General features: G+C 48.8%; 1 protein-coding gene across 1 annotated transcript; it reads left to right on the top strand.

Moving 5' to 3' along the window:
• The first annotated feature begins 38,094 nt into the window (after positions 1-38,094).
• Positions 38,095-64,791, top strand: CALB2 (calbindin 2). The gene is made up of 11 exons (XM_028097202.1): positions 38,095-38,188; positions 49,335-49,411; positions 51,938-52,027; positions 54,549-54,629; positions 58,210-58,266; positions 58,865-58,942; positions 59,438-59,493; positions 59,827-59,866; positions 60,101-60,154; positions 60,741-60,812; positions 64,675-64,791. Exons 1-11 carry the CDS (start codon positions 38,095-38,097, stop codon positions 64,789-64,791), a joined length of 816 nt encoding a protein of 271 aa, XP_027953003.1.
• Positions 64,792-71,570: the final 6,779 nt, after the last annotated feature.

Raw genomic sequence — 71,570 nt, 5'->3', positions numbered from 1 at the left:
TAACTTGTACAAAACCACACAGCTGGTCCATGGTGCACTGAGGGCAAGACACAGGTCATGTGACCTCAGAGCCTCTTCACGCACCAGGTGCCTGGATTCATTATCTGTTGTTACACAACAAAGTACCTCAAAAATCTAGTAGCTTAGGGGCAGGACTTCTGGAATGGTAGAGCAAACCTCAGTGGCTGTAAACAACGTGTGTTATCTCAGAGTTTCTGTGGGTCAGGAATCCCGACACACATCGGCTGGCTGCCTCTGGCTCTGGGTGTCACCAAGGCTACATTCAAGATGTCAGCCAGGGCCACGGGTCATCTCAGGGCTCAAGTGCGGGAGGATCCACTTGCAAACTCACTCCCATGATTGTTGGCGGGACTTAGTTTCTTTCTGGCGCTTGGCCAGGCACCGCCCTCCCTTCCTTACCCCATGGACCTCTCCATAGGGCACAGTATGGCAGCTTGCTTTATCAGAATAAGGACACAAGAAGAACCAGAGAGAAAGAGTTTGAGCAAGACGCAAGTCCCAGTCTTCTGTAACCTAATTTTGGTGTAGTCTACTCATTTGAATCAAGAGTCACTAGGTCCAGCCCACGCTCAAGGGGAGGGGATTGCACAGAGGTGTGAATGCAAGGAAGCAGTGATCACTGGGAGCCATTTCAGAAGCTGCCTACCACAGTGCCCTTCTCAGGTAACTGCCCACCTCCTCACCACTCACATGAGCAGGCTAAACAGCATCACGTGACAGTGAACCCCTAGCCACAGCTGACTGGAGATGACACCTGACCCAAACCTGACCCATTAGATACCTTCCCCCCAAGAATTCTGTATTGAAACCCAGAGACTCTGATTAGTTTCTGCTAGAGTCATGAAATGGAATGATACTAATTAGGAACTATGGGTCAACTCAAAGATAAGGAGAAAGAGCCAGATATGAAGAAAGAAAGGCACTACGCTTCCTCCCCTGGATTTGGAGAGATACGATAAAAACTGTAGGTTTCTGTCACTTGCATCCAGGGGTAATAGTCCTAATATTTAATAACCAATAAGGCCCAAATATCAAATACTCCAGAGGGAACTTACCGTAAACCTCTAGTGCAGCCCCATTTCTGGACGCTGGGAGCTCACCAGCTGTTTGCCACGCTGAAGCATCACACCTACTCACCTTGACCACCGTGCCGCCCTCAGGGAGCTAAGCTGGGGGGAGGTCTGACCCAAGAACCCCAGGATCACTTGAGTGGGAGTCTGGTGGCAGCCTACACAGACACCTCAGTATGATCACAGATTTCCTCTGTAGCCCACTGCGGAATCAGTATCTCTGCCAGACAACTCACAGATGAGTTTTTGTGATAACGTCAAGTGCATTCACTGTGATCCCTGGAAGAACATACAGGGATAAAATGCATTAATTGTGCAAGAAGGGGCTGGAAAGATCCATCACCAGGTAATGAGACTTGGGGACTTGCCATTCCCTCTAAAACAAAACCACAGAGCTCCCTGATGCACTTGAGGGACTGGGAACCCCTTGACTGTATACACAGAGTGTTGTGGGTGTTCATAGGTATATAGCTAACATCAGAGACCCCAATGACATGACCAGTGCAAAACAAAACAAAAAAGGCTAAGAGCCAGTGTTTGGGGAAAGGGCCAAGTTTGGTTTTTATTATTTTTAAATTAAATCAACTGAGAGTCAACAAAATCAGTGAATGCTCACCCAGCCTAATTCTGCTCAGAACCAAGAAGTTGACATGGCATTCCTCTCTAGTCTGGGAAGAATTTCCACCCCAGCTCCCCAGCTCCCTCACAAATGTCCTTCTCCATTAGGAATAGACATCAACTAGTGTATCTGAAAGCCGGTGAGGAATTGATCACCAAAGGCAGTTTTGCCCTGAACATTAAACCTACATCTGATTTCCTTTTCAGATCTCCTGTCAAGTTAAGCCTTTACATGAGAGCTATACAGTCAGATGATTTTTTTTTCCACCTTCGATACTGTGGATAATTGCTCTGTTTCCTTGTTCAACAAAATAGGAGGTAAGTTGCTGCAACTTGCAGCAAAAAGAGATTTATGCCTCTGTCTCACGACTGAGCATGGTATGCACATTTCCTTTCTAAGAAAATAAGGTCTACCATGATGCACTGAAGTAGGGTTCAATATTCATAATTATAAGTCATAGCTCACAATACAGATTTTCTTTGAATCAGGAATTTTGCCCTAGAAGAGATTTTGATTAAGGTATACAATATGGGTGACTTCTATAATTAAAGAAAGGAGGAAAAAATATGTATGCAATTGCAATTCTTCTTTTATCAAAGCTGTAGAAGACTTGACTGCAAAATCCTGTCTTGGGTTACCAGTTGGACCGGCAGTAACTGCGTGACTGTATGTAGCAATGTCATTTGGAGGTTAAATATACCACCAGTAAGGATGCTTAACATTTATTCAGCACTTGCTATCTGCCACACACCATACTAAATACATACGTTATCCCATTTTATCCCCACAACCTTTCCAGTAACTATTATTATCCCCATGTTACAGAAGAGGAAACTGAGTCATAGAGAAATTTGACCAAAGGTACCCAATTAGTAAGAGGTAGAGCAGGGATTTGGAACCAGGTCTGTTTTATTCCAGTGTTTACTCTGAACCACCATGTATATCTCTGAACTTAAGACTTTAAAAATAGCATACTGCTGGGCGCCTGGGTGGCTCAGTTGGTTAAGCGACTGCCTTCGGCTCAGGTCATGATCCTGGAGTCCCGGGATCGAGTCCCGCATCGGGCTCCCTGCTCGGCGAGGAGCCCGCTTCTCCCTCTGACCCTCTCCCCTCTCATGTACTCTCTCTCTCATTCTCGCTCTCTCAAATAAATAAATCTTTAAAAAAATAAAATAAAATAAAATAAAAATATCATACTGCTTTAAGTATTCAGTAACATAGTTTGTAACCTTCCAAATAGTCTCACCCCGCATTACCCTCCTACAGTTAGCCTACATAAAACTTTCAGTGTATCAGTTAGCTATGGCTACATAATAAACTCTCCCCAAATTAAGCAAAAATAAACGATAAGTACTTGTTATTGCTCATGATACATGGGGCCCCTGAGCAGTTCTTCTGGTCCCAGCTGAACTTATTCATGTACCTGAAGTCAACGGTGGGTGCAGCGGGCAGACATGACGAACTTAATTGGGCTCTCTCGCAGGATGGGGGGGGGTCTATGGGCCGTAGCCTGGTCTGATGTCTCCCGCTAGGACAACTGAGCTGTGTGTGTGTGTGTGTGTGTGTGTGGTTCTCACCCTCCAGCAGGCTAGCTGGGCTTTTTCGTACAGTCGTGGCACGGTTTCAACAGCAAGCAAGAGATTACAGAAGAGTGCAAAGCTCTTGGAGGCCCAGGCTTGAAACTAACAGATGCCACATCCTACTGGCCAAAACAAGACATAGGCCAGCTTGGAGCCAGAGAGGGTAGGGTCTAGAAATTATCATGGCAGAGGATATGGATACAGGGAGTCATTAATTAGAGCCATCGATGTAATCAATCTTCCATAATGAGTGGCTATGAAAATAGTAAAGCCCCTGTTTGACACCAAGAGTAATACTGGTTGAATACAGAGTGTGTGTAGACTCTGTCACGACTGCCCCATTACGACCGCCCATTATATGAGAAGAAACAAGGTTTAAAGAGATGAAGACATTTGCTTACAGTTCAATGTTTCTGCACAAAAGATGTGGTCTTAGCTTTCACTGGCTCAGCCCAACCCACTGGGCCTTGAGCCGGGGACTCTGGCAGCTTCTTTTCTTTAAAAAGCGTAAAGGTGTTCTATACCCACCTGGTCATGAGTGTGTATTCAAACGTTTCTCACCCTTTGGCTTGTGATCCTTTCAGTGGAGGCCCTCATGAAAAAGACAGTTCCCCAGAGCCCACAACTCTGAACGAGCCCCTTCTCAGTTTATTGCTTTGGCAGCTTTTGCTCTAATTCCAAGGTGAATGTGGTGCACTGGTGGTAGAATCACCTTCTCTAGAATGATAAACAAGATAAACCTTGACCATTGGCTTTCAGGTCCTCTAAGTATATTGGAGGGAAGAACAGGGGCTAGGGACCAGGCACCTCCCTAGGCCTCTGTTTCTTTGTCTGTAAATGGTAAATATCTAACCTGGCCCTGACTCTCTCAAGGAATATTTGGGAAGATGCCAGGAGGGAAGGGGTATGAGCATGCTTTACAAAGACAAAAGGTGAAACATGAGGATGTAAGGCAGAGCAGAGGATATAGAATAGAACAGGAGACAAGAGGAAAGAGGGAAGAATAGGGTCCTGGAAGAGAAGGAAGGTGGCGTTCTCTACCCAGAACCTGCTCAGACAGGTGCAGTTTCAGGCTGCATACACTCTTCCCCAGACCCCTGTGCTAGAAGCAGACAACCCCTCACTCACAAGTAATACATTGGCTACACTACCCCCTGCTGACCATCACGTGGAAGAGCACAGACACTGAACAGTCTGTGAAAACCGTGAACTTGCATTTCAGAGACCGCCCGACCACACAGGTACCAAGGAACCCATGAGGACTTTCTGCCCTCCCAGCCCCAAGGCTGCTTATTAGGCCTAATTCAGAAACCTCCCACCCGATTCCACTTTTCCTTTTTCTTGGGAGTCCAGAGAATGGGCATCAGTTCTTTTCCCCGAGACGGCACTACCATCTACTCTATGAGCCATAGCTATAACATAGACCCAGTCTTCCCAGCTTCTCCATTCTTTGCAAAAACAAAGCACAAGGGTCATATTTCTTTCCAGAATTTTATTACTAACCACCATGGGAAGGGGTGGGAAGAGGGATGCAACAGAGCAAAAATTTCAACCACTTTACAAACAATGAGTGACTTGCCCAAGATCACAGAGTTACTACGCAAGAGAGCTGGAATTTGAACACAGATAGCCAGGCTCCAACACCCACCTGCCTAACCACTAGGCTAAACTGCCCCTCACTGCGAGTAATGAGACTGATCTTTGTGGCATATGGGCTCTATGGGAGTTCACTGGGGTTTTAATCCTCACTTCGCCTCTCTGTCATTTGTGATCTGTGTGAACTTGGTCACAATACTTAAATTCTTGAAGCTTCAGTTTCTTCATTCACAAAATAGAAAGAAGAAGAATGAGACCCACCTTAGATAACTATGCCGACTATTAGATACAATGCTGCATATAAAGCATGTCGCACAGAGCCTGGCAACAATAAGCATTTAATAAATGGTAACTACTCTTTTATTTTTACATTTTTTTCAACTGAACTGAATCCATTTGTTGTTGGAAGAAACCTAGTATTTTTATCTCTGGCTCTGCCATTAATCACTGTGTGATTAAGGAGGTATCATGTATTTGGATCATGCTTCTCCGTTGCCAGCTCCAATGGACTATTTTCCAAAAGCAGCTAGAGTACTCCTTTAAAAAGCAATATCAAATCACTTTGCTTCCCTGCTTGAAGCTCCCCCATGGTTTCCCACTGCATCAAGAGTGAAATCCAAACCACTTGCCATGACTTGCAAAGCCATGTATGAGATGGCGGCCACCCATCTCGCGCCTCCCCCTCCCTCACGGTGATCCTGACACACTGGTCTTCTTTCTGTTCTTGAATCTCACGACTTATTCTCATCTTGTGGTATTTGCCAGAGAAGCAGCTGCAAGTTCTTCATGTGGAACTTTGCAAGGCTGACTCCTTCTTATCATTTAGATCCCAATTCAAATATTCATCATAGAGGTGTGTTCTCTTATTCTCACATCCAGCTCCTCTCCCAATCACGGTCTTGTTACCTTGCTTTATCTCCCTCCCACGATTCACCGCTATCTGAAACCATCTTGCTCATTTACTTCTTCAACTGCTTTTCTCTGTGTGTCATCAGAACATAAACGATACAAGAGCGAAGAGTGTAGTTAGGACTTTCCCGATTTGTTTACTACTGTGCCCCTGTAGTAACATGAGCTCAGTGCCTGGCATCTGGTAGACCTTTAAGACACAGAGGCTGAATCAATGAATAAACGAAGGAATTCAATTAGCCCAAGACAGTTGTGAAACAAGGTCATTTGGATTCAATGGCATCAAAAGTTCTTTCCATCTCTAAAATTCCAAGAACCTTTGGGGAATCTTGGGGTCTTGAGCCAATATAGAGAAGAGAGAGAGGTCTGTCTGGATTGTGGAATTCTAGGAGATGTTATATATAACTGATGTTTGCCCAGCTATGGGAATAGGCTTTAATCATCTTTCCATTTTGTGCAAATGTCCCCAAAACTTCTCTCACGGCCATACCTAATGGCCCACTCCTATGTTTAGCTTTATCTCTTCGATATGCCCATAATCACATCCCATGACAATCAAAAGGGCACCATCAGAAAAGATGGTGGTTGACACTGGCTGCTATGGCCTTTGCCTCTAATCCAGAGATGTTCATTGACTCTCATTTTATAAGTATTTGCTCTTGAGAATGTTCCATATTATACTACCAGGAACAATGAAAACCATCTCTAGATGGACCTGGGCTTTATTCAACATCTTGGCATGAAGACCCTCGTCACATGGATACTGGCTCATGTCATTTTCTAATTAATTAATTCAATAAACATGTATTCAGACCTACCATATGCAGTCAAAAGGAGATCAAAAAAAGATGCCAATACCTACTCTTATGGAGTATCAATTGATCAAACACTAAAGTTATGTATGTACTACTTGTTAACTATGATAAAAATGATGGCAAAATATTCTCAGGAATCCTGTACAGTAGGTAAGAGAATGCAGGTTGAGAGCAGAACAATACTTACTGATAAAGAACAAAGGATTGGAAATTTTAACCCACAACATCAGCAGAGTTCAGAACAGCTTTCCACACTTGGGCTCTTTGCAGCCACCCTCTTCTGAGTCTTTGCTTGTTTATGGGGTTCAAATTAGCATAGTTGATTAGAAGTTGAGGAACCATGGGGAACAGAGCCTATCCTGTCTGCAACAGGGAAAACTGGCTTTCTTAAAATCCCAGTGTCACCATGTGCTGGTCTCCAGCGCACACATTAATTTGTGTTCATCTCTGGGGAAAGGAGGGAGCAGTTTGCAATAACAGAACAGAAGAACCCGAGAGAGACAGATGATACCTCGGGCAAGGCACGAAGCCCCATAACAGGCAGCTGTGGAAGGGAGGAGACAGCATCACTTCAATAGCAGATGAGCCTTGTCTTATTTTTCTTTGCTCATCTGACCAGGTACTCCATAAATGTCAGACAGAGGATGAGAAGAAGTAAACACGTTATTATGAAAAAAGAAGGGAGCCATCTGGTTCATGTCAGATGTCTGGACTGCAAAATATTGCAATGCCCAGGTGACCTTGGGGAAGCTTGCACTGGTATAATATAAATATAAACTGGCCATTAACATAGATATATTCAACTCTCTGGTTTGAGCTAGGGAGTGTATTTATGTGGATTGCAAACAGACGTACTTTGAATATGTACGCTCCCTCCCTGCTCTCTTGAGTTGGCTGCGTTCCCTTGGCTGGACTTGAGGGAAGCCAACGGACAGGCATGTGGAAGGTATGTTTTGCTGCAGGAGGGCCTCCTGGGTTTAGCAGTTCCTCATAAAGGAAGCACTTTTCCAGATGGCAGACTGCTTGGAGCTCAGAGGAATGCGGTTTGGGCCATCAGCAAGTGGGCCAGTCACCCGCGCTGAACATCACGCACAGTTGTGCACTGTAACTATCCACCACAGCCCGGGGCCCTGGGTGAGCACTGTCATTTGGACCTTCTGTGAAAGAGTAAATATTGTGCTGTGGAATTGGTCTGAATTATTCAGCTCCTGCACGTACACATCTTAAGGAGAAATTTTATTAAATATCTTTGAAGTAAGAGAGGTCTGGATTGAAATCTCAATGCCACCTCTCCATAACCGTGTGACCTTGAGCAAGTTATAAAATCTCCTTGAGAAGCCACTTATTTGCAAATAGAGATAGGAATTAGGACTACTTCTTATGAATGGGGTTATAACAAGGATTAAGAGAGAGAATATGTGCAAAGCAATCGGAACAGTGGCTGACTGCTAGCAAGGGCTGTTTTCATTACACATAGTTCTGCACTGACACATCCAGCCCTGTGGCCAGAGAGTATCTTTCCAGGGCGGAAAAGAGGAGAAACTGAGCATAAAAGTGCCTCTTCTGTTGGCTAACTCGAGAGGCTTTAGGATGCTTTAGGGTGCTTTTTCCTAGTCTAGTAGGCAGAAATCAACAATGTGGACAGCTCCACCAACAACAAATAGGCCAGAAGTTGTTGGCTTTGAACTTGGACCATCTATATCAGTGTTTTTAAAACTATGGAACTGTGCAAAATCCATACGAGAGGGTTTTGACCAGCATTTTGAAAAGAAAAGAATGGAATAAAAAACGCACAGTGTACTTGCACATAGTCAGTCTACGTATTGTTTCATAAACTTTGGGCTTCTCCATGTGTGTATATACTGGAATTTTAAAAATGTATATGTACATGTCAGAAGCTGAAAAACCACTGATCCATTAGATCACTTTTCTCCAAAAAAAGTCTGCTCTCCTGGGATCGAGCCCCATGTTGGGCTCCCTGCTCTACGAGGAGCCTGCTTCTCCCTCTCCCCGCCCCCTACTCGTGCTCTCCCTTGCTATTTCTCTCTCTCTCTCAAATAAATAAAGTCTTTAACATGAACAGACATTTCTGCAAAGAAGACATCCAAATGGCCAACAGACACATGAAAAAGTGCTCAACGTCACTCGGCATCCGGGAAATCCAAATCAAAACCTCAATGAGATACCACCTCACATCAGTCAGAATGGCTAAAATTAACAAGTCAGGAAACGACAGATGTTGGCAAGGATGCAGAGAAAGGGGAACCCTCCTACACTGTTGGTGGGAATGCAAGCTGGTGCAGCCACTCTGGAAAACAGTATGGAGGTTCCTCAAAAAGTTGAAAATTGAGCTACCCTACAACCCAGCAATTGCACTACTGGGTATTTACCCCAAAAGTACAAATGTAGTGATCCAAAGGGGTACGTGCACCCCAATGTTTATAGCAGCAATGTCCACAATAGCCAAACTATGGGAAGAGCCTAGATGTCCATCAACAGATGAATGGATAAAGAAGATGTGGTATATATACAATGGAATATTATGCAGCCATCGAAAAAATGAAATCTTGCCATTTGCAACGATGTGGATGGAACTAGAGGGTATTATGCTAAGAGAAATAAGTCAATCAGAGAAAGACATGTATCATATGATCTCACTGATATGAGGAATTTGAGAAACAAGACAGAGGATCATAGGGGAAGGGAGGGGAAAATACAACAAGATGAAATCAGAGAGGGAGACAAAGGATAAGAGACTCTTAATCTCAGGAAACAAACTGAGGGTTGCTGGAGTGGTGGGGGGTGGGAGGGATGGGGTGGCTGGGTGATGGACATTGGGGAGGGTATGTGCTATGGTGAGCGCTGTGAATTGTGTAAGACTGATGAATCACAGACCTGTACCTCTGAAACAAATAATACATTATATGAAAAAAAAAAAGAAGAAGACAGTAGGAAGGGAAAAATGAAGGGGGGGGAATCGGAGGGGGAGATGAACCATGAGAGACTATGGACTCTGAGAAACAAACTGAGGGTTTTAGAAGGGAGGGGGTGGGGGGATGGGTTAGCCTGGTGATGGGTATTAAAAAAAAAAAAAAGGGCACGTTCTGCATGGAGCACTGGGTGTCATATGCAAACAATGAATCATGGAACACTACATCAAAAACTAATGATGTAATGTATGGTGACTAACATAATAAAAAAATAAATAAAATTTAAAAAATAAAAATCTAAAGAAAATAAATAAAGTCTTCAAAAAAAATTCAGTTAGACATTTGGGGTTTGATCTACTTGATGCCAAATAATTAACTACTACTTCCCCCCCAACAAGGCTGATAAATTGGGGAGTACTACCTACAAGTTGGTTCATTCTGAGGCGCCAGTAAAAGTGCTTATGAATTAGAGAGGCCTCCACAGACTCATCTGCCTCAGAGTACCAATCTGGGTAATACCAACCCAGAAGGGATACTGGGAGGTTTGTCTTGGCCTCAGGCCACAGAAAAGTTTCCTAGAAAGCATTTTGCCAAAGATCTCTTCTCACAAATTACTCAGTGAAAGGAACTGGGGCTCAAAGACAAACATTCTATTCATATACTCATTAAATCTCACATGTGTGGGGTTTCGTTGTCATAGTTTTACACATATTAAGCTCAGAGTTTTACCTAAGCAAAATAAGAACCTTTCACTCCAGCTACAATGATTTTTCTCATTAAATACAAAAATTTGGTTAGTACAATCACATAGTGTGGAAATACAAAATCTCTGAGAAACAAAAAAGCACTTCTTTCCCATAAATGGTTAGAGGGTAGATATTGCCATTATTTTCCAACCTTATAGTTTATAGCAAAACTCATCTTCTTCCCTTCCCACAATTATTCTATTAATGAGCAAGGGACCTAAGTTTTTCTCCCCCACATCTGACCAGGCAATATATTGGATACATGTTGCCTATCTATTTATTTATTTGTTTGTTTATTTTTAAAGTGGGCTCCATGCTTAGCAACATGGGGCCTGAACTCATGACCCTGAGATCAGGACCTGGGCTGATATGAAGAGTTGGACGCTTAACCCACTGAGCCACCCAGGCACCCCACACGGGTTGCCTTTTGACCACCCAGCACCTCTGTTTCCTTTTGAAAATTCACCTCTTTGGGATACAATAATCCGGGCCTTGCCCTTTGCCACTCAAGTCGTGTCTGGTTGACCAAAGCCTACAGCAGTCAAACTCTCCCTCTCTGGATTTTAGTCATTATCAGAAAGCCAAAGAGACTAAGCCCTGTGGGGTCCGTCCTCACAAGCACTGGGTCCTGACCATACAGGGTGTCCTGCATCATACCACTCCAAATTGACCTTGGTTCTGCCCCATCCCCAGCCTGGTTCTTCAGCCTCCAACCAAGTTCTATGAGAACTCAGTTCCTTCCAATGAATCTACCCTCTTTGTTATTTTGAATCAATTTCTGTTGCTTGCCACTAAGAGAAATACTCAAAATATTTCACAACCAACCCATCTGAACCAAAGGCAAGGCACTGAGCAGGGCAGGCATCAGCCATAAACAATGAGGATGACTGTTCTCATGTGTGCTGGCTAAAGATCAGCCCAGTCTACAACCAAAGAAGCACACCAAAAACCCAGGGCAAAACACTCTGGCATTCATGACCCACAGAAATAATCTTACTGAAGATGGATGGGAACAGAGTAGGGATCTAATGAATGTCAAGCCAGTGAATGAATTGATGAACTAACAGCTTCCCAGAAAGAGATATAGGAGAATGGTGTACCTAGCCTGTTACCACAGCTCGGCATACACTCCTTTCCACACAGAAGGATTTAAACCTAACGCATCCCACAAATGGCATGCGAGATGCGTAACATGCAGATAAACCTTTATAAAACTGTAGTAATGTAGCAGACCTTATTATTACCTTCTATTTATGGCAAGCAATAATGGCTTTGGCCTAATGGTGGTGAGATATATTTTTCTTATAGAATAAATTATTTAAGCAAAAAATGTGGGTCAACTGCTTTAAAATGTGTAAACAAGAGCAGAGGTGGTACAAAGATGTGGTAAGGATCATCACGGCAACATAAGAACGCCTGACATTTAGGAAACACTCTATTACACACTGCAGGCAAATAACCTAAATTCAAGATCGCCCCTTGAAACGTGGCTGTTTCTTGGGGTCGCTAAACACAGCAGTTCATCCCCCCTCTACCTCGGTCCCTATAGCCACTGAGCAGGAAATGACAGTGCAGCCTAAGCATAGCATAGCAAGTGGGATAGAAAACCCAAATATCATAGCAAATTGAGATCCCAAGTCCCTCACACACGGTCCACTAGGCAGCTGCTGATGCTTACACGTTTTAGACAGTTTTGCCTCGGGCTGGATGCAGTTCAGTGACCTAGACGTGAAAGACTGTCTGTGTCCCAGTTCGAGGTTCTCAGCCAAATTGTCCTGCCCCTCTGCTCTTGCTCTTCATATGAAAGTGGGCTCTAAAAGCCTGAAGAGTTTTCCTTAAACCACCTTAAATAAGGTGGCTTTAACAATCATAATAATACCCACAAAGCGAAATGCATGTTTATGCCTGCATCCTCTAGGGTTGCCTCACTAATCTTACTAGCCCCAGAAGGCATAGTTCAGAGAATTTATTCTTAATGGGTAATAGTTGTAGAGCTAAAGTACCAATCTCGAGTTTTTTAAAAGATCAAAGAGTAGCAAAGATGAAATAGTATCTATTTAATGTGGACTGCCACTCTTATGTAATCTACTTGGTGGCTATGAAGCAAAAGTTGCAAACCAACAGCCCATAGATTGATCAGACTCATGGTGGGGTGGGCAGAGAATGTGTATGGAGGGGGATGGGGGGGGAGAGGGGAAGATTTACTAGAATGAATTGCCCACATCTTAAAATTGGGAGCTCTCACATATGTAAATATGTAAATATCCACCTTCTTTTGACAAAATACAAATATCTAACCACACTGGGCCTCAAGACCCCGTTCAGTTGGAATTCAGGACTGGCTATCCTCTTTAGGTGAGCCATGAACTTTCTAGTTAACCAGAATCCCCCACTTATCTCTATTGTACTATACTTTACGACTTTGCCTTCCTTCTATTACCTACTGAGACCAGAGGATAGTATAAGGTCACTCTCACTGCCCATCATAGAATTGGCCTTCTCTGTCCACAGGTACTCCGAGAGGAGATGGTAAGTTTCATGACAGCAGGCATTCACTGTGTCCATTTTATTTTCTATTGTATCCCTAGCATGGAACATATTCAAGCATCAGTATATTTCTGGGATGGATGGATGGATGGAAGGAAGGAAGGAAGGAAGGAAGGAAGGAAGGAAAGATCTTAGGCCCCATTTGAGAAGAGAAATATATGGACCTCAAAGTCATCAGAGACTATTGCCTTGTTAATGTGGTTCAGGAGAAGAATAGTGGCTCTGTTGTCCAACCACAGAAAGGGTTATCAATCAGCCCATATTCTACCTATTTCTTGAAAGACTTTCTCTGAAGAGGAAAGAAGCAAATGAAGGAAAGAGAAGAGAGAATTCCCCAAAGGGTTATTATTAGTTTCAGAGCCCAAAGTTTTTTTTTAGTACATTGGTTAAGACCATGGACTTTAGTATCAGAAGAACCTGCTTCGAATCTTGGATCGGCTACTCACGAGGTGTTTGACCTTGGCTAAGTTGCTTGACCTCCCTGGCCCTCAGTTTCCTAATAATTTTAGATATTTCCTAATATTTAAAAGGAGGATAATGTTTACCTTGCAGGGTTTTTGTGAGTATTTAAAAGAATGATGCATGTAAAGCATTTAGCAAATAGTAGGGTCTTAATATATTATTATTGGGGCGCCTGGGTGGCTCAGTTGGTTAAGCGACTGCCTTCGGCCCAGGTCATGATCCTGGAGTCCCGGGATCGAGTCCCGCATCGGGCTCCCTGCTCGGCAGGGAGTCTGCTTCTCCCTCTGACCCTCCCCCCTCTCATGTGCTCTCTCTCTCTCTCTCTCATTCTCTCTCTCAAATAAATAAATAAATAAATCTTTAAAAAAATAAAAGATTTAAACTATATATATATATTATTATTGTATTGTCCCCTCATTTTACTGAGATGCTAGTTTCTTGAGCTCACACTTGCCTTGACTGCCATATAGCTAATGAGTAAACATGAGTTCTCAGCATTCCCTGCAGAACTTCCTGGCTCAAAAGTTATTAGTTATAGAGGCAATTTATTCCTGTATTCATTCATACAGTACCTATTCACTGAGTACCTAGGATGTGTCAGGCATTGAAGCAGGGTACAAGACCATCTGCTGAATTATTTTCACCTGGCAAGTATTCCCAGGAGGTCTGGTTCAGCCTGGAGATCCAGGAGTGAACAAGACGACCGTAGCATTCCCTTCCAGCTTTGGGTATGCGCCGATCCTGGGTGCTCCTGAAACTGTTCAAGGGGCCAGAGAAAACCTCAGAGTGATTAACAGGACAAACCAGCAGCACATGCATCCCAAATGCCTGGCTGGCCACAGGGCTCAGCCCTTGAACGAAGCTGGGAAGTCTTGAAATAGCCCCAAGGTGTTCCCTGTGGGATCGCCAGGATGCTTTGCTAGGGTCCAGTTGGCATTTTCTGTAAAGGTCTCTTAAATCTGGGCCTCCTTACAGCTAAGACTCTGGGAGAGTGCCTGCCAAACAGTGGGGAAGAGATGTCAAAGTCACGGCATGGGCTGGAATCAGCAAAAAAACAAAAACAAACAAAAACCCCTCCCCTTTGGTATGGGCAGAAGGATAGGTCCATCTGACGCCTGCTTTTCCACATGGGCAGCTGCAGGGGCCGTCCTGAGGGCATCACAATGCTGCAGGACTGGTGACCACAGCAAGTTCAAGAGCTACTGCATGCAGGGCACGGCAGGGAAAGGCTTTGGTGGGTCTAACCAATTTACTCCTATCGATTTTCAGATCAAAGAGATTCAGCTCACAATTCAGAAGATGCTTATCGCTCCCTCCTGCTATGTCTGCAGCCTCTTCCAGACACTTCACAACCCCCCCTTTGGCCTTGATCCTTACCTAGGTTGGAAATGGTGAGGAGGGGGCAGGGATCCTAGGGGTAATTCTGGGCCGTATCAGTCCGTGGCCTGGATGATGCTCCGAGGTCCTGAGCAATGGGACCATGAAGCTCAATGGTGAGAGGGCTAGGAGCCTGGGTCCTGATGTTGGCATCACCATCCGCTTGGTTTATAAGCTTTTACAAACCACTTTAACCTCCCTTGGGTTTCTTTTTCTCAACTATGAAATAAGAATAAGAACTAACCTAGCCTTATGGTTAAAGAGCAGGGGTTTCAGAATCACACAGAACTGGGTTCAAACCCCAACCACTCCTCTGTGACCTCAGACAAGCCAGTTCACCTCTCAGAGCCTCCACATGTTCATCTGAAAAATGGGCTTCCAGCAGCTCTGGCCCCTCCATCATTGTGAGAATGGAGCATATAAAAGTGCTCAGCATTTCCGTGGCCTAGGGTGAGACCCACAAGCAGCACCTATTACTACCAAACTAGGCTTTGGTGAGAATAAAGCAGACGCATGTGTGTGAAAGACTTTGAGAAGTATAGAGTACTAAAAAGCAAACAGCCAACTCCGAAAGTTTCTGGAAATCACACCAGCGCACCTCAGAGCTGGGGTCTGGGAAGACGTCCTTCAAGGAGGGGTCAAAAGAAGGACAGAGCAGTGCAAGGAGCTGTAGGAGGCCCGAAGGAACCAGTGCCGTGCAGGACAGTGACTTTCTAGGACCCCAGGGCCCTTCTGTGTGACTGGGACATTTATGTGCCCCGCCTTAGCCCACTGTCCTCCCCAGAAATGCCTGTTCAGTGCCGGCTTCCCGCACAGGCGAGAGCCATGCAGCTAACACCGCCTGAGGGGAGAGCCTCCGGCAGAGGCAGAAGCTACTGGGTGCTTCTCCCAACACACCATGCTCACCCTCCTTCTTTATAACAGCATGCCAGTTGTGTTTGGGCAGCGAGACTTCTCAGACTCCCTTGAGTTTAGGTATGGCCAGGTGACTAAGTCCCGGCCAATGAGATGTAAATGGAAGTGTCAGATGGGATTTTTGGAAAGACTCTTCTAAAAGGAAGACATATGCTCTTTTATGTCCCTTTACATCCTGGCCTGAATATCTAATGGCTGGTGCACTGGCAGTCATTTTAGGCCCTGTGGTGACATAAGGATGGCTGTGCCCTGGAGATGGCAAAGCAGAGAGAGGACAACGGGCCTCACAGCACCGTGGAGCCTCTAGTATGAGGCCCAGGCACCCACCTCTGGATTTTTCCTACACAAGAAAAACTCTCTATGTTTGAGTCTGCAATCTTTTTCAGCTTTTAGATGATGGGAAGGAGTCATAGTAGCTTGAACTGTTTAAAATTCTGTTCCAGGCCCTAGCATCTGGGTAGGTTATTCCACCCTGAACCCTGACCTGAGACTTCTTTCCAGTGACTTTCAAATCAGCAGGTAGCAATTTGGGGACCTGTTCATCACCCTCGTAGGTAAACACTGACTAAGGCTCTGCATGTCCCTGGGAGGGAGGAGGTAAGTGTGGGCTTCTCCGCTCCGCCCCCCTCCATAGCGCAGGAGTGTCCGGGTGGAGGACTACTCTCTTCCGTCCCAGTTCATAGGACCAAGGAGGATTTCATGCAAAGCACTTGTGCTGGATCCCAAAGAATGAGTCCAATTTCAACCAGCAAAAAAGGAGAAAGGATGCCAGACAAAGGGAATGGTGTAATGAAAAGCATGGGCAGCTACTCAATCTTTGGAGAATGACGGAGTAGTGTAGGTTATAGACAGCTTTGGATGTTATATCAGATTATCCAGGTTTTATCGATTTGTCCCTCTAAGGACTTCCATAAGGGATCACTGCTTTTTTTTTTTTTTTAACTGTCTCAAGTCAGAACTACTAAGAACTGTGACCATAATTTCAAAAAACATAGAGATTACATATATATGCATATAATATACAAATCAGATATACGTATACATATGCTTTGAAAAAGATTGGAATGAACCAAAAATAGCTAACACTGATTGAACATTTATTACATTCTGGGTGTTCTTCGTGCATTATTTAATTCAATCCCCATGACAACCCTCCTAGACAGGTATTGTCTTTGCAGCTGAGAACTTCTGTCCCTGGTCCAAGGTCTCACAGTTAGTATGTGGCAAGGAAAAGATCTGAACCCTGCTGGGTCAGTTTAACTCCAAAGTGTACTCCTTAACTACCAAGCTCGATTCCTTCTAAAAGGATTCACACCAAAATGACAGCTTCTAGGTAGAGTGATCATAGGTGACTCTTCTTTTTCTTTTTTGTACTTCTTCCTATTTTCCTAATTTTCTACAGGCAAAGTGTAGTGTTTCTAGATTCATACTGTGAAACATGACACATTTAGAGGGCTGTGCATACAACATAAATTTGCAGCTTTGCAAACTGGAGGACAAACACCCCCATAACCACCACCCGTATCAGACCCCAGAAGCCCCAGCTCTGTCCTTTCTGACCCTAGCTCCCTCCTTCCCCCCTAAAGATAACCATTCTCCTCACATCCCTCTTTTTCCCTAAAATCTCCACCTAATTGGGGTGCCTGAGCATCTGCCTTGGGCTCGGGTCATGATCCTGGGGCTCCCTGCGCCGCGGGAAGCCTGCTTCTCCCTCTCCCGCTCCCTCTGCTTGTGTTCCCTCTCTCGCTGTGTGTCTCTCTCTGTCAAATAAATAAATGAAATCTTTTAAAAATAAATAAATAAATAAATAAAATAAAATCACCACCTAGCCATGTATCTCTAAACAACATAGTTTAATTCCATTCTTTTTGAGTTTGATATAAATGAAATACTGTGGTCTATATTCTGCTATATTTGGCTCCTTTCACACATTACGATTTTTGTCATGTTATTTAATAACATCTTATTAAGACTACATTACTTTCATAATCTGAAAAAGAAAATCATCAGCATTATTAAAATACTTGAAACCTGGAATCAGACAAGTGACTCCAGAGCCTGACTCAGTTGATACCTTCCCAGTGATCCCTTCTAAGGAGGACTACACCACCTTAAAAAGTGGGATTTGTTCAAAACCACATACAGATACCATCTTACACCAGTTAGAATGGCAAAAATTGACAGGGCAAGAAACAACAAATGTTGGAGAGGTTGTGGAGAAAGGGGAACCCTCTTACTGTTGGTGAGAATGCAAGTTGGTACAGCCACTTTGGAAAACAGTTTGGAGGTTCCTCAAAAAATTAAAAATAGAGCTACCCTATGACTCAGCAATTGCACTACTGGGTATTTACCACAAAGATACAGATGTAGTGAAAAGAAGGGCCATATGCACCTCAATGTTCATAGCAGCAATGTCCACAATAGCCAAACAGTGGAAAGAGCCGAGATGCCCTTCAGCAGATGAATGGATAAAGAAGATGTGGTCCCTATACACAATGGAATATTACTCATCAGAAAGGATGAATACCCAACTTTTACATCAACATGGATGGGACTGGAGGAGATTATGCTAAGTGAAATAAGTCAAACAGAGAAAGTCAATTATCATATGGTTCCGCTTATTTGTGGAACATAAGTAATAGCATGGAGGACATCAGGAGAAGGAAGGGAAAAATGAAGGGGGGGAAATCGGAGGGAGAGATGAACCATGAGAGACTGTGGACTCCGAGAAACAAACAGGGTTTTGGCGGGGGAATGGGTTAGCCCGGTGATAGGTATTAAGGAGGGCACGTACTGCATGAAGCACTGGGTGTTATACGAAAACAATGCATCGCGGATCACCACATCAAAAGCTAATGATGTACTGTATGGTGACTAACATAACATAATAAAATTAAATTTAAAAAAAGTGGGATTTGTTCCCTTTACAAACCCAGGGCACACAGCTCCTTGTTTCCCGGGTCTCTCTGCCCATGCCAGGCTCCTGGCTGCCCTTCCACCAGGCCAGCTCAGCCAACTGCCTCTAAATGGATTATCCAGTTCACTGCTGTGATTCCCAAATCTCTGTCTAGGTCACCAGTCATGTGTCTCTCTGCCCAGTAGGCACTGTGACCTTTGGGGCAGAGAGAAATGGCTGTGTTCCCTGGAGGCCTGGACTTCTCTCTTTGAGGACAACCTAAAATTGCTTTAACTTGGGACATCTACAGAATACCCACTACTCTTCCTTCTCCTCCTCGCCCTGCTTCTTCTTTTCCTCCTACTTAAGAAAAAAAAAATTCTATGGAAATTTTCAAACACACACAGAAGTACAGAGAAAAATACAACCAAGCCCCATGTCACCGATGACTAGTATTCGCCCCATCTTTTTTTCTTCTAATCTCCACCCATTTTTCCCTGCACTCCTACTGGATTATTTTGAAGCAAAACCAAGAGTTGTCATCTGTGACTACTTCAGTATATATCTTCTTAAAAACAGAGCCAAAATACAATTACCATAATTCCTTCATTCCATTAAATATTTCCCAATCATCTTCCTAATATCATTTCATAAATGCTTCTTTATAGTTATTCTGTTCAAATCAGGATCTAAACAGGTTCTACACATTGCCTTTTGTTGAAATACCCCCTCCCCCCAGGGGGCGCCTGGGTGGCTCAGTCGTTAAGCATCTGCCTTTGGCTCAGGTCATGATCCCAGGGTCCTGGGATCGAGTTCCACATTGGGCTCCCTGCTCAGTGGGGAGCCTGCTTCTCCCTCTCCCTCTGCCTGCCATTCCCCCTGCTTGTGCTCGTGCTCTCTCTGCCAAATAAATAAATAAAATCTTTAAAAAAAAAAAAAAAGAAAAAATACCCCCCCTTCTAGTGGGGAACAGTTTGGGAGACCATGAACTGGGCCCTGGGCCTCTCACTGCTATGGAGTTAGGTGGTCATTGGTCTAGGCTTCTGGGGTTCACAGATGTAGGAAATATAAACGTGTGTGTATATCTCAAAAAAGAAAGTAAACTGATATTACCAATTCAAATTTTAAATTACAGAATTTTTCCTAGAGCCCTTAATTTGATATTTGCATCTCTTCGCTCATATTGAAAAATCTTACTTTCTAATGACATCATCACTTATTTGCTTTACTTTACTATGTGTGTATGAAATAGTTTTGAATAATAATATCAATATTATTTCTTATGATATTCTTACTGAAAACACTTTAAGATCTATTTTTCAGTTCTTTTGCCCTTAGGTTATATTCTACTAAGTGTGTACAGTTAAAATACTGTGTTTTAAAAGTCAGATAAAATATTTCCTTTTTGTGTGCCACCAACTTAACACACAATTAGGTTCACATGACTTGTGTTTTTCTCCTTGTTCAAAGATTATTTCCACTTTTGAGTTAATTTTATTTTGGAATCACGGAAAACATTTATACTGTTTCAAAGTCAGATCTACAGAGAAGGTTACATCCTGCTAAGTTCAGCTTTGGTCCTTGTCCGCCCCACCTGTTCTCTCTCCTCCTACAGGTAACTAGGCTTTTTAATTATTATATTTCATCTGTTAATATTAAAGAATGAATTTCTAGGCGACAAAGACCCCTTTTTTATTTTATTTACTTATTTATTTAGTTATTTTTTTAAGTAGGCTCCACGCCTACCATGGAGCCCAAAGAGGGGCTTGAACTCACAACCCTGACATCAAGACATGAGCTGAGATCAAGAGTTGGACTGAGCCACCCAGGCGCCCCAAAGACTCCCTTTTTAAACAATAATCACGGAATGTTTTTTAATGGCCAGCACTGCTGTATGTTTCTTTTAAGATCTGTCATCTGAGAATTTCAGACTGTTCGGAGTCACTTGCAGAAAGGGGATTTATTCATTTTTATAAATAAAGAAACATGGGGCACCTGGGTGGCTCAGTTGGTTGGGCGACTGCCTTCGGCTCAGGTCATGATCCTGGAGTCCCGGGATCGAGTCCCGCATCGGGCTCCCTGCTCGGCGGGGAGTCTGCTTCTCCCTCTGACCCTCCCCCGTCTCATGTGCTCTCTCTCTCTCTCTCTCTCTCTCTCATTCTCTCTCCCTCAAATAAATAAATAAAATCTTAAAACAAATATTTCCAAAAACAAAAAAAATAAATAAATAAATAAAGAAACAGGGGAAAAAAAAAAAGGAAGAAGCTTCTCCAAAGCACACAGCAAATTCAGCTAAGAAAGAGTCTCACCGGCTACTGTGTACGCACTGATCTGGCTAATGGAGTACACAAGCCAGCCCCACTGAGAGAGCCTGATTCTCAAGTCTAAGAGCACATGCGAGTGTTTTCACAAGCTCCCCAGGGCTAACCAGCAGCCCTGCTGGATAACCACAGCCGGTCAAGGCTCCTTTTTGAGAATCTCAGAGCAATGTGTTGAGGGAATAAATCTGGCATCCAGGACTCAGGACTGACTACAAGAAACATTAACTGATTTGTCTCTAATGCAACTTAATCTTTATTCTCACTCCTCATCCCACCAGAGAACAGACACCAAATCTGAGCCAAATTGAGGACCCCCCCCAACCCCATCAGTCATGGCCCATCCTGGCCACGGGAGCGTTCATTTTCAGCAGCTCTCCGGTCGCCTCCGACGCTGTGTCCGCGGCACTGAAATCATCCTGCCGTCCCTCACCCTTTTAGGCCTAGATTTACCATGCAGCACTTTCTTTTCTGAAGCACCGTCTGGAAAATGGGGCACAAGTCTCTGAAACTCCTGGATGCAGCAAACTGATGATTTTTGCCACACAACCCTTGCCCTGACCCGGACTTGGCCCATGTTGCAGACTTCAGGGTCCTCTTCTCAATAAGCCACTACCTCTCTTCTCCCTCTGATACCTCAAGGAATCTTTATTTAGACTGGGGCTGAAGAATCCTTATTCTTGGTTATCCACCATTCTCTCATCCTTTCATCTATACTTAGAGTTCATTTCATTCCCCCAAGGCCAAGGCTTTTGAATGCAAAATCCCGGAAGCATCTCCCTTCTCTTTTGTTACCTCCCTTCTCAGGGCTAGCACACTGCACAATTTGAGAAGCATCATGCACACAGCCTGAATGGACTTACACAGTGCACAACCTGAACAGCTGTATGCATATGCACAGCTGCATGTGTTGCAAAATACTGACCACACAGCAGTACAGTCTGAATGGGAAGAAAAAAAATGCCATGGGGAAAATATGATCAGTTAATGTTTCAAAAACATTGTCCTACCACTTGAGAAAGCTCCAGAAGGAGAAAGTGCCCCTGAGCCTAAATTGTTACTTGCAAGTTTGACTGAAGCAGAATATTAAAGGTGAGAGTGACTTCCTCTCCCTGCTTTACTATGCCCTTCCCCAGTCCTATCACCTCAGTGTACCAAGAAAAATCTCAGCCTGCCTCCTCTGAGCCCCAAACAACCTGGGATCCAAGAGGATAAGCTGAAGATAGCACAAATATGGCCGGTGAAACCCCTGAAGATCCCTTCCCAGAGAGAGGGAAGCGCTGAGTGTCGGCATCAGGGAGCACTTGGGCAAAGTCAGATCTCCTTGGTGAGCTTCCACACACCAGCACAACTCAAAAAGGGCCTCTTGAAAGTTACCTGGTCTCCAGTCTGTTCCCAGTCCCCAAGTTCTAAGATTCAGCCTGTTACCATAGCAGCTGCTGCCCGATAGAAATGTTCACATTTATAGAAACTGGCTGAAGCATTTGAATCCAACAGGGCTGGGACACCAAGCAGAGAATGTCACTCCTCCAGACACATAAGGATGCTTTATCCAAAACACTGTGGAAGGGCCTAGCCTGAAACAGACCCGAGACTCCAGGCCCTGGCACCAATTCACCACGTGACCATGAGCAGGAGTCCCACCCCAGAAGCCACCTCTCCCCACCCCCGACACTTTCAGTGCCTGTTTCATCATTATTAATCCACTCACTCAATAATACGAGCACCTTCTCTGTGTCGGGCAAGGTGCTGAGGACACACAGTGAGTGTTGCAGAGTCCCTGGGTTCACCTGGACAGTTGAGTCGGGGAGGCCAGTGAAAAAACACAGTGTGGGAAAATCAGGGTGGACAGAAATGTGGGGGCTTCGGAGGCACCGGACTGGGATGGGGGGTGAGACCCGAGCTGAGCCCTGAAAGGATGGGTAAGAGGTAGTGGGACGCCGTGGGGCAGGGGGTGGGTGGAAAGGTCCTCCCTGCAGAGAGAATAGCACATTAAAAGCCCTGGAGTGAGGGAGAACGTTCAGGGCAGCACACAATTCCAGGCCACTGCAGCAGAGAATGAGTGTGAATGAGAAGGGAAATGCAGCCCCAGAAGAGAGCGAGCTCAGGAGGAGGAAGGGCCCTCGGCTCTTCCGGGGCTTCCAGCTGCCTGGCTCCCCTTCAAAATCAAACAGCCCAAGGAAGGATTCACTGAGAGGAGGCGCTGTGTTTGTGGAAGGAGGGGCAGCATCCCTGAGAAGGGAGCAGAGAGAGGAGAGAGGTGGGCACCGCGGCCACACCTCCCCAGCGCGCGGCAGCCCAGCCCCAAACCCCATTCAACCAAGAGCTGGACAAGTGGTCAAATAGGACATGCCTCCCACCTCCCACCTCTTGTTCCCTCAGTGACACCGCTGCTCAGACCCCCGGAAAACACCATCTCAACCTCCCAACCATTCCATTCAGCTCTTCTAGCAGGTGAATAACAGTTTACTGTGCACCAGCCTGGGCTTCGCACCATGTTCAGTGCTTCACAGGCAAAATTCATCCATGCCCAAAATTACGTTCAAGCACCATCCATGCAACAGGCAATATAATTCAGATAACAAACTCCCTGCCCTCAAGGAACTTATATTCTCAGGGTGGGGCGGGGGGAGGGGAATGGACAAAAGCAAATAGGCATGTTATACATCAGGAGGTCATGGTGGTCTCAGAAAAATAGACCCCAGTAAGTGACAGAGAATGATGGAGAGAGGATAATCAGAAAGGGGGTCATCTGAATCAAGACCTGAGGGAAGTGAGGAAGTGAACCATGTGGAAATCTGGAGGAAGAATGTATCATACCAAAAGGACAGCAAGTGCAAAGGCCCTGTGGTGGACTTGCCACTCACATGTTCCCTCAGTGAGGCTGGGGAAGCAGAACCAAAGGCAAAAGCAGGAGGGGACCCTGCCAGAGCAGTGGCAGAGTCAGATCATTATCCCAATAGCACAAAGTTGGATAGTTCCAACATTACAGATAAAGAAACTGAAGTTAAGTAATATGCCCAGGGTCCCAAACTTTTTCTGGACAGAGCTGGGATTGAAACCCAGCTGCTCAAGCTTTAGAACATGTGCCCTCAATTGCTCCTTTAGAATGTCTTGTCAAGAAGCAGAAGATCATTTATAACAGATGGATGAGATTTCAACCTCCCCAACGGTTACCCCAAGCCTCAGCCATTCCACACCTAAAAACGTAAGGGGATCATCAAGGACTCAAACAAAGACTTAGCTACTTTGTTTATAACAATAAAATGACTAAGAGCACCTGGGTGGCACAGTCAGCTAAGCGTCTGTCTTCTGCCTTTCGCTCAGGTCATGATTCCAGGGTCCTGGGATCAAGTCCTGCATGGAGCTCCCTGCTCAGTGGGGAGTCTACTTCTCTCTCCCCCTTCCTCTGCCCCTCCCCCTGCTCGTGCACACACACTCTCTCTCTCTCTCTCTCTCAAATGGATGAATAAAATCTTAAAAAAAATACCAGTAAAATGACTGGAATTGATGTCTTTTCCCTAATAATAGGAAACTGGTAAGTAAAGAAGTTAGGGTCCATGCATGCACGTATATCATGCATGGCCATTTCAAAAGACAATGTAGAAGACTATACAATGCCATGGTCAAAAGATGCCATTGACACGAAGCCAAACGCACAGAAGGATCCCATTTTTGTAATAAATAAATAATATACAGATATAAGCATAGACAAAAGACTGGGAGAAATTAAACCAAAATGTTAATAAATCGCTAACTCAGGGCATGGGATTGTGGGTAGGTTTTCTTCTTTTTGTTTAGCAACATTTACTCCAATAATTATAAATTATTTTTACTAAGGAAAAGTTTACACACACACACACACACACAAACTCTCTCACACACACAGCTGGCCAGAAAGCTTCCTGGGTTGGTCAGCTCCTGCATGGGCCGGAGCTGGGCCCCTCTTGCCCCACCCCACTCCCTGACACACGTAGAAAGCATCTGCCGCATCCCCGACAGAATCACGCTCAGGTTGGAGACCCTTATAATGAAGCAGCTCCCTGGCCTGAGCTGGAAAATCCGGGGCATACTGACAGCCTCGCTCCAAGCCTTCACTGTGGCGGCACACCACTGGGGTGCCAAAGCATCAGGGTAATTAACGCTCTTCTTGTCAAAGGGCCTGGTGCTATTTTTAAAATCTTTCCAAAACATAGGTTTTGCAAAGGATTCCAGGAGTCCTTCTCAGTCCACCCAGTGCTTTAAGAAGGCAAATGAACTGATTGATAACTCAGTGGCAATCACCCAGAACTTTAAGGGAGATGCATCCCTGCAACCCCACCCCAAGCACACATTTGCAGGTGTTCCTTCTGGAGGTGGAAGGGAGTTAAGCCAACCAGAACCTTCTCCCCTGCCACCCCTTTTTCTTACCTCCCTGCTAGACACCTGGGATCATTCGCTTACTAGACCTCTGTTGCAGGGACCAGTTCTGCATAGAGGCTTCAGAACCTGTCCACAGACCCTGCCTGTGTGTGACCCACATTTGACCTTGGACAGGCTACTTAGCTTCTCTATACCTCAATTTTCTCATCTATAAGGATGGGACAGAGCACCAAGCTTCTAGGGCTTTTGTCTTCAGCCAAAGATCAGCAAACCATGGCCCCCAGATGAAATTCGGCCCCCCTCCTCTTTCTGTCCATAAAGTTTTATTAGAACACAGCCATGCATATTCATTCACATATTGTCTATGGCTGCTCTCCTGCTACAATGGCAGAGTTGAGTAGGTATGACAGAGACTCTCTGGCTCACAAAGCCTCAAATATTTATGAAGTGTTTATTATCTGGTCCTTTGCAGGAAAAGTTTGCCAACCCCATCTTACATCAGACTCTTCCAGAAGCAGAACTTGAGACAAGGATTTGGGGGCAAGTGATTTCCCAACGAAATGCTGCCACAGGAGGAACCAGTAAAGGGGTGGAGGGAGCAGGGCAGAGGGGAAGGAGGCCAAGCCAGTGTGTGACATCAAGTAAAGTCCTGGCCTCTTCCTGACCCCTTCTGAGCACTTCCGGTTCCCTTGCAGGTGAAGTGGCTCAGGGGGTCCCTGAAGAAGGGAGCAGGTGTGAGCTGGTAGAAGCAAAGCCCATAGAAGCTGTCACATGCCCATGTCATTGTGCCAAGCACTTCAGGTACATTATAATATTTACTACTCGCTGCAGAATTAGGAGCTGGAAAGTGCAGGATACCCACTTTACAGCTGGAAGGTAAATGAGATCGTGCAGATGAAGTCTCAGCCCAGCACTGACCTCCAACGACACACTCCCCAAGAGGAGCCACACATATCACGGGTCTGGCTGTGAGCTGGGTCCCGGTGCCACAGAGACCCATGAGGCACAGGTTTTGTCTTCCAGGAGCACCTGGACAGGCCGTTGGGGAATCCAGCATGCAACATCCATCAGAGCCCCACCTGGCAGTCCCCTCGGGGAGGCCAGAGGAGGAGGTGCAGGGGAAAGGAATCTGGAAGGAGGGTGGGGTTTGCCAGGTTGGGGAAAGAGCTTCCCAGCACAAGGCACAGCATCTGATAGAGAGTCAAGGATTTCCGACAGAGAGGTAAGCTGGTGTCTGTCTTCTAAGGCTGCCATAAACTGTGTTGCTTATGAAATTTATTTTCACATGGATCCAGAGGCTGGAAGTCCAATATCAACGCGTCAGCAGGGTTGGTTTCCCTCTGACGCCTCTCTCTCGGGCTGGCAGGCGGTGACCCTCTCACTCCCTGCGTGCACCCCCGGTATCTCTCTGTGGGTCCAAATTTCCTCTTCTCCACCAGATTGGAGTAGGGCTCACCCTAACAGCCTCACTTTCACTTAATGACTCCCTTAAAGGGCCTATCTCCAAACACAGTCATACCTGAGGTACTGGGGTTAGGACTTGAACATATGAGTTGGGCGAGGGACACAATCCAGCCTATCACAACCGGCATTTCAGAAAGCCCGCCCCGGTTCTGGTAAGGGAGGGCAACTTGGAGAATTAACAGCAGGGGAGGCAGGCTGGGCGGAACCCCGCAGCAGCCATCCAGCCAGTGAGAGCCTGAAGTCAGGAGGCTCAGGCCGCAGTCTGTGGGGGCCGAACAGCAGCTCGCTGAGCCGCCCCACTCTCCAGCTGGGACTGCCCTTCAGATCCAGGCCGCAGGGAGAAGAGAAGGACAAAGGTGCACTGCCACGCAAAGGCACACCAAAGGCCCGCAGAGTCAGTGTCTGTCGAGGCCAACAAAGGCACTAAGCCAGCTATCACCTGTCCTCTGGCCCAGCCATGAGGGGGCCGAATGCCTGGGCAGAGCCTCAGGGGAGAGGTGATACCCCCATTGTCCCAACTTGTTCTCAGATTCCAAGTCCTCCTGGCCATCAAAGGGGCCTTGCACCAGGTAGGTTTAGAGCTCACATCAGAGGAGATGGCACCTGCTCTGACCTGTCCTCCAAGGTTCCAGGTTCCGGGAGCCACTAGGGTGAGCTAAGGTGGGCTCCTCCTGCTCACTCCCAGGTGGTTCATTCCCAAAGAATCTATTTAGCCATTTCCTTTGGGCCAGGACTCAGCAGCTTCCATCCTCTGTGATTAGAAACCTCTCTCTGCCCCTGTCTCTCTCTCTCACACACACACACACACACACACACACACACACACACAAGACTCGGTCCACAGTTCCCAAAATCCCACCACACAAAGATTTATTCCTTTAGTCCAATCTCCTGGGGCAGAAGAAGGGTGCAGTGCATTAGGTCAGCAACACCTTAGTGTGAGTTTATTAATCAGGTTCTTCCCTCTGCATCAGCCGGGCATGAAGAAAGGACCAAGCATTGGAAGGGAAAGATTACTGAAGAGAGAGGAAGCCGAGGAAAAACAAATGTGAGCAGGGGAGAAGCAACGCGCTTTCTGCTTTTCTTACTTTCTGACCTTTCTTGATCAGCCTGATGCTCTAAGTCAGGGCCCAGCCAACTTGTTCCGGAAAGGGCCAGAGAGCAAACGTTTCCGGCTTTGCAGGCTGTGGGGTCTCTGTTGGGAGCCTGCATTCTGCCATTGCTGTATGTAACCAGCCACAGACAGCATGGCTGGGTCTCTGTAAAGCTTTTATGGACAATGAAATAAGAATTTCATATAATTTTCCTAAAAATATTATTTTTCTTTCCACTGTTTCCAAGCCCTTACAAATGGAAAAAGCCATCCTTAGCTTGTAGGCCATGCAGACACAGGAGGCAGCTGGACGTGCCCGAGAGCCACACATCGCTAACCCCTGCTCCTCATGAGAGACACAACTTGCACCTTTCCCATCAAACCATCCTCTCTGCAAGGACAAGCCCTTGGTCACCCTTTGCTATTCGCCATCTTTGCTTCCCCTCCTCCAGACCTAGGGAAAAAAAGCAGCTCCTTGTTCTGCGTGTTTGGCCCATGATCCCCGGGGATTTGCTCTCAAGTGTGGAGATGACAGGGTGATGAACGGCGGGAGGCTGCAGAACCGTGGCCTTGGGGGTCGTGCTGGCTGACTGAGAAGTGAGCCAGGCGGGGTTCCATCCGCCTACTCCTCCCCCGTCCACACCCCATGCATCAGGCCCCAAGGGTCCCATGTGCCACGCTCCCGGGCCACCTTTTAGGCACCTCTCCCAACTTACCTAAGGTATTTATTATTATTACTATTATTATTATTATTATTATTATTATTATTGCCAACTAACTTTAGGTATACACCCATTACTAAGAACAACACTCTCTCTGTAGTGAGTATACTTAGTCTGGGCAGGCCCCACAGAAAGCTCCTCTGGCTCGTGTTTACTAAGGGGCCAGGCTTTGTATTAAGTGCTATACATGTCCTTAGTGCTCTCAGGAACCTGGGACTTCAGTCCTAGTATTATCCTCGTCTTATGGATGAGAAAACAGAGACTAAAAACATTAACCCAACACCCAAGGTCACACAGCTGACTCCGAGCCAGATTCTTTGTGCTCCCCGGGCTCTCCCTATCTTGCAGCCGCCCTGCAATATTATATTATGATCCCAATTCCTCAGACGCAGAAATAGAAACTCCAAGAAGTTAAAGTCTTGGTCCAAGTTCAAGCAGCTGATGAGCGGTGGTGTGAGAGCTCTGGGTTAGCATTGCTGACACACCGAGATTCTGGAAACTGCCCTGCCCTCATGTGAAAACGCCCATTTCTAGACACCATCAGAAACTGGGGTCCTGACTGCAGAGCTGGGCTTCCCAGCAAGTGGCAAGAGAGATTTTAGCCTGAAACTATGTCTTAGGTCTGACCTGAAAGCAGAGCCCAAGACAGGGGCAGGTGAGTTATTGAGGGAAGGGGGAGGGGGCCCAGGAGAAACCGGGGAGGAGCAGGGAAGGGGGAGGGGGCAAGGGGAAAAGCCAGGCAAAGGTACAGGGTCAGCTGGTCTGACCTTGGCGGGACCCCACAGGGGGTCCTGGCGCATGAATGGTACCACAGGGTTATCCCACCTTGAGGCGAGGGGCCGGTGCATGGTGTTGTGTACCCGTCCGTCATTCGCTGTGGGTCGTCCCACGTGGGATTGTGGGGAGCATCTCTGGACAAGGTGGCACTTCTCCAGAGGACGATGCCCTAGCAGTCAACACTCGCAGCTGCTGGAGAATGCTGTCCCGTTGTTAGAAGCACCTTGGCAGGGCGCCATTGGCATCTACTATAAACAGGTGACCCTGGAGGCCCAGACCTCACTAACTGGCTCTGCTACTCCTGGAAAACCACATTCGCTTCCCTACCCTTCTCCCCCTCTTCCTCTCATCCTTCTGGACCTCCTCCTTTGTCGCCCACCAGCCCCGGCTGGGCTGGGCTTGGCCTGGGCTTCCGGCTCCTGTCTCAGACCATCGGCAATCCCAGCTGGAGCTGAAGGTTCCAGGGAGTGTCCTACTGTGGTCTCTTCCAGCCTAGACCTGCTCCCCACAAGCCCCATCCTGGGGCCTGCCTCTGAGGGAATTCCCAGTGACACGATCAGGAAGGCAAGGCAGGGCACAGCCCTGAGCCAGGCCTGGGGAAGAGTGAATGAGGGGGAGGCTGAGAGCCAGCCCCTCCCCACCAGCAGGTGCTGCAGCCTGCAGCGGAGAGAGGAGCTGCCCTCCTGAGGGCAGCCCGAATGGGCCCGTTGCCGGGCCCTTGGTTGCCAGGAGTTGAGCTGGCCAGGTCAGTGCCTGGGGTCATTTCTAGAGCCTCCAGAGCATCCTGATTCTAAACACAGAAACAGTCTCTTCCACTCTGCTGCCCTCCATTCATTCATTCATTCATTCATTCATTCAACAATTATTCGCTGAGTGCCTAGGAGAGCTGGGGAAATACGAACAAAACAGACGGGTCCCTACTTCCATTCCAGGGGGGTGACAAAGAACTGAGTGTAGCAGGGTCACAGATCACTCAGACAGATGCACAAGGAATATACAGGTTTTTTGTTTCCCATAGTTGATGTAATCACCCACCTATTGTTCCCAGCCTGCTGGGAAGCAGGGACAGGAACGGGGGAGCATGCTTTAAAACTGCCCATTTACGGCACCACCATGCTGTTTTCACTTAGAAGGGAACTTTTGGAGGAGTTAGTTTCTTTTGTATAGATGCTGTCTCTTCCATCTTTTTCTTGCCTCTGTCTGCAGGACAGTGTCTGAGTGTGAGGGAGGGCAGGGGTGACCAGATAACTAGTGGTGGGGGGAAGAGGTCACCTGAAGAAACACTGGGTCCTCCCCGTGGCCTCCGGTCCAGAATGGCAGCCTTGTCCCTCCCCGCCTGGACCGCTCAGGTGCACCCAGTCCTATCTGGGGGGCAGCAACTACCACTGGGCAACCCCCATCCCCATCCTTGGCCACAGGTCCCACCTCGGCATGGACGAATTAAATTTTAAATGAATTCACTCACGGATGGAATGCGGCCCTTATCTTTGAGCACTTCATTCCAACATCCCTGCCGCATCCTGGGACATCCTGGAAGAGGGACATGGGACACTGCTCCTTCAGGGACCCTTTTCCCAGCCTTGGTGAAAGGTTCTAAATTCCTGGCCACCAGGAAGTCCCAGGCTGGCAGGAAACAGAGCAGGTCTGTTTGCAAATGGAGCCCAGGATTCCCTGCCAGTTCCCTGAGCAGAGGCCAAGCCAGCCTCACACGGAGGCCACACAGATTTGGATTCATGGCAGCTCTATTTCCCTCTGCCCCCCTTGCCTGAGTGTTGCCTTTCTCCAGTTTCTCCAACCCTTTCTTTAGCAATCCCATCCCACCTTCTGAAAAGAGGAGGTGACCGGCTCCCAGCTAGGCTCAGAGAATATGAAGGGACTCTTCCAGATTCACAAAGCAGATAGGTGGATCTAGAACCCAATTATTCTGCGATCCCACCCAATGATAAAGAGAATAAAAGCAGCTAATATCTATCACTCTGTGCCAAACACTGTGCTAAATAATTTCTATCAGTCATTTTACTGACATGTACAACAGTCCTTCCACATGGGTTCTATTATGGTCCCTATTTCATAGAAAAAACTGAGACTTGGAGAGGTTAGAGAGAGCCTAGAACTCTTTCTACTAGATCAGGCATCAGTGAACTATGTCCTACAGGCCAAATCCAGCTCACCACATGTTTTTGTAAATAAAGTTTTATTGAAACAGAGTGATGTTCATTTGTTTGCATATTGTCTGTGGCGGCTTTCGTGCTACAGCGGCAGAGCTGAGTAGTTGAGACAGAGACCCTGTGATCTCCCTGCACTGCCCCCGCTCCCAGTCCCCAGCCACAGCTGACTGGATCAGGGGGTGGGTACCATGCACAGCAACCTAGGATCTGAATGGCCCAACACAAAAGGATGACCTAGACCAATCACATTCTTCCCCTAGGAATTTGGAATAGAGAAAGAGAGAGGCCGAGGCTATGGGGAGAAATGGAAGCTGTGACTCTTGAGGACAAACTGACGCTGGGTGGCTACGGGTAGGAAGGAAAAGGCAAGGTTTGAGGACGCTTGCTGTGTGAGAGAAGAAAAATGGAGGAAGGATCCAGACGGAGAGAGAATCTATGAAAGAGGGGCCCTGCTACCCTAAGAAAACAGTAAAGACAGAAGCCTTGGTTCCAAAATGTTTCCCAAGTCCAGCTTCCGTTAGAACAACTGCCCTCTTCTTGGGTTAGGAGTTGGAACTTTTTGGTTGCAAACGAAACAAAATCCAACACTAATGGGTGTATATCGATTCATGTAACAGAGGAGTCCAAAGGTACTTCAGGCTCGGCTTGATCCAACAGTTCAAATAATGTCAAAGGCCAAAGAAATGTAAAAAAATAAAATAAAATAAAATTTCCTTACAACTTGCAGCCCATTAACAAGTACCTGAGACAGGCAGAGTGACCTCCCTCAAGGAATTCAACTGCCTTGATGTTAATACTTTGCTAGCCACAAAAAGCTACCTTACCTTGACATTAGCCTGACCTCCTGGATCCTGTAAGTCTTCTTTAAAATCCCTTTGGCTGGGGTACCTGGGTGGCTCAGTCGGTTGAGCGTCTGCCTTCGGCTCAGGTCATGATCCCGGGGTCCTGGGATTGAGCCCTGCATCAGGCTCCCTGCTCAGCGGGAAGCCTGCTTCTCCCTCTCTCTCTGCTGCTCCCCCTGCTTGTGCTCTATCCCTCTCTCTCTCAAATAAATAATAAAATCTTTTAAAAAATTTTAAAAAAATAAATAAAAATCCCTTTGGAGGTGCACCTGGGTGGCTCAGTCGGTTAGGCATCTGACTCTTGATTTCAGGTCAGGTCATGATCTTAGGGTCTGAGATGGAGTCCCGTGTTGGTCTCTGCACTCAGCGGGGAGTCTGCTTGAGATTCTTTCTCTCCTTCTCCCTCTCTAAAAAAAAAATAAAAAATAAAAGATAAATAAATAAAAATCCCTTTGGAAACTTCCTTTATCTCTACCCCCCCCAAGATAGATGTTAACAATCATCCTTCAAACACATGGCCCACTGATATACATCTGAATGGTCTCATGAATCTTACCCATACAGCAGTAGCCCCTCAAGGTCCTGGAAGTTTAGCTCCAAATTCCTTAGAGACTTACACTCTATCCCTAATCCCCACTAACTAAAAAGTATATAATCAGTCACTCCTCACAATCCCAGTGCAGAGCTTCCTGTCCACGGGCCCTGTCCCTGTGCTATAATAAAACCACTTTTTTTGTACCAAAAATGTCTCAAGAATTCTTTCTTGACCATTGCTCTGGGACCCCAACATCACATCAACCCAATGTCTTACAGTTTCTCTGCCGAACCTTTTGCAATAGGGGCTTCATCCTCAGTTTCCTCTCTGTGCCCTTCCCCATCTTAGGCCACTCATGGTCTCAAGATGGCTGCAGCAATGCCAGACCTCACAGCTTCACACCAGAACACCTGCAAGTGGAGAGGGAGCCCTTTCTGTAGCTGCTCCACATTCTGAGATACAATCTCTCATTGCCTATCCCTGAACCGATCATGTTGGCCAGGCGGATGGGCTACACTGACTGGATTAGACTTATCATCTGCCATCAGTTTTCCCATCTATAATAACATTTGAGTGCTTATGATGTTCCAGGCCCTACATCACCCTTTACATGTGTTACCATGTTTAACCCTCACAAAAGGCATACAAGAAAGCTACTAGAATTATCCTCATTTCACCCATGAGAAAATGAAAGCTCAGAGAGGGTAGACACCTTGCCTAGGGTCACACAGCCATCACTTGGCAGAACTGCTGATTAGCAGCAGAAGCAAAAGCTGAAAGGGACCTATGGGATTATGGAGCCTGAGCTCTCAGCCCCCATGCTCTGCCTGTTGGGGGAGGGTGTCACTCACCAGCCCCCACTATTGTTATTCCACACCCTGTTGCTATTCTGATGCCCCAAATCCCTCCCTTGGCGGCAACTATTTTGTCCATAGATGCTCAGGTTTCAGACTGAGTTTACTCAAAAGTCCTGCTCCCACCTCTGGGTTCCTCTGGACTCTATTCTACTCCACCTGATCTGTTTCCATGGAAACTGCTGGGCTCCTGCATCTCTTTTATCCTCCTTCCTGGGAAGTAAGGCCAGCTTTCTGGCACCTGGGTAGCCAGGCCTGACCATTACAAAGACCAAAGAAGCAATATCTGGAAGAAATAGTTCCAGGCAGAGGGAGGAACTCGATTGGGTTTCTGGTTTTCTCTTTGATGTGCTCCAAATTAACACCAGGTGCTCTGAGGAGCCCTGCCAATTATCTGGGCCCAGTGGGTGCTGGCTGCAAAGTTGTCATCTGTTCTCCAGACTCACACCACCTCACCGTCAACAGGCCCCCCCCTCTCCCTTTGGAAAGCGACTCTGGGCCCTGAGGCAGAGAGCAAGTCGGGCGAGGCGTCCTGTGGCCAGATTCTAGGAAGCACATTGCACACACTTGGGGGGAGGTGGGGGACCTGGCACCTGGTCCCCAAGGACTCCATACACCCTGGAAACTGGAAACTGCAGCAGCCAGAGTGTTCTCAGTATCCCACCCCTGCTGGGTCTCGGTTGGGTGTTAATGTCTCTGAGCTTTGGTATCCTTATATTTAAAATGGGCACTGCCCATCCGATAGGCTAGTTTTAAGGCCCAAACCAAACAAGACATATCAAGCCCTCTATCAAAGCATTTAAAGGTATCCTTGTGGTCATCATTCTTATTAGTGTTATAAAATGTGAGAAGGAGGTCCTGGGAGAGTAGCAAAACCTCAGGCATCTAAGCGAATTACAAGAGTCTCCATTCATGGAGATACAAGCGTAATCACTGCTTTCAAATATGCCCCTCGAATCTCTGTTTCATCCCTTAGCGATTTCCTATTCTGAGTCCATGGTTTTCTCTTCATGTTTAGTTTAAACTTGATCCAGTCTAACCTAAAACTCCAGTCTTTTCTCGGATTAAAAGTTTCCCATTCCCCGCACTGCAGCCAGACAAGGTCCTGGGCTCCCTCCTGGGCTGAGCATGACAGGGAGGTGGCGGGGGGGGGGGGGGGGGGGGGGCGCTGGCTCTGAGACATCCCCCCCCAGGAGGAGAAGTGGGGAGGAGCTCTTCTCGCGGGTCTGGTCCCCGTGGGATGGGGGAGCTGCTGGTCTCCGGAGAGTCAGGGGATCCAGCAGAGTGGAACGAAAGTTTTCCTAGAGCCCTGACTTCCTTCAACACCAAAGGCTGAGCAGCAGGTCTGGCTTCCGCACCACCCTGAAACTCTATGTACCTTTCTCAGGAGGCACAGCCACCTCCAAAGGCTGCACACAACAGGGATGGGGTGCAATCCTTCTAGGCACTGGACAGGACAGCGTGGGCCTTCAGACAACTCTAAGTCCGAAACAGCACCATTTCTGTCTTCACATGGGGCCAAGGCTCAAGACTCCAAGGCCCATGGCCTTGGTTAAAGAGAAGGACAGGCAGGGGCGCCTGGGTGGCTCAGTCGGTTAAGCGTCTGCCTTCGGCTCAGGTCACGATCCCAGGGTCCTGGGACGGAGCCCCGCATCGGGCTCCCTGCTCCGCGGGAAGCCTGCTTCTCCCTCTCCCACTCCCCCTGCTCGTGTTCCCTCTCTCGCTGTGTCTCTCTCTGTCACATAAATAAATAAAAATCTTTTTAAAAAAAAAAAAAGAAAGAAAAATGCAAGTTTCCATTTAAAAAAAAAAAAGAGAGAAGGACAGGCATCGTGAGTCCCTCAGACAGGAGGTGCCTGGCAAGTGCGGTACTTGGCCCCTTTTCAGAACAACAAGAAAAATTCCTCCTAATATCCTGTGTTCATATAATAACCACGTTTTAGTTAAGCACATACCACTGCCAGGATTCTTGCTAGCTAACTCCTTGACTACATTACTTTTGTTCCTTACACTGACTGTGTGTGACCGATATCACTTTTATGACCTCTATTTTTTCCTAAGGGTCAAAGAGCTTGCTCATGGCCTCACAACTATTAAGTGGGTTTTGAGCCCGCAGCTTTCCGACCCCTGAGCAGAGCTTGTAACTCCTCAACATGACTGCTTCTGCAGTGCTTGGCTTGGGGATGAAGGACAAAGGGACTTACTTGGGCTTTGCAGCCCTCTGTATCTGAGATGGGCCCAGGGATGGGCCTCCCAGAAAGACTCCAATCATGCATCTAAAATGAATGATGCAGGGCTGTCCCAAGGCAGAGTTGGAGGTCACTATGGCCACACTGCAATCATGTCCAGGACCTCCCCCAGGCAAGCCAACATCCCTCCACACACACACCCAACCCCCATCTCAGCAGCTCTGGAAAGTAGGAAGCAAGAGCTCTAATCTCTTCCTCACCAGGAAAACCAAAGCAGCAAGGAGGTACTGGCTCGCTGGGATGGGCTCGCTGGCCCCACAGATCTGGGCCAGGGAAGAGGCAGGAGGGGAGGAAGGGGAGCCCAAAGGACAGTGTCAGAGCTGGAAGGGGCTGAGCCTATCCCCTGCAGGGCTCTGCAGCACTGTGGTGAAGAGCTTGTGTTCAGACTTCCCCTTGACCTCCTTGTGGGGTTGGCCCCTTTGGGAGCCATCGCTACCCCAGGAGAGGGATGCTGGCCAAGGAATCTCTTGCCAAGCTAATCACTGTTGATCTCTGGCTCCATGAAGGGCAGTGGGAACATCAATTCATTTAAACCTCAGAACAATCCTGAGAGGTAAATACCCACGTTCCCATTTTGCAGAAGAGAAAATTTGAGACACGAATAGGTTATGTAATTTGCCCAAGGTCACACAGCTTATTCTGGGATTCAAACCTGATTCTAGGGTGCCTACCCTTAACCACTGAGCCATTCTGCCTCCCCACAGGCAGTGCAAGAGAAATCCCCAGCAACTCTGGTGAATTTCCCGGCCAGGGGCTCTCCTCTGGCACAAGACGGAGGGGAAGAACTCCTTGTCTCCTCTAGTGTGTTCCTGCAAGAAACTCTAAGCACATCTGCTCTGAGCAAAATCAAGTGGTTTTGGAGCCTTCGCTCTGTACTGCCCCTTTGAGTCTGGCTCTAGGCTCATCCCTCCCTCCAAGGGACAACCTTCACCCTCTGTCTCCTGCCGACCCCTCTGCCCCAGCGACCTTGTTTTTGATTCTCACTTACCTCCTTCCCTTTCGCTCTCCCCTCGGAAGGCAGTTCAGCTAACACTCATTAGCACGTGTTAATGAGCATCAATTCATTTCTCAGTCGCTCAACAGGAGAGGGGAGAAAGGAGGGCTGCTCCAGGGCTAATGGGTGCACGGGGCCTGGAGGATCCAGGGCTCAGGCTCCTGGAGAGAATGGGGAGGGAGCCCAGTGCCCAGCTTGGGGAGTCCTGGTCTGCTGTCCTCAGGACTGTGCCCTCAGCAGCTACTTCTGTTTTCTCTGAGACCAGCACGGAACATTCCTAGTCAGCAGTGAATGTTCTCTGCCCACTGGCGGAGGCAGATTCCCAGGATGTCCTTAGGTGAGTGCAGTTAAGCCCCCGCAGCGGAGGTAGTTCAGACACTCCTTGAACTGTCTCAAAGCCCCCAGACCCTGTCCAGGGTGAGGCAGGGAACCAGACCACAGAGGGACATAGTCAGTCAGAGGAGGGCAACAACCAAGACCCAAGGAGACCGTGGAAGTCCCTCCCCTCCATCTGGATCCTCCCTGGGTGTCTCTGATTCCAGCCGCACGCCCCCCAACAAAGCCTTGAGAACTCTTGGCTTCTCCCCAAGTATGGGCTGCACCGAGGGACCAGGAGAGCATGGGAAAGCGCTGGGTTCAAATTCTAGCTCGGCCCCTCTTTGCTAGGCAAGTCATGTCGTCATTTTTTAGTCTCAAGTCCCCTCCTCAGAAAAGTGGTCCCTGTTCTTCCTGCTGTGGAAGGGTCAGACGAGAGGAGGCCTGAGAGACCTAGTGAACCGCGAAGGGCAGGTGCTAACTACTTGTCAAGCTTGTATTATTATTACTATTCGTGGCGTTGCTGTTACTACTGTTATTACTACTGCTCCCGCTAGTAACAATACGGGGTGCCGGCTGCACTCAAGAAGGTCAGAGAGAGGCAAGAGCAACCTCTCCCCCGCCTCCGCAGCGGGGGACCTCTGCTTCCCTGCCCGCGCGCCAAGCGGTCTCTATGCACCCACCGCGTCCCCACTCCGCGCCCCCTGGCCGAACCCCCGCGCCTCCGCCGCGGCCGCCGCCCCGCCGACACCCTGGCCGATTCTCTGAGCGCGCGCGCCCCCTGCCGGCGGCCGGGCGCGGGCGCAGCCTCCGGACCGTATATAAAGGCAGCGTGGCGCGCAGGACCTGGCCGAGTGCGGGAGCTGAGCCGGGCGCAGGGACAGCGCTTGTGCGCCTGAGGTCTCTGAGCCGCTCGCCATGGCTAGCCCGCAGCAGCAGCCCCCTTACCTGCACCTGGCCGAGCTGACGGCGTCCCAGTTCCTGGAAATCTGGAAGCACTTTGACGCAGACGGTCAGTAGATCTCTCAACTTCTGTGCCCGTTCGCCCCCAGGGAACCTGCGGTGGAGGGGAAGGGGACAGCGCTGATGCGGACAGGCGTCCGTTTGCCCCGGGGGGTGTTTGGGCCCCAAAGCCTGCTGAGGTCGGGGTCTGGAGTTTGGGAGACACCCGCGCTGCTCAGGTGACAACTGTCAGCAACTTTTCTTCTCTGACATAGACGGCAGAGAGCCCACCAGCTTTTGCAGCCTCATTCTGGGCAAGTGGGAGCTTTCCCAGAGAGGAGGCCTGGGCGGGCAAGGCTCCCCATGACTCCCCCTGCCATCTTATCTTCCCCGCCTTTCTCTTCAAGGTAATGGCCTGCCTTCAGCTACTGCAGCCACAGGTCTCAAAAGCCCACTCGCTTCTTTCGTGGGGTTCTCCCTTTGTTTAATACCAGCTTAGCCCGCCCCCCACCCACTGTCCTGGAGGTTGGGGCGAGCTGGGGGATACTGAAGGGAAAGCCTGGGCCTCCCCAGACTAATTGGCTGGGAGCGGGAGTGGAGAGTGACCTCGGGGCCCTGAACATCCCTTGGGCTTCCTTTGCCCATTCCCCAACCTCCCTGGGCAAATGGGTCCCCTACACAGCAGCAGTGGGTGTGGTGGGGGCCGGGTTGTGGGACCAGCCTGACATATTCCCTCATGGTGATAGTCCTGGGTGCTTTGGGTGACATCTCTGGTGGAGGGAGGCACAATCCTAAATGCCTACCGAGACACTGACTCACCCAAAAATCGAGGGCCTGACTGAATGACCATAGGAGGTGTCTCCCAGGGCTGGCATTCCAAGAGTTTATGATGATCTGACTCAGGCATAAAGGGAGGCCCCCCCCTTTAGGAGCTTCTGATATCGCTAGAGACGTTTTCTCCACCCCTCCAAAAAAACTAAGTGATCAATTCCCTTCTCTGAGGTCCTGGCTGGGATGGGCATCCCAAACGTTCAGGCATCTCAGATCACTGGCAGGGTGGTGGCATCGGGTGTTAATGCTGGGAGTGACAGTGAGGGGGATGGGAACCAGAGGGAGGATCAGCGGTGGCTCACTTAATTCTTCTCTCCTCCTTGCCTCACCTCCGCAGGGCATGCAGGTGGCTAAACAGAGGCCCTCTGCCCGGAGTGCTTGGAGAGGCAAGGGTTAAAGCCCAGTAAAGTTAATGAGTCAAGTTTTGTTCCCTTAGAGCCACCTGAGAAAGCAGGGTTGAGAGCCAGGCAGAGGACCAGGCAGGTAATACCCAGGTTGGGACAGTGGTCTGCCTGTGAATTACTGAAGGAGGTGGGTAGGTTGTTAAATCTGTAAAATGGGGACAAAGAGGGGTTGTACTTCCAGTCCCCAGCTTGTGCCATAAAAGTGCCTTGGTGGAAAGGGCTGTAAGGTGCAGCCTCTTAGTATTCCAGATGACGTGCACATTCCCTAAGGATGCTTCTGCAAGTTTATCTGCACCAGAGACTTGCATGATTGAAGGAAAGTTACCAAGTGGCCAAGGTTATACCACCGGCCTCCTGCCAGATGAGTCAGCTATAATAAACAGAGGGCTCCATAGTTTCTACTTCCCCCCTGTCCTCGTGGGGACAACCAATAGCACTCTCAATAATCACGCAAACCCTTACATTTATCTGAGACCTCATACTGTTCCAAACACAATCGCACCTTCTGGAGTCCCGGTGAGGCTGCTGGGCAGGCGAGGTGCTCCTTGTGCAGATGAAGACAGAGGCACGAGGGGCGAGTTCTCTGAGGCTGTATATAGCAAGGTAGTAGTGGGGCTGGTTCCTGGCCAGTGTTTATTCCCTGGTTTGGGACGTGTGTTTGGGTTGGAAGAGGGGTTTTTCCATGACAATAGGTACCAGTTTCCCTCCCACTTGTCCACAGAAGAGCTTCTACCACCCCCAGCCTCGGAGGTGATGAGCTGTTCCTTTAATCTCAGAAAGGGGTCCTTTTGTTGCCTGGAGCAAAGCTAAGCTAGCACCAGACCAGAGTCCAGCAAACACCCGCAAAGCCTCTGGCTCCTCCTGCTCCCATGTGAAAGGGGATCTCCGTGCTTGCTTCTTGGCTCCTTGTCTACCAGACACCCCATTGCCCTCTCTGGCCACTGCCTCAGGGAGCTCCCAAGGAGGAGCCCCAGACCTAACAGAGAAAGAAGACAGAGGGGTTTGCAGAGCCAGACATGGCACAGAGGTGATTTAGGAAAATGAGGATACAGCCAAATTGGAGCTCTACTGAAGGATCCAGAATTAGGCCGTGGACTGCCTTGCTCTATAACTTCCCTACCCAAGCCCTCCCACACATGCAAAGGCTGCTAGAGAGCTCACCCCTCTCCCCTGAGGCACCCCCTGCCCTATCTGGGCCTCCCCCTTACTAACTCTGGCTTCTGTGTTCATCATGCGGGTTTTTTTCCTGCTACGGAGTCCCCCTGCCACTTACAAACTTAAAGAGCTCTGGGAGGACTCCCCTTTGCAGCCCTCCAGGTCCCTGGAGCCCAGTTAGGCACAGCCCCTGGGGGAGGGAGCCACTGTCCCACTCCTCCTGGACCCTCTAGGAAACAAAGACAAGGCAACCCTAGGAGAAGCTGGATGCCAAAGCAAGTGGAGATGGGGCGGGGGGCTCAGCCCGTTCCTAACCAGGAGGAAGCATCATTCCGGTGACTTTGTCCTAAGAGTTAGATTCTTTTCAAAATCCTCATCAGTCTTGTGGAAAAAGGAAGGAGAGGGTGTTTGGAGAGAGAGAAACTGGGACTCAAAGAGGCAAAGTTCTTTTCACAAGATCACACGGCAAAGGGGTGGGGGCGCAACCAGGAATCCTATCTCCTAGTGCTCTGTTCCATCCCTGGATGCTCCCTCAGCAGTGAGCCGAGGCCACACATCTGGGAGGATTCAGATGTCATCTCTCAAAGGCAGAGGTAGAGAAGACAGTAGTCAAACCCACGCTCTGACCCACATACCACCTCCATGCTCAGAGTGACCCTTACATGGCCCTCCATGTCTAAGTCCCTGTCCAGCGTAGCCTGGTAACTTCTTTGTCAGGAATGTCCTCACTCTGCAAGATCCAAGCAGCTACAGGATGCCCCGCTTGGAGCCCACACTCGCCTGTCCATGTGGTTCTGATCAGACGGGCCACCGGGTTCTTGTTCCGCTGATGACCAGTAGGAATTTCCATGGAGAGCCAAGGTGTGGCTCAAAAGGGAAAAACACCTTAGCCTTGAGAAGCCACTGAAATCACAGGGACAAGATGGGTTGTCTCCCAGAGACCAGCAGACACCTGGATCCAAACAGGGAATGCCACTCACCCCCAGAATCTGTCTGACATAGATATACCCTTACGTGTACAAAAAGTTGGGGGAACAAGGGCATCTATTACCGAATTCTTGGGAATACTGAAAATTTGAAGGGAAATGTGCTTCACCAGGGAGGAGAAAAATGAATTATACCAATCTCTACAGGGGAATATTATGCAACCAAGCAGAGTGAGGTGGAGCTTTTCCATTGACGTGGGAAAATGTCCAAGATGTACTATTAAGATTTTTTTTAATGGTAGCAGGACACTATTACTGTATGAACCCATTTTCATTATTTACGAAGCGCATATGCTGGAAGATATTTGAAAGATAGCACATGTTATAGGGAATAGAAAATGGTGGTTCTCTCTACAGAGGGGATGAGGTAAAAATTAAAAGTCATTTGCTTTAAGTTAATTTCCAGAGTGTTTGAAAATTTTATAAGAGCTTATGTTTCTTGGGTGAATCTGCAAGACAGTAAAGATGTAAAAAGATATATATCTGCAGGTGTGGGAATCTGCCCAGACTTCTGGGCATTTGCCTGCCTCCAGATGGCCCTGGTGACGCGGGGGGTTCTCAAAGCCTCTTGCAGGGAGTGAGCCTTGTTCCCCATTCATGGGGACCCCGAGGCCTTGAAAATTATTGAGAGGAAGGCCCTGCCCTGTCTTCCCTCTGCTGTCCTCCTACACCCGATGGTAATAACAGAAGCATCCCCCCAAGCCACGCACCACCAACACCCATCAGACCCGAGCACCCAGGCAGGCCTCCCAGAGCTTCACAGCTAAGTGTGCCTGCAGGGAGAGGGGAGGAGAGCGAAGCCACAGGGCTTCTCCAAGGTGGAGAGAGGTCTGGGCAGCTTGCACTGGGATACTAAGTGAAGGCGCTTGGAACAGTAAAAAAAGACTTGCCCAAACACGGTTCCAGAATACCTGGTATAAAGTATTTACACAAACACTATAACATGTACAAGGTAGTATTATTGTGCTATTCCTAAAATGATTATAGGACTCCTAAAAACCATCACTTCTTGGCACAAGAAAGTCAGAGGGATCTGGTGTGGGGAGCCGAGGTTGGAGCTGTCCTTTAACCCTGTCCGCCGATCTCTGTGGGGTCTGTGTGTCTCATCTGGGACAGCAAGGGATGGGCTTGGGGGTCATGATGGCAGGATGTGGGGTTCTTTGGGAGCAGCCTCCTGTCCGACCGGGGTAAGCCCTAGGAATCAGTCCCTCACTCCGCTTTCACCCCCAAACCCCCAAATGCTTTGCTAACAGTGCCCTTTGGTGTGTCTGCAGCGTGCTGGGTGGCCCTGCGCTGGTGGCCTCTGTGGGCGCCCTGGGCCCCACAGCATGCCCCTGGGGATGATTGCACCAGCCAGGGAGGCTCTGTGTCTGTGGGGAGCTGGGGCTCCCCAGGGAGGCAGCCCGGGGACAAGTTTTCACAAACAAGACAGCTTGAGCCCGCCTCGCCAGGAGCAGCCACCAGCCCAGGGAGCCTGTGTCCCTGCCCGCTCACCATGGTTATTCCCCTCCAGACTTAAGTGGCTGTCCTGGCTGAAGCCCTGAGGGAAGTTTCCAGGGCTAAGAAGACCCTTCGGGGAACTCTCTTCCAACACCTGGGGAGCCCGAATTACTAGAGCAGGTGTGCACCTCTTCGAAAATAGTGCCTCTCCTGGCAGCTCTCCTGCCCGTGGCATGCCATGCCCTCCTGGGCCCAGCCGGGCCCATCTGGGGCCTCTGGCCTCGCCTGGCGCTGCCCCCACTCCCCCTTGGCTCTCTGCTGTCCAATCTGCCCTAGCCTTCTGGCCTCCCCCAAGCCTGGGAACCGGCCCAGCGTTCGGCTGCCAGATGTCCACAGGCTCAGAGGACCCAACCCAGCTTCAGAACCACTGTTCCAGAAGCAGCATGGCCCAGAAACACAGACTTTAAAAGTCAGATCTGAACGTTCTGTGTTTTTTCAGCCCTGGAAGTCGCTGGGAGAAGAGTGTGCAGGAGTGCACGCGGGAGCGTGTGCATGTGTGTGCGCGCGCGCATATGACTGACAGAGAGAAGCCACGACAAATGCAGGCGTGGGCAGAGGTCGTCCCTGGGATGAACGGTACACACGCTGTAGGCTGTGACTAATCTCTTTCCCCCTCAAACTCCTCCTCTCCAGCCCCCTCACCTGTCTGCTTACCTGGCTGGGTCCTGGAGAGCAGATGAGGTGGGGAGGGGGGTGCTCCTTGTAAATGGTGCGCACCCCGGAGAGTAATATTAATATCAGGGCGGAACTGGAGGAAGCCAATTTCTGGCCCCAGCGGGTGGGGTTTGACTGTCCCGAAGGGTGCTCAGGCTTCGGGGATAGAGGGCTATTTGCCTTTCCATAAATCTGAACTCCAGATAGACAACCAGGTGGCTTGGTCTCAGGAACACTTTCTTAACGAGGAAGTCTGAAACTTGGCAACGCCCGTCCTGGATTTCTCTAACCTGTGCCTCACGGGGAAACACGGACTGATGAGTGCTGCTGAGGCTAGGCCCATAGTTCTCAAACTTGAATGTGTAGGAGGCCTTGTGAAAACAGATTTCGGGGTCTCACTCCCAGCACTTCTGTCTCCGGAGTTCTTGGGTAAGGACTGGGATTCCGCACTTCTAACAAGCTCCCAGGTAATTCCAATGCTGTTGTTCCACAGACCCCACTTCCAACAGCAAGCCCTCATCCTCCAGACCTGCTAAATTAGACTCTCCACTTTAATAAGATCCCCAGGTAATTCTTGCATCCCTTAACACTTGAGACTCACCATAAAACGGTCCTTAACCCTGACTGCACGTTAGAATCACCTAGAGAGCTTTGAAAACAGGCCCCCGAGAAGTCCCCACCCCATCAATTAAATCAGAAGCTTTAGGGGTGAGGCCCAGACAATGGTATTGTTTTAAAAGCTTTCCAGGTGACTCTGATAGACAGCCTGGGCTGAAAACCAGTACTCTCTACAATGAGCTGAGGAGTTTAAAGCCATGGACTGGTTCAGAGGACAGAGGTTAAAAAATGATGCTTTCCACTCATGTGAGATTTTACATTTTCCAGAATGCTCTCACAACAATACTTTGTGTGACTCTCACAACAGCTCTATGAAGCAGAAAGGGCATAAACAGTTATACCCATTTTAGAGATCAAGAAATGGAGGCTCAGGGCGCCTGGGTGGCTCAGTTGGTTAAGCAACTGCCTTCAGCTCAGGTCATGATCCTGGAGTCCCGGGATCGAGTCCCACATCGGGCTCCCTGCTCGGCGGGGAGTCTGCTTCTCCCTCTGACCCTCCCCCCTCTCATGTACTCTCTCTCTCTCTCTCATTCTCACTCTCTCAAAATAAATAATAAATAAATCTTAAAAAAAAAAACTTTAAAAAAAAAAAGAAAAAAAAAGAAATGGAGGCTCAGAAAGATTGACTTGCTCCACGTCACATGGACAGTCACAGAGCTGGTGGCAGAATTATACCTCTTACTGTTCAACTCTTAGAAAAATCTGTACATATGAATCTCAGTGAGAAACAAGTAGGTAGGCCTCTTTCCAACGGGGGGCAGAGCATCCTTCGGTCAAGGCTTTCCAGGTGTCTGTGATCAGCTTAATTGTAAAGAAGTGTCTCACTTTTCTTTTTTAAGATTTTTTTGGTTATGAGAGTGAGAGCGTGCGTGCGCGCAGGCACGAGGGCTGGGGAGGAGCAGAGGGAGAGGGTTAAGGAGACTTCCCACTGAGCAGGAAGAAGGAGCCAGACAAGGGGCTCAATCGGAGGACCCTGAGATCCTGACCTGAGCCAAAATCAGACACTCGACTGACCCACCCAGGCGCCCCCAAGTACTGTTGTCTGTTTCAACTGAGGGAAACTGAGGCACAGTGGTGGTGAAGAATAGTAGCAAGAGTACAATAAGGGAAGACACAGGGCCCCTGACTCCCACCCAGCCCCTTCTTCCTAATGTTCTCAGGATGTGGTTTGATAGGAAGGTAAGGAGTGGCGGTTGCTATGGTAACCACATTCTTATCAATGCCTGTCCACAGGAGATTTGCTTGGTGGCCAGTCACCCCAAAGCCCTGATACGAGGGTCTAGAAAAAGTAATCCATTTTTCTTGTGCTGAAGTCCGCCCTGGAAGGATGGAGGTCAACCCGTCCTCCACTCCAGACGGGGATAGCAGCTGCCTGGGGGAGTGGATGGGGGTTGCCCTGAGGGAGACCAAGTAGCAAAGGCCTTTCTCCCCAGTGAGGAGGTTGCCCCTTCCCGGCCCCGCAGCCCCTGCCTCCCTATCCGATCTCTGCCCCGCTCCCTCCGCCTTCAGCTGGTAGATCCTGGTTGTTCTTGTTTGGCTGCTTTGCCCCACTAGACCATGAATGCTCCTGGGGAATAAGCCCATATCTAGGACTTGTCTATAGCTCCCTGAGCACCGGGGACAAAGTCAAACTGTTGTTTACTTGCAACAGTATAGGTTTGTTGAATTGAGCTACCTTTTCTCTCTTTGTTGGGGGCACGGAGAGGAAGTGGTGGTGGGATTCCTAGAAGGTTGCTCAGGCCGTGCAGGGTGGGTGCAGGGAGGGGACCTCTTTACCGTGGCACTCTCCCGGCTCCTCCCCACTGCCTCTGCTGTCATTCTTCCCCTTCTCTTCCTCTGCCTAGGAGCTGGGGCTTCTCAGAGAGGCCTTCTCTGCCCTCCCCATCAAGTAGCCCTGGAAGCCCGTCTCCGTTCTATTATACCATCTTTCCTTTTCCTTGCTATTTGTCTGCCCCTGCCCCATCCCCACCCCATTAGAACATAAGCCCCATCCTGGCAGACCCCGTCTAGCTCACTTTGACACACCTGGTGCCTAGCATACAGCAGGCACAAAGTGGATGCTCAAGAAATGTTGAATGAATGAATGAGTGAATGAATGAACGAAACCTAGATCAGGAATTAGGATACTGCAGTTCTGGTCCTGCCTTGCTGCGTGTCCCTGAACAGATTGCTTACCTTCTCTGTGCCTCAAGTTTCTTTGTCACAAGAAGAGGATTCTACTCTGCCCTGTTATGATCCTGTGTGTCTGGAAGGAGTGTGACAACTTGAAAGACGGGAGCTCGATCTTGTACATTGTCACACCCACCCCCAATGGCAACCTACACAGGGCCTTACACATAGTGAGGTTTCAAACTATCTCCTGAAGCAAAGAAAGAAGCAAATATGCTCTGAAAAATTAGAAGTGTTGTATCCTGATGTTCACAAGTGTCCACGTCTCCTGCTGGGCAAGGTGCTAGCTGACCGGTTCTGGAGGTTATTAAACCACCATTAAACCTTTCCCGAACAAGAATAAACGTAAGTACATTTATTCTTTGTAAGTTTCAGAGAAACCCCAAGGAAAAAGTGGGTCCCACAGGTCTGTACTTTTCTACTTTTTTTTTAAGATTTTATTTATTTATTTGACAGAGAGAGAGAGAGAGAGACAGCGAGAGAGGGAACACAAGCAGGGGGAGTGGGAGAGGGAGAAGCAGGCCTCCCGCTGAGCAGGGAGCCCGATGCGGGGCTGGATCCCAGGGCCCCGGGACCATGACCTGAGCCGAAGGCAGATGCTTAACGACTAAGCCACCCAGGCGCCCCTGTACTTCTCTACTTTTCTTTTTCCCATTCATATTGCTCAATGGGACATGGCTCAGTGCTGGCTGCACCTGCTTTGGCCTCCTCCTGCACCTCAGATCTTCTCGGCCTAAAGCAAGCAGCCCAAGGTCAAGGTGTTCCCCGGCCTGGGCAGCCAGCAGAAACACCAGCCGTGGTGGTAATGACCACTGGCATTTTGGAGGCTCACCACGGGCCAACACGTTCCATGTGTTTTTACCCCCGTGGGGGTCTTCACTGCCAAACGTAGGAGGAAGGCACCGTCCTTATCCCTGTTTTATAGGTGAGGAAACAGGTCTGGAGAGGTGGCATCCCAGAGCAAACCAGTGAGTAAAAGAGGCAGGACAAGAAGTGGGTGTGGATACTTCCGCAAGAAGTGTGGGTAACCTGCCCGCACCCCCCTTCGTAGCAGGGTCGGCTCTCAGGCTGGTGAGGCGTGCCAGTCAGAGCTGAAACCCATCCTTCCAGATCATTGCAGAGACTGATGAGGAAGAGAAAAAGTACTTGTTCCTTCAACTCGGAGGCACCAGCAGCTAGACCGCCTTTTGCCTAGAAAACCCTTGGCCCTCACGCCCCCTCTCCAGCCAGCCTCACGGGCCATTAGATGCACGCTCGCGAAATTCCAACTGTCCCAAGAACGATGACCACTCTATGCCAGGGGAAAAAAGGGAGCTCAAGTCCCCTTCCTCCACCCGCTAAATACAATTACATCTTTTCCCTGCAGACAAAACTACATCATTTATCTCCCGGGATCCTCCATGCATGTTTATTGTAGCATCTTCTCCACTAGGGGGCGCCTCCACGGTTCGATTGTTGGGAATCGAAAATTCTCAGGGGATGCCAGGGGGTAGAGGGTGGGAAGAACCCCCACCCCATCCCACCCCCAAGGGCCAGGATAAATACTCCTTTTTTATTTTCTTTGTTTCGTTTGAAATTCCATCTGCCCTTGAAGAAAGCTACCAGGTGACTATTCTCTATAGGCACCTTGCTCAATCATTTTAAATCAGATTTGAAACTTGACTTTAGGCCAGTGGTTTCCAAACTTGCTGCACATGGAAATCACCTGGGGAGCTTTACAAAAAAACTCATTATGCTTCGTTCACACCCCAAACCAATTACATCAGCATGTCTGGGGGTGGAAGTCAGAAATCCATTTTTTTTAATGATCCCAGGAGATTCCAGTTTGGGGGAATGTGGGGAGCACTGTCTTCGCTCTGTCTGATTTCCCACCCAGAAGTGCCTCCTCTCAATCACAGCAGGGACTAGTGACCTTGGCCGTGGGCTCAGCTCACCCAGTCTCTAGGCCTTCTGGGTTCAAGACTTGAGAACCTAAAGGGCCTCTTGCCACTTATGTGCTCTTCAAAGTCAGGCGCTGACCTTGGGGCCCGGTCCTGATCTTTGCACTTTTCACCCCAACTCGTTCCATCTTTTCCTCAGGTTGTGGTCACTGAACTGGAATAAGAGCCACATTTACCGTCCCCTCATAATGGGTGGCTTGGTGGGCTCTACATACAAAATCCCGTTTCAGTGTCAAAACTCATTTTGCAGCTGACATGGGTTAAATGACTTTTCCAAAGTCCTACAGGTAGTGAGTGAGCAGAACAGGGTTTTACTCTGCGTCCACAAACCTCACGGCCTCCTCTCTTCATGGCCCTGCAGTGGGTCGCCTCCCCTCTGCATAATCCTGGTGACTGACACTCCCGGGTACCCCCAGCCCAAAGGACAGACGCTCTGCCTTTCTTTCTTTCTAGTTCCCCAGAGCTGCTGTAACAAAGTACCACCGACCGGGTGGCTTAAAACAACAGAGTTTTTTTTCTCTTACCGTTCTGGAGGCTGGAGGTCCAAAACTAAGGTGTAGGCAGCATGCTTCCTTCTGGAGGCTCTTGGGGACAGTCCTTCTGTGTCTCTCTCTCCCAGCTCCTAGTGGTTTCCCAGCCAGTTGCAGACGGTTCCGGCTCGGCCCACTTCTACCAGCTTGGCCCAGATGCCGGTCTCTCCCAGCGTTCTCTGACTACTGAAAGTATACCCCAAAGACACACGGTGACTAATCTTGCAGCCGTACAGTTGAAAGCAGGACCTGCATCCCTAATGCTGCACGATCCGAGGCCAACCCAGACACCTGCTTGTTGACCAGGGAGGAGTTCTCCACGAAGCCCCTGACTTCCCCATCCCCTCACCAACCCCCCATCAGTCTTACTATTCAGCTCTGAGGTCAATTGCTTTTTTTTTTTTTTTTTTTGCTTTGCTTTCTTCACAGGAAATGGGTACATTGAAGGTAAAGAGCTAGAAAACTTTTTCCAAGAGCTGGAGAAGGCAAGAAAAGGATGTGGCATGGTAAGCCCAGTACTCTGTCCCATTGTTTGATTTTTCTATCATCCTGATCGCAGCTTTGGTCAGCACTGTCTGTCCCCAAGTTATGCATCTCCTAAGCCAGCCTGGCATCTCTGGTCTTGACCTTCCAAGTTTTTCTTTTATTTGTAAGGATTTTTTCAATTGGAATCATCCTTTAAAAAGAGAATCTTCCTGCAATATCTTTGGGTGTCTGGGATTGAGGGGTGTTCATGAATGGATACCAGGGGTTACTGAACCCCCCAAAACTGCAAAGCTTTGTGTCTGTGTATATGTGTATAAAAGCTTTTTTTTTTTTTCCTAAGATTCTCGGGGGGGGGTCACGACTCAATTGGATGCCTCAGGGGTTTGAAGTGTCTGTATTCTAGACTGAGGTTTCTCAGCCTCGGCACTACTGACAGGGCTGGATAATTCTTTGTCGTGGGGAGGGGCTGTCCTGTGCATTGTAGGATACAAAACAGCACCACTGGGTCTCCCCATGAGATGCCAGGAGCATCCCCTCCAAGTTGTGACAATCAAAAATGTCTTGAGAAATCACCAAATGTCCCCTGTGGGGGGCACAGAATAATCCCCACCAGAGAACCACTGTTCTAGACCAACAGAATCTGGAATCCTCAGCAAGGACCTAGAGGAACACAGGATTACTCCAAACCAGCATCTGAACCAGGTAGTACCTACTGGCCTCATCTGTGGTGGTGTCAGACTGCCTTTCTTCACCTGCCTGAAGCGACTCCAAATCACGTCCCAGCCCCTTCATGGTAGGGTCACTGTGGGGCCCGTAGTCACGAGCTGCCACTATTAAATTCACTGAAGCCTTGGGAGGACTGTCTGAAATACTGAAAAGCTGAGGTAATTGGAACTAGTTTATTGGGATTCCCACGTCTAGTTCTCAAAGATACACAGTCAGACCCATTACCACGCCCAGCTCCCGCTGGTCCTTTGGGGGTCTCCCCACTCTCCCCAGCTGCATTTCTGCTGGCCGGTCCGCTGCTTCTTAGCAAGTCTTCATGGGGCACTTTGGGAGATGAGTCACAAATCCACCGGTGAGCTTCTGGTCCAGAGCCCAGCAGAGTGCCCCAGCGAGGGGGGGTCTGGCCATGGGCTTAGGCGATGGCGATGATTCATGGGTTTGTTTATCAACTGTTCCCCTATGACCCCTCATTACTAGGATAAAGAAACCTGCATCACAGAAAACCCAGGCTTCAAAACTGAATCTGGGATCCTGGGGCAGGTGGGGGAATGGGTTTTGATGAAGTGCTTCTAGTCTGAAATCTTAGTCGCTCCCTTCCTCAGATGGCTTCAGGGGTGACTCTCAAGTCTGTCAACAACCATCTCAACTGACACCATCCGGAACTGGCGTTCAGAGCAGCTGTTATAGGGCAGAAGGAATATTGGCCTTGGAAGCAGGCACCACGAGTTCCAACTCTAGCTACACCGGGTGGTCACCTCGGGAGAAGACCCTTCACCTCAGCCTGCACTGAAGTGTAGAAGGGGCAGGCGACTCACCTCACTGGGGCTGCTGTGAAAGCTAAACTGGCTGACCCCATCTGAGATAGGGGCGTAGGAACATTCCGTGCACACTTGTAAATGTAAGGCAATAAATACTGATGAATAAATCGTGGCAAATTAAAGCCGGTTCCCAGGTAGAAAGCAGTAGAAGGGTATACAGAAAAGACTCTAACCTGAAGAATGGGTAGAATTCTCCTGGGCCCAATCCGAGGAAGCCCCCAGCCCACCCAGAAGTCATCAGAGAAGGCAAGAGGCCTCAGCTGCTCAAGCAGATTGACCATTGGTGAGGGACGAGGAAGAGTCCATTAATGCATAGAATTATTCAGCAGCACCCAAGACAGGCTAAGATTGGAGAATTTTGGAGAGCCTTATATTTAAAGTAGGTAGTGATGGGCTAAAGGAGATTTTGAAGTTGTCTGCCTTTGGAGTAGTCACAATAATCTAAAGGATAATTGAAATTACCCCTCAGCTTTATGAAGACTTTCTCCTCACCTTCCCTCCTGGCATAAAATTAGGGTGAAAAAGGTCATGAATTGCCTTTAGACCTGAGAGAAGAAAATGTGCGATTTACCTTGCTCTAGGATAGTGCTAGTATATTCCTTGTGGAATAAGTTGGCTTGTATGAGAAGTTGCCTTGGTAAAATGTTGGGGCCTCAGTTCTCACATCGGAGTGATAGAAATAAGTCCTTGCCCTTCTGATACAGTTGTGGTTTAATCCTGTCTCAAAGGCAGAGGACATGTTTGATTGCATGAATTGCATGGGGGTGGGGTATATGTCCTCATGTGACCGAGCCTCAAAGGAGAGATTGCTTGGGCTTGGAAGGATCTTGGGAAGGAGAAAAGTGCAGACCTGACCACTCAGAGAATCAGCCCAGCCTGGTTCCGTGCCTCCATATTTGGGGGCACAGAATGATTCACGCCACTACCACACCAAGCAGGTGAGAGATCCGTGGTTCCCATGGGGCCCGGCAGCCCAGTCAGCCCCCCTCTGTCTTTCCTCAGATGTCAAAGAGTGACAACTTTGGGGAGAAGATGAAGGAGTTCATGCAGAAGTATGACAAGAACTCGGACGGCAAAATCGAAATGGCTGAGGTGAGTCCTACCGTCCTGGCTAAGAGCTACTCCACCAAGCACAGGTGTCCTTCTGGGCCTCTAAATGGGGGGTGGTCTGGAAGCCCCCACCCCACCTCCAGCACTTAGGCTGACCAACGAGAACAGGCGGGACTTTTTCTGTGCCTCACGAGGAAAGAAGCAACAAACATTGGCCTAAGACAGGGATGGAGACCTTATGTGCTGTCACGGTCCCAGCAGCTACTGCAAATGGGTGAGGATCCCAGCTTAAGAGAGGAAGGAGCACAACAGCTGGAGAACAAGAGAGTTCGTGCCCCGCCGAAAGCATCCGAAGGCAACAGTTTTAATTAATTAATTTTTAAACATCTAATTTGCATATATAGCACGTATCATATATACGTAATATAAATACACACACGTTTATATTTGCATAAACACATATTGCTAAAACAGAAATAGAGGCATATTAAGAACTTAAAGAGTGTATTTGAGCAAAAATTGATTTGAATGGGGCAGTGCTAAACCAGAGGTGGCTAGGAACACTCCACCAACAGTAGCTGCGGAAGATTCCTATAGAGAAGAGGTGGGAGCAGAGCAAGGGAATCATTTGATTGGCTAGAGCTTAAGTGGCTGCATTATTTGAGAGCACCTTGTCGGCTGTTCAGTTTCGGTTTGGGTTTGCTCGCGGAGGCTACTAAGGCGTTAAGCCCACCTCCGTTTAATGGCTTCCTTGTTTAATTAAACAACTTATGTATACACACACACACACACACACACACACATACATACATACACAGTACATATGCATGTGTGTGCCAGCCTAACCAAACGCCTGTGGCCATCAGTTTGTGATGTGTGGTCCAGGGCTCAGGAATAATGGTGGCAGTACAGGAATGAGGGCATAGCTCCTCCCAGGGTGGATTGGGTGGGATGCTGCCTCAGGGCAGTGCCCCAGAAGCAGAGACTGAGGCAGAGATTCAAGTGGATGGGATGGATTTATGGAGAGAGAACTCTCAGCAGAAGGGAAGAGGCAGAGGAAGGAGCTAAGGAAGGACGCAGTCTCAGCTGGAGCTGGGTCTTGGCCTGATCTCACGGCAAGCTCTGGCGTGTGGATTGTGCCAGAGCTGGTCTCACCTTGGGGCAAGGGATGGGGTGGTCCTTTGTACCCCCAGTTCAGTTAGTCGTGGGATACAGGCTGCCCCCTCCAGGTCAGGGAGGTGGTTTGTGGGAGGGCAGCTCTGCTGCAGGGGGCAGCTCTGAGCCATTAGCCAGTGTCCTTCATGGCGTGAGGGATGGGCCACCAGCCTAGCTAAGGGGGGATCTGGGAAGGGCACCAAGAGCATAGATGTCTAAGCTGCAAGTCTCAGAAAATGGGCTCAAATGGGCTTAAACCAGGGGTCACCAGACTCTTTTCTGGAAAGATCCAGATGATGGTAAATGTTTTAGGATTTGGAGGCCATATAGTTTCTGTCACAATTCTTTCAACTCTGCCACTGTGGCACAAAAGCAGCCATAGAGAGTATGTAAATGAATGGTCATGGCCCCGTTCCAAGACAAGTTCATTTACAGAAACAGGCATTGGGCCAGATTTGGCTCATGGCCCACTGTTTACCTACTCCTGGCTTAAACCATGAGAGGCTCCTAATGAGACAAGCCACGGGAAGGGTTGGCTCCAGATGAAGGAGGCCAGGCCCCCAGCCCTGCTTCTCTGCAGCTCTCTGCCCCCCAAAATAGCTTCATCCTCAGGCTGGGCTCCTGTTACAGCCATCACATCCGGACGCACCCCCGTCCGTATGCAGGAAGGATCCATCTCATTTGGCCCCTCCTGGGAGCAAGGAGACCTTTCCCAGGAGTACTTTTAGCAGACCTCCCCTCACATCTCATTGGCCAGAACTAGGTCACATGCCTGTTCATAAGCCAATCCCTGGCAAGGGAAACAGGATTGGCACATTTAGCTGACTCAGACCAATCAGGATTTGCCTGTGACCCAAGGAAGCTGGGAGCAAAGTATGTCCGGAACAGCCAGCCGTGTTTGCTGAACTAGGGTATTTTTGCATTGTCTAAAAATCAGATTTGTTGAGGGATAATTTAAGTACAATAAGCTGCATTGATTGGAAGAGCCAAGTTCTGGGAGTTTAGACGTTGTGCACAGCCATGTAATTACCACCGCAATCAAGATACCGCATTTCTATCGCGGTTAAAAATCCCAGGCAAACACTCATCTCAGATTAGTTTGCATTTTTTAGAATATTATATAGATGGAATCACCTATTAACTATTCTTTTGAAGACCGGATACTTGCATTTTTAAAGTGGCACCACTGTCTGTCCCTCTAGCTGCTCACACCTAAGATGTGGGGCGACCCAGATCCACTTCTCAGAACATCCTTCTTCCCTTTTGAAGGGCTGTTCTCAGGAAGAAAAGCAAAATGCAGCTCCCACGCTACCTTGCCGCTGGTCATTCAGCATCCTCCCTCCAGGAAAGTCTGCTCTGCTCCCTGGCAGGGCCCTTTAACGTCTCTGTCGCTCTCTGGCCCCCACAGCTGGCGCAGATCCTGCCAACGGAGGAGAACTTCCTTCTGTGCTTTAGGCAGCACGTGGGCTCCAGCACCGAGTTTATGGAGGTGAGGCCAAGGCGCTGCCTTTCTCCCATGTTCAGAGCCAGGCCCACCCCAATGCCTCCTGGGAGTGGTCCCCTGGGCGATGCTAAACCCCTTAGAACTCCAAGACTCAGAGCATGGTCCCTGGACCAATGCCATCAGCATCACCATCACCTGAGTGCGTGTGAGAAACTCAGAGTCCCTGACCCACGCAGAAATCTACATTTCAGCAAGATCCCCAAATGATATGTGCACGTCAAAGCGTGCAGGATACAATGAGAAGTAAATGTGGGCAAGTACATTTGGGAAATGCTATGTACACACTTATCTCCCCTTTGGGACTTGGTCATGGACATTTCCATCTTACAGTCTCTGAGAAATCCTGCAGTGAAGAGGTCTGTTTCACGTCATTTGGCTTCCAGATCTCACGTACTGTGTTCTCAATAACATCAATGTCCCTTGAAGTCAGGGCTCCAAGGAGCATGTGTGGGGAGCATGGATTTATGTGCCATCCCAAAGTTGGAAAAGCTCGGGCGGGGGGCGAGGGGATTCCAGTTTGCAGTATCTTCCAGTTCTGATTCTTAACTGTGGTCTACACGTCAGTGCCCCCCTTTAAAATAGATCTGTGCAACAGAAATTCTTTGAAATCCTCAAGTGAAACAGACCATCCAAACTCACGTAGTTTTTTTTTAGTAATATTCAACCGATAGATGAAACCATGTGAAATCACTAATATTTGACCATTTTTGATTTATAAAAATTGGAAATTCCATATGACTCAACCAAATACATGACTAATCCTGATACCCAGCAAAGTACCAATTATTTCTTGGTATTTTTCTGGACTCTGCACCTTCGCTGTTCAATATGTGTGTCCCTCGGAGGGAAACTTAACCGATACCCCCCCCACACTGTCTGCTCTGATAATGACTGGCCTTCAACTTGACTTGAGTTGCCATTTCTCATGTTAAATCCATGTCCAGACACCGGTAATCCCCTCTCCGTGATTTACTGCCTAAAACTAACGGAGAGTTAGTCCAGAAACCGACATGGCATGGAGTTCCCTACATGGGTAGAAAGTTGCTTGGAAAGAACTGATTCTCAGGGCAGAAAAGTCATTTTTTAAGCGGCAGCTTGCCTAAGCATCAGATATGGATTTAATTTTATGGTGCTTTAAAGGATTTTCTCCAGGCTTTTCAAGATGGCGAGATGGCGAGATGGCGAGATTCCATAAGCTGGTCATTGACATTCTGGATTCTGTTCTTAGTCCTTCTCTTGCCTGTCTTGCAGGGGGGCGGGGGGTGAGGGGAAGGTCTGCATCTCCTTGTCAGAGTACTGCTTTTGTGAGAGTCGATTTTTCTGTCTGTAGAAAAGGGAGCGTTATGCCTGATGGCTCCCTCCCTGATGGGCAGGGAGGCAGCCAAAGATTGGCCTCTATCCCACCTCTGATCTGGAAAATGGGGATGACGATAGTTTGCGGGGGGGCTGGAAATGCTTAAAGAGAAGCAAAAAATACCTTTCTCTGTCTCTGTCCCCCTCTCTCAAAGTCATTAGTGGTTTCTCTCTGTGTCATTGACATGATTCCATATTCTTATCTGTCTTTATCCTTTAATCTACAGTATAACTGCTGAGCCAATACCCCCAACCGAGTTTCCCGAGACCCCACCATCCCACAGCACCACCCCCCTGGGGCTGGCCATTTGTTCCATTTTTATCAGCTGGAAACATGAATTGGTCCCTGTGCCTTCCTGAAAGGCTAGTGCGGACAGATAGCTCCGTCCCACTGCTAAGCACAACATTGTAATTTCTAATTTTAGCGATGCCTCAGGATTTCTTTGAGATTTCACAAAGCCCAGGTCCCTTGAACTCTTTTCCTTGAATGGGAAGAGAATGACCCACTGATGGAGGAGCACAAAGTGCTGGTGGGAAGAGAAGTGAGCAGGGCGAGTCTGGGGGATGGAGGCGGGGCCAGGGAGGGAGGGAGGTCAGACCCGCTCGGAGGATCTCTCCCAAAAGAAAAGCAAAAAGCAAAGCGATGCTTTGCTCTGAGTGGACTGGGGTCCCTTCGGGTTACCCTCCTTTTTTTCAAAAAAAAGATTTTATTTATTTATTTGTCAGAGAGAGAGAGAGGGAACACAAGCAGGGGGAGCAGCAGAGGGAGAGGGAGAAGCAGACTCCCCGCTGAGCACGGAGCCCAATCGATCCCAAGACCCTGGGATCATGACCTGAGCCAAAGGCAGATGCTCAACCAACTGAGCCACCAGGCACACCCAGGTTACCCTCCTTTTAGGCAACTTAGGGGGTGTCTGCCTTTTTTCCCAGTCAAGACGCAGATGAACTAAATTCTAAGGCACTAAGTACATGCAGTTGGTTGGTGAAGTCATATTTCTAAATCTGCACATATTAGTACTTTCTCAAGGGCAGGTTTTCTGGGCACAGGAAGGAATATTTGGATGGAACCAATGCATTTTTCCCCCAGAGAAAAGACACTCCCCTGATCAAATACCATCTACCCAAGTTGTCTGTGGTATACATCTACCCTTTTGCTGGGGTTTACTCATGTCTCAAAACTTTTCAAAAAATCAGCATCCAAAAAAAAAAAAAAACTACCAAATTTCCTGAGCCACCACAATCCCATAAGAATTACACAGCCTTGCTTACTGGTATGGAAAAAAGATCCTCGGATATCTATAAACTCAGCCTCCAGACAATAAAAGGGAGACATGACATGGAGAAAGGAGGGGACACAGGGGACCCAAGTTTGGCAAAATAATTAGTGCTTGCTGATCCTCAGTGAACCGGGTGTCACCCGTGTGCAGTGTGTGCTTTGGAGCTGAGGGACAAGAGAGGAAAAGTCAAGGGAAGAAGCCTTGAAAGGCACCAACATAGATCAAAGATCTGGGAAAATGGGGCCCTCTGGATTGAGCAGGGAGAGGGTGGTTTCCTTAAAAAAACAGAGAAAGGAACGCTTTTTATCAGAAAGATGGGGAGTTGCCTGGGAGAGCCTAAACAAGCTGACGACACTACCAATTCTTCTCGCCTTCAGACGTGGATGCCGTGTGCACCATGATGGAGGGATGGACGAGGGAGTACAGTGACAAGGAACCAAAGCCTATGTCTGCCCCTTCCAGAAGGTTCTTACCCTTGCCCCTGGCCCCACCCAGAGAATGAGAAACTTCCAGAGCAGTAAAAGAACATGCTGTATACCCACAGCAAAAATCAGATCCACCAGATCCTAGTGCTAGAAGTTGCTTGGCTAGCACCTTAGAAAACCATAACCCTGTCCAAAAAAAGAAAAGAAAACCATAACCCTAGTTACAAAATGATCCAAAAAGAGACCCAGACCAGTTAGAGTAGGGAGACATCATCCCAGTGTTTTGTTTTGTTTTGTTTTGTTTTCCTTCTCTGTGTGACCTGGGCCAAGACACTTGCCCCCATTGCTTCATCTGCGACATGGAAGGGAGTGGGCTAGACCATCTCCATGTCCCCATCCCCCGGTAATATTCTTGAACATCAAGACCCAAACTGGTCCATTAAAGGGAATTGGAAGGAGGCCTATAGATGTTGACAGGTCTTCGCAAATAGGTTGGCATTCCCATTGCAGGCTTGGCGGAAGTATGACACAGACAGAAGTGGCTACATTGAAGCCAACGAGCTCAAGGTAGGATGGGCCTTGGGGAGGGTATGGAAGGCACAGAGAATGGGCCTGAGGCCGGAGTGGTGGTAGGTTTAAGGAACCTGGGGATGGATGAGATGTTGGGTGAGGAACGTGGGTTTATGGTCTGCTCAGGAACACTTAAGCCCAGCTCCGAATTGGTGCACGTGTTCAGGACGGCCATGTGAACGAGTAACATGGAGATGCAGGGCCAGGGAGGTGGAACCGGACTACACTCCTTCGAACATCAGTGCCCAGGACAGGCACCTTCAAGGCGATTCCAGCAGATGGGCCTCCTGGCCTGTGCATCTACCCCACCATTCCTCTGGAACTAGGGATCCCCAGGCACTGCTTAGCCCTGTGTCCTGGGCTCTCTGAGGTGCCAAAGCCAGTTTCCACCGCCTCTCTTAGGGGCTGAAGTTGTATCCAGGAGCTACCTCCAGGCCTTCATGGTCATTCCCCAAGCATTAGGGATTAGAGAATTAGGAGAAATGTAAGTCATACAAATGGTAGACCTCGGAAAACAATGTTGACTGAATGAAGGAACAAGTACAAGGGAGGGGCTGCCTGAGTCAGGAGCTCTGAAGAGACCTTTGTGTTCTAGGGATTTCTGTCTGACCTGCTGAAGAAGGCGAACCGGCCATATGATGAACCCAAGCTGCAAGAATACACCCAAACCATAGTGAGTGGGCAGAAGTGTCCCTCCCCCCTCCAGAGGCACAGGATTGGGGCCCCAAGCCAGTGGGATTCTGGGTCTCCAGGGTCTTTTGTTGGCTGAATCTTCAGGCCCCGCTGAGGTGACTCCCAGTGGCAACTGGCAAAAGGGATGCTGGTCTCTGGCCCCACACCCCCTCTGTCTGAGATCCTCACTGAGCTAGGATGAGACTGGGAGCATCTGTTTCCATGACAACCTCCCCAGCTCTGGGAGAGGATGGGCTTGGAGAGGGTGGATCTTTGCTGCTGGCCGGCCATGCTTCTGGGGCCCTCGCCCCAAGAAAGGGAGAGGGGATCAGGGACCCATTTAGACCATGCTGGTCTCTGGCCTCCAGGGGACCTCAGAGGGGGCAGAGCACACCCACCCATCTCCCTTCCTCTTCAGTACAAGGGGATGGCAGGTCAGGGTCCCCCAGGAGAGGTCAAAGCAAATCACCCAGGCACCTCTGTCTGTCCCCAACAGCTACGGATGTTCGACTTGAACGGGGATGGCAAGCTGGGACTCTCAGAGATGTCCCGGTAAGTGCCTGAGCCCACCCCAGGGTCACTTTTCCCAGGGCCTCTGCAGACTGTTCCTGCCACCCTCCCTGGCTCGAAGACCAGTCGGCGGGGGGGGGCTGGGGGGGGTTGGGGAAACGTGTCAGGTCAGGTGTCATGAAGCTCAAGACCAAGCTAGAGAGAGTGTCAGCACCTCAGTGTGTCCGCCTCCCTCCTTGTAGAACTTGCCACTAGTTCCTCTGTGCTCAGAGACGGTTTCCCGAACTGCGGGTGCCGCCTCCACATCCCCCCACGCCCCCGTTTTTCTGGCCTCTGCCCTGTCTCCTAAGCTCTGCTCTAACACTTCCTTTCCAGACTCTTGCCTGTACAGGAAAACTTCCTGCTTAAATTTCAGGTAAAAGAGCCTCTGCTTTTCTTCACTTCCTCCCTTCCCTCATCCCCACGCACTTCACTCTGCCACCCTCCTGTCCGCCCTCCAGCACACACGCTCGCTCACACACATGCAGGCACATTGCTCGCTCACTTGTACACGCATGCATACACGCACATATATGTGCACGCGCAGACACACGCACGCACGCACACACACACCCAGGCTTTTGCTTCTCTAATACCTCGGGCCTTACAGGGCATGAAGCTGACCTCTGAGGAGTTCAACGCGATCTTCACATTTTATGACAAGGTAAAAGGGACGACAGCGTGGGAGGTAAAAGCAGGGGCCCCATAAGCAGGGGAGCCCCCAGACACATGGCTCCGCTTTGTCCTTCAGAGTAAGGAGGAGCTCAGTGCTGCTCCGTCGCCACCAGCTCATAATTTCGCATCGGAGCCAAGTGCTTTGCTAGGAAGTTGGGAGGGAGAGGACCCCCTTACCGCTCGTCACCCCTTCCTTTGCCGCCCCCACCTGTGTGGCTCCAATAGTCTCCCTTATAACCAAAGCATGGGGGGTAAGCATTTAATAGCCCCTGTGTTCATCCTGACATCTTAGGGAGCTAGCTAAATGCTTCTGGAACCTCATTTATATTTTCAATGCAAATGAAAAACACCGGGATGCACATTTGCCCTGAAGCGTCCCGTTCCTGCCTCGGCTGGGGAAGTCAGCAGTTAGGTGTTATTTTAACACCGCACGGTGTGAACACCCTCTGCGCAGAGTAGAGGGAAGGTCAGACTCTGCAGGCTCCCTGGTTTGCATTGGGGGAATCGGGAGGCCAGGTCAGGGGTGATGGGGCCTGATTCTAGAGCTCTGTGCTGCCCCTGCTCCCCACCACCAGGACGGCAGCGGCTACATCGATGAGAATGAGCTGGATGCCCTTCTGAAGGACCTGTATGAGAAAAACAAGAAGGTAAGCAACTGAGCCCCGAGGCCTAGGGACATGGCCCTGGGGCAGGAGAGAGGCTCCTGAGGGAGGGGGGAAAAGAACGTGGGGTGCGTTTTGCTCTCCTCTGATCACCCATAACTACGCAGCGCAGTTTGGGGGCTGTTGTTTTGTTTCTGGTTGGATGCTTCGTTGATTGGTTGATGTTTCTTTTAATTGTAGTAAAATACACTTAGCACAAAGTTGACCGTCTTAACCATTTTTTGAGCGTGCACTTCAGCACTATTCAGTAAATCCCCATTGTTGTGCAGCCCTCACCACCACGCATCCAGAACCCTCTTCCTCTTGCAAAACCCCAAAACTCTTCGTCCAGTAAACGACCACTCTCCATTCCTCCCTCCCCCGGCCCCCGGCCCCCAGCATTCTACTTCATCTCGAAGTGGACTGCTCTAGGCACCTACTAGAAACAGCGGCATCCAGGACTTGTCTTTCTGTGACTGGCCTACCTCACTGAGCATGATGCCCTACGGGTTCACCCATGTTGTAGCAATGCCGACGTCCTTCCTTTTTAAGGCCGAGTAATGTTCCAGTGTTCGTGTCCACCACCTTTCATCTGTTCATCCCTCAATGGCTCCTCGGGGGTGTTCCCCCTGTTGGTTCTCGGGAGTGGTACAATGATGAGGCACTGAGAGCCTGACCACCACCAGAAAAGACTTTTCCCACAAGGAGAGATTTGGGAGAACCTCCGAAACTAATAATATGTTATATGTTAATTAACTGAATTTAAATTTTTTTAAAAAGGAGAGATTTGGGAAAGAAGGGGCCGGTGGGAGGTGAAGATCTTTCTCTCTCCGCCTCTCCCCCCAGCTGGTGCATGCATGCTTTCTCCCTCTCTCTCTCTCAAATGAACAGATAAAATCTTAAAAAATAAAAAATAAAACATAAATGCAGGGTCTGGAAGTGGGCAAGAGGTGAGCACGGAAGCATTTGTTCCCCTCAAAGAAAAGGCAAAAGACAGAGAACCGAACTATTACTTCCCCTGGTTGGTGTTGCTTCCAGGATAGACCGCAGGCGCCGGCGGGCTCATCGCGGGGTGGGGGGGTGGGGGGCTGGGGTCAGGGGGTGGGGGCGGCAGGGGGACCGGGAGCCCACTGCTGTCTTTGCAGCCACCTTCCTTCACCTCCTGGAAAATGCCTTTCTCTGAGCAAATGGTTTTGTTGTTTTCTTTAATGAGATGATGAACACTCCATAGTTCCTCGCATTGTTTAACTGCCTTGGCTGCCAGGCACAAGCTAAATTTACTGTTCAGTTTCAGGGGAAAAAATTCACTGCAGCCTCTGAGTCTGTCTCCCCTTCCAGTTGCTTGCTTTCTGACCACTTCATCTTTGTCCTGAATATCATTCTTCATTTCTTTCATCCCACATTTATTTTTTCTTGTTACCTACAAGTGCTTTTTTGAAAGAGGCAGAAAATGAATTATAAGTAAGCACATACTTCTTAGGAAGAAGGAGGTCTTCACCAAGTATCTGAACTCAGCAGACTCTTTCCTGGCACCAAACTCTAGGAGAAAATTATTTATGTGCCCTTAATGTGTCCAAGGAGTGTTGGGCATCCTAGTGGAAAATATCTTTAACTGTAATTGTATTAACGAGGCATCATTATTTTCTGTATGGCCCAGCTCAACACCTGAGGTTGTTCGACCCTGAAGGCAAGCATTAAATCTTGGGAGTGACCTGAATTTTCTGCTCATCGCCTAACTAGGCTCCTTTTTTTTTTTTTTTAAGATTTTATTTATTTGAGAGAGAGAGACAAAGAGAGCACAAGCGGGGTGGGGGGGGGGAATGGGCAGAGGGAGAAGCAGACTCCCTGATGAGCTGGAAGCCCGACATTGGGCTCGATCCCAGGACCCCCGGGATCATGACCTGAGCTGAAGGCAGAGGCTTAACCCAACTGAGCCACCCAGGCGCCCCTAGGTTCTTTCCTAATTACCACAAAATACAACTCCTGTGGCCACACAGGTTCACTGGAGATATGGAAACAAAAACAGTCAGGTGTTGGGGTTAGGAAGCAACTCGGAAGGGTGGAGAACAGAGATATTAATAGAGTTGATTACCTGGGAGTCTTCCACCTGTACCAAGCTCAGGATGTAGCCGCCGGGGATGGAGAGCCTGAACCAGGAGTGAGCCATGGGACTGGGGCAGCAGCACCCATGCTGGGAAGGGAGCGGCTGTTTTTTGTGAACCCCCATGGCAGACGCACATGCCGTTTGGACGGTGCGAGGTCTGTGATACGGATTCTGAGCAGATTCATGTTTGAAGCTCCTGAGGGACAGGCTGGTGAGATCAAACCTCAATATTTCTCACCACTCCTGAGGCCACTGCAGCTCACTAAAGCCTTCCTCAGCTTCAAGCAGAACTTCTAGAAAGTGAGCAGCCCTCTCCCTTCATGCTGCTAAGATTCTTGAGGCCACAATGAGTCGGGGCGGGTGGTTCTCCAGCTCTGGGTTGATATATGGGGTCCCCTCCTTGGCTCCTAATTTGAATGGTAGGTAGTATTACGAACTAGGTGATATTTCCAGGGACTTCCCAACTTTAGGGAAGATGCTCCCCAAAGCTAGCGATGCTTACAAAGTGCCTTCAGGGTGGGTGGTGGCACAAAACCAGGAATCTACTGAGGGGATGTCCTGAGACACAGTAAAGGACTGACCTTTGAGCACCAAGAAAAGAGGTGACTGAGGACAGGTGAGCCAGGCAAAGAATTAGGTAGACTTCGGGACTCAGGAAACTAAGGATATTTGTGGCGGTAGAGTTGGTCCAGTCCTTTAACAAATACCATAGTTTTTATGCTTCAGTTTTTTCATTAGCTGAAAGGAGATAAAGACCATCAGCCTGAAAGGGGTGGTGAAAGGAAGGAAGGAAAGGAAGGAAGGAAGGAAGAAAAGGAAAGAAAGGAAGAAAAGAAAGGAAGAAAAAGAAAAAGGAAAAGAGAGAAAGGGAGGGAGGGAGGGAGGAAGGGAGGAAAGAAGATCTGCCAACAGTTTCAAGACCAGAAGAGAGGAGGGAAGGAGCGGGGGAGGGAGGGAGCGTGCGAGCAAGGGAGAGAGGAAGGGAGACAAAAAGATAGTATAAGTGATGGATGGCTTTGCTGTATTTCAGACCTATTGGTTATTTGTATCCAAATCAATTATTGTAAAGCATGCATTCAATACAAGGCATATTTGGTACTGATGTTCTGTTTAATGTTGGCCTCCATTTTACATGAGACAGTGGCCATATGTCTGTGGGTCACCTGTCCTCATGGCCTGTGAAAGGCCACAGAAGCCAGTGAACAGTAAGTAGGCAGGCGAGCTTTGCTGCTGGGGAGGCAGGAGTTAGGATTCCTTCTTTAATTGGGTGAGGTTGAGGAAAGTATGGTCCGTGGGGTGGGCAGACAAGACCAGGGAGCTTCCGCTGCCTTCTCTTCCTCACCTGCAAGGACCCATGAGGAGTACAAGAGGCCCAGGGAGCCGGGGACTTGATACAAGTCATGCAGAGATAGGGACTAGCCGATTTCAGAGGGCATGCTGTGTCAGGGGCTGTGCTAGGCATTGTTCGAGTTCATCTCCTCAGCTAACCATCCTAACACCTCTGTGAGGCAGACCCTGTTATTGTACCCATTTTACAGATGAGGCAGCTGAGCTGAAAGTCAGAAAGGATGAATACTTTCCCCAAAGCAATGCAGCCAGTAAGAGAGAGAGGGTTTAATGTAGGACTTTCTGACTCCAAAGCCCATGTTTGCTGGGATGGGGACAAGAGAAAGGTTCTGGCGGATGTGTTTGTGAATGAGCAGATGGGATGCTCCGCTGGAGCCATCCAGTGAGGGGCTCTTACTCTCTCCCTGTGTCTCCTAGGAAATGAATATTCAACAGCTCACCACCTACAAAAAGAGCGTCATGTCCTTGGCTGAAGCGGGGAAGCTCTACCGCAAGGACCTGGAGATTGTCCTCTGCAGCGAGCCCCCCATGTAAAGGGGGGCCAGGGGCTGTTTCTCCGCCTCCCCCAAACCCTGCCCTCGCAGCCCTGCCACTTCTCCCCGACCCCGAGATCGTGAGCGCCCCTCCTCCGCCCCCGCCACCTGCACACACCAGCCTGCAGAACAGGAAAGGAGATGGAGGGTGGGTTGCTGACGGGCCTCCGGACCTGACCCGACCCGGCACGCTGCTCTGCCCGCAGCTGGGCACCACCCGCGTGGGCGGTGGGCGGGGCATGGGCGGGGCTTCCCTGTCCGCCTTCGCTGTGATGCATGAGCTCCTCCGCTGTGTGATCTAGGCTTCTCTGTCCCACCGAGCCAACTCTTCCCTCCCACGACCCTCCCCTCTCCCCCGTTCCACCCCCACCTCGCTAATGGCATAGCTGTCTTCTCAGAGCCCCTGTTCGTGGAGGGTGCCCGCCCTTTGTCTTCTGGACCCAGCGTGCTCCTTTGCTCTGTGGGTTCCTTGTCTCCTTGTTTACCAAAGAAGCGTTTACAGACAATAAAGTGGAAACGTTCTGCGTGGAAGCTCACCCAGTTCTGGTCAAATGGTCGACTTCTCTCTGCAGTTAGCAGCTCTTCTTGACAAGGAGCCTGTTCTTTGGGCGGGAGGGTGCGGGAGGAACCCACCCAACTGGGGAGTAACCACGAAAAGCAGGGGCGTAGGACCCCAGTACTCTCGGCTTTTCCTCGCCATTCCCGGCCTGTCTCCATCAGCCTGTCCCCTCTTTGCTCCATGTTCGTTTCTCCACCTCCGAGATAGTGACAGCAGTGATCCCTTCACCGAAAGCTAAGCGCCAGGTATTATGCTAAACAGTTGACGTGAGGTAACCCTCACTCCTTGGAGAGGTGCTGTGACCGCCTCCACTGCACCGACAAGGAAACTCAAGATTGAAGAGGTGAAGGAAGAACCCCACATCTCACGGCCAGTGTGGGGCGGAGCCAGCATATGGATCCCACAGACTGGATCCACATTCCCTCTAATAGGGAGAGCAGCTGGGTGTGGCAACAGTGGGACCAGGTGATGTCCTCCAAGCAGGGGGCACCTCCAACCAGGAGCTCTAGACCACCTCCAATTTAACCTCTCCTCCTCAAAATGTAATTAACCCCACCACTCATCCGATGCCTCATGGCAGAGGGCCAGCCTGGCCCATGCATCCACAGAGCTGAGATTCTAGAATAGATAACTTTTTAAATATGATCATTCACTGTCTACAGGATGCATTTTTGACATTACCTCATTTAATGCCGCAGCAATCCTATGGGCTGGATCCTATTTTCAGATGAAGAACCTCCTCAGTGAGGCCCACCCTGATTAAACTGGAGCCCACTGCAACCCCTCACCCCAGAGCTCCTCCCCGGCAGCATTTCCCCGCCATGGCACCATGAGCACCTGACCTGGTAAGCGTTCAGCCGCTCCTCCAGCCAGAGGGGGGATGTCCCTGAGAGCGGCAAGATGCGCCTCCTGCACAGGTCCTGCCCGTGCCTGCTCCCCCCACACACCCCGGGACCCCGTTCCTCCCCGCTTCCCCACCCAGTATCCCAACACTCCCCAGCATTATGGGCCCCCCAAAGACGTCAGGACGTAGTCAATACGTTCTCTTACCAGGCAAAGGGGAATTAAGGTCCTAGAAGGAATTAAGGTTGCTAATCAGCTGACTTTAGGGAGATTACCCCTGTGCCCCAAGTAATCCCAAGGGTCCTTAGATGGGAAAGAGGGAGGCAGAGATCAAGTGATGCACTGTGCAAAAGGCTCAGCCAGCCACGGCTGCCTTTCAAGATGGAAGCAGGAGGCATCTAGAAAGTCGGCAAAGTGGGAAAACATTCTCCCTTGGAGCCTGCAGAAGCCCCTGATACTTCGATGTTGGCCCATTTTGGACTTCTGGCGTCCAGAGCTGTTAAGATAGTAAGGGTGTGTTGTTTTAGGGCAGCAAGTCTGTGGTAACTGGCTGCAGCAGCGACAGCAGATGAGCGCATGGCAGAGACTCGGGCCACACAATAACGGGTGTGCTCCCATCACACAATGAAATGTGGCTAGCGTTTCTGGGTGGCCTGGGGTGATCCTAGTTGCACACACGCTCTCAGCACACTGCCCGGCACCACAGTATCACCAAATGACGGCTGTGGGGTCATAGCTACCGCGGGTGCCAGGGCCAAAGTACCAGAGGCTTCCTCTACCCCCGGCTGGCAGTTCCGTGGCTGCTCCAGGACTCTCAGGGACTCAGAGGGTTCCAAATTTGGGCAGTCCTACTCAGCTTTCAGAGAAGGTGTCCGACAGGTGCACTGCCCCCTCCTGAGGGGGTGGGAGTCCTCCAAACGGGGCAGACACCTCAAGGGGACAAGTCTGTCTGCCATGGCTGAGGAGCTGAGCGCCCACACTAATCCCCTGGCAGAGAGGCAGGAAGACACTGAAAAGTGTGTATGAACAGCAAACAAACACATAAAATTTTGACATCATTGGGGCGCCTGGGTGGCTCAGTCGGTTAAGAGTCCGACTCTTGATCTCAGCTCAGGTCTTGATCTCAGGGTCGTGAGTTCAAGCTCCGCACAGGGCTCCACGCTGGGCATGGAGCCTACTTGAAAACAAACAGAAGACTGACATCATTAGCCATTAGTGAAATGAAATACCATTACACACCAGTGGAAACAAAGTATCATTTTTAAATGCCTTATTTTTGTTTCCAAAAGCAGAGTCTACTAAATTGTGTGGATTACAAGGGACCCCAAAGAAGAGAAAAGGCTTCCCCATAGAACCAGAAAATAGAGCGATAAAACATTATTAGTTTACACCAAAAACTAATGATGTAATATATGGTGATTAACATAACAATAAAAAAATAAAAAAAAACATTATTAGTTTAAACACAGAACCACAATAAAATTCCCCCATCATTTCATGCAGTCCTATGTAATTCATTCTTGTTCCACTGGATCTTGGATTAGCAGTCAGCTTTCATGACGCTGTCTTGCTCCTGGAATGGAGAGAGTCCTGGAAATCTGGACGCAGACCACAGGGCTAATCTGAGAGGTGTTCAAGTGACGTCTGCTCAGAAGCCCGCACCCAAGAGTCTATTCTTTAAAGGCGTGATGGTTGCAAGTACCTGGTACAGTCATTCTTCATGAGGCTGTAGGACCATCCTCTGTCTCACACATACATACACACACACACACACACACACACACACACACACACACACACACTGCAGGCTGGGGCTTAGAGCAGAGCCTCCCGGGAAAGCTTGACACAGAATACCTAAACGATGACGAAGTCTGCGGAGCTGTGGTTGGTCTGTTACTATCACCAGTATCACCGGAATGTAGGAGAGGACAGGTCTCTATGGGGGGATGGTACAGAACTATTTCCTAAGACTTTGGATGGGCCTTTCCCCAAGGGTACACACGTGGGCAGTGAGCACACTGAAAAATCTCCAGTGACTTACACACACACACACACACACACACACTTCTTCTAAAATATATTCACATTTCACCCATATAAGCTTAACTTCAGGTAGGCGGAACATGTCTTCTGATCTGACAACTCTTCTCATGCAAATCTTATGACAGTTAATACATCAAACCAGCCTAATTATTTCTAGCATCCCTCTTTTAATAAGGAGCAAACCCAGATCTTTGTGATTTTCCAGGGCCCCTCTGGGACACCTCAAAGATCACTGTAGGTGTAAAAGATATCCTAGAAAGTTCCCTTTCATGTTCTTCCCCCTCTATTTATTAAATTATTTGGGAAGGCAGACATCTAAAGAGTTGTCAGAAGAGCTTTGGACACCTGATTAACATATGATCATGGGTGCCTGAGAAACAACCCATTGGTTACTCGGGTCATGAAGTGCCAACGGTTAAAAGTAAATGGACCCGGGGCTATTTAGAAGACATCCGTCCCCATAAAAACTTGCACACAGCGTTCACAGCAGCATTATTCATAATAGCCAAAGAGTGGAAGCAAGTCTAATGTCCATCAACCGATGGATCAACAAAGTACAGTACATCCATACAATGGGATTACTGATTAGTCGCCCATAAAATGCAATGAAGTGCTGACACGTGCCACAACATGGATGAACCCCAAAAACGTGATGCTACGTAAAAGAGGCCAGACAAGGGCGCCTGGTGGCTCAGTTGGTTAGGCGACTGCCTTCGGCTCAGGTCATGATCCTGGAGTCCCGGGATCGAGTCCCGCATTGGGCTCCCTGCTCGGCAGGGAGTCTGCTTCTCCCTCTGACCCTCTTCCCTCTCATGCTCTCTATCTCTCATTCTCTCCCTCTCAAATAAATAAATAAAATCTTTAAAAAAAAAAAGAGGCCAGACAAAAAAGGCCACATCCTGGGTGGATGACAAAATCATTGAGACCAGAGGTAGAGTAATGGTTGCCGGGGGTGGGGGCAGGGGTACCGAAATGGGCAGCAACGGTTAGTTCTAAATTAGGAACTGGGAATTAATTAGGGCCTTACCAATGAGGAATTCATTAGTTAGGAATTAATTCTATCTGTAATCAGGCAAAATTAGGTAGTGGGATGGTTGCACAACCTAATAATATACTAAAAACCACTGACCCGTAGGTGAATATCCTCTTCGTTTTTCCTTAAAAAAAAAAAAAAAAAAAAAAAAGCCTATGCAGGTATGGATTTTAAAATAAGTAAAATAAACAGGAAATGCCTGTTTACATACATATACATATATACATATGGCATGTTCATAAGGGATGAATTTTTGTTCTTTGTGTTTTAAAACCACCTATTCTAGGATGGGACAAGTTCAACATAAAGCACCAAAAAGTGTTCTGGTAAGATACAGAGTCTCTGCTATCTAGAATAACCTTCCATACTGCAGGCAATGATCAGTAAGCCAAGGAGGCAAGCCCATCAAACCTGAGCAAACTTTGCTAAAATACAATATATTTCACAGTTTCTCTTCAGATGCAGGTTTTATAAAGCAATACAAATAAAATTCACTTTCCAAACTTTATCCTTCATAGTATCCTTTCGCATTCTGGAACAAACTGACACCTTACTACAGGGCAGGGAGTCTGCAGGGTCAAAACTATTTTCATAATAATGCTAAAATATTATTTATCTTAACTGGCAATGTGTTCACCATCTGTTTGCAAATGAATCAAAAAATATTTGTAAACGTCTGTTTCAATTTCTAATGTGGCAAGTATCGCTAGTTCTAACCCACATAAACAAAAGCTCTTTGGGCAATCTCAATAGGTTTTAAGAATGTAGAGGGGAAGATCCCATCTTAAAACACAGTGCTGAAGGAGGAAGGAAACAGAGTAAGAAATGGCATAACAATACCATCTATGTGAATTAAAAATGCTTATACACAAGACAGCAATAATGTTTTGTTACAGCATTAAAAAAAAAAAAAAAGACACCCATTGAGCATCCCAGATGACTGTCTCCGAGGGAGACAAATGGCCATGGGAAATCTCATCCAAAGGGATTGCAATACGAAGAGAGGGACCCCACAGAGACCATTGATAATGACCTGCCAGGAACTGAGAAGTGTGCTTAAACTCACCCTCTGCACAGGGGAGGGAGGATCCCAAGCCCCCCCTGCCACCCAAAAGAAAGTACCTGTGGACTCCCCCACCCAGCAGCAGCTGCCCAGGATGGAGCGGGCACCACCCACAGACCCTCTCATAGGCTCCCAGCACCAACTCCTTCCTGGAGATGCCTCACCAGGAGGATTTTTTCTAGCAAATCCAGGCACGGTAAGGAGCAGGGAAGCATCCATATCCATGGCCTGGGAGGGAACAGCTCCCAGGACAGGGAAGGCAGGTCGAGGTAGGTTGAGAGCTCAGAGGCCAGGCAAGCATCTTTACTCTGTTCAGACCACCTCGCTGGTGACCAAAGGGTTTCATTCAGTTGCAGGGATGAGGGCAGGAGTGCTGGCTGGGTGGGAAGCACGTGCTGCAAGCCTCTGTCATCAGTTAAGTGGACATTTTTAAGGTGCATGAGTTAGAGTGCCATGGTGCCCAGTTGAGGAGGAGGTGGGTATTAGGAAAAAGGAACCCAGCAGAGACACAAAGAATCCTGACTGGCGGGCCAGAGGCTGGAAGAACAAAGTTCTTCAAAAGGCACAGAGTAATCCACGAGTTCAGGGCCATGGATAGGTATGTACCAAAGGCTGCATGCTCCATCATATTAAAACAACCATCAACGATCAACATCAGATGAGGAGCTGGTTTCTGCTTAACCAGTGCCCTGACCAGGAGGAAGCTCGCCACTTGCCAAAGAAGCACATTCCACTGTCACTCGGCTGGGTTATGAGGTCCGTCATTGTCTGACAACTATTCTTTGGAGCGTTAACTATAGGTCCGTGAGTTGTGTTGCACCCACGCTGGGGGTCATAGAGCAAAGAACCAGAGCACACCCATCCTCGCCTGCCCGGGGCTCCCAGTCTGATGAGATGGCCAACGACCCCACGGATGTTCTTGCCTTGAGTCCCATACGAAATGCCTAATCTCATCCTCCTCATCCCCCCATTGATTTTAAGCCGGCTCCTTCCCTTCCCGTCTGCATCCACCCTCTACCCCCGCTCCTCAACCCCAGCCTCTTTCCACAGCTCCCTCAGTGAGCTGTCCCCTTCCCCACTGCCCTCACCAGTATCCCAAGGACACACTCCAATCTGAAACTGCCCCTCTTCAGGACTAACCAGGTCAGTGATTTGTAGCGCCCAGTGCTAAAAGAAAACACATGGCCTCCTTCTTCCAAAAATGACGAAGAATTTCAAGACAATGACAGCAGAGCATTA

The sequence above is a fragment of the Eumetopias jubatus genome, unplaced genomic scaffold, assembly GCF_037043125.1.
Source record: "Eumetopias jubatus isolate StellerSeaLion01/CBP00866 unplaced genomic scaffold, mEumJub1_p1.0 scaffold_10, whole genome shotgun sequence".
Classification (NCBI taxonomy): Eukaryota; Metazoa; Chordata; class Mammalia; order Carnivora; family Otariidae; genus Eumetopias; species Eumetopias jubatus.
Note: the sequence above shows the minus strand (reverse complement) of the source record. Positions and strands in the feature narration are given on the sequence as shown.

Coding starts and splice junctions, on each gene's coding strand:
- CALB2 (XM_028097202.1), top strand. CDS start 38,095: ATGGCTAGCCCGCAGCAGCAGCCCCCTTACCTGCACCTGGCCGAGCTG. Junction 52,028..54,548: donor GCAAAATCGAAATGGCTGAG/GTGAGTCCTACC, acceptor TGGCCCCCACAG/CTGGCGCAGATCCTGCCAAC. Junction 60,813..64,674: donor TGTATGAGAAAAACAAGAAG/GTAAGCAACTGA, acceptor TGTGTCTCCTAG/GAAATGAATATTCAACAGCT.